At 30.6% G+C, this 72,089-nt stretch overlaps 4 protein-coding genes across 8 annotated transcripts; 2 read left to right on the forward strand and 2 right to left on the reverse strand.

Moving 5' to 3' along the window:
* The first annotated feature begins 9,815 nt into the window (after nt 1-9,815).
* On the forward strand, nt 9,816-10,749 carry LOC137806356 (uncharacterized). Its single transcript, XM_068606407.1, has 2 exons — nt 9,816-10,202; nt 10,314-10,749. Exons 1-2 carry the CDS (start codon nt 9,896-9,898, stop codon nt 10,520-10,522), a joined length of 516 nt encoding a protein of 171 aa, XP_068462508.1. The 5' UTR covers nt 9,816-9,895; the 3' UTR covers nt 10,523-10,749.
* Nucleotides 10,750-17,130: 6,381 nt separating this feature from the next.
* LOC137806357 (fructokinase-like 2, chloroplastic) lies at nt 17,131-20,995 on the forward strand. The gene is made up of 5 exons (XM_068606408.1): nt 17,131-17,342; nt 17,736-18,079; nt 18,182-18,834; nt 19,423-19,894; nt 20,521-20,995. Exons 1-5 carry the CDS (start codon nt 17,302-17,304, stop codon nt 20,745-20,747), a joined length of 1,737 nt encoding a protein of 578 aa, XP_068462509.1. The 5' UTR covers nt 17,131-17,301; the 3' UTR covers nt 20,748-20,995.
* A 1,628-nt stretch (nt 20,996-22,623) lies between these two features.
* Nucleotides 22,624-29,631, reverse strand: LOC137806358 (probable 6-phosphogluconolactonase 2). Of its 5 annotated transcripts, XM_068606411.1 has the most exons (5): nt 29,555-29,598; nt 29,382-29,461; nt 28,669-28,863; nt 28,455-28,590; nt 22,624-23,509 (listed from the first exon to the last, which is right to left on the reverse strand). In XM_068606411.1, the coding sequence occupies exons 3-5, from the start codon at nt 28,839-28,841 to the stop codon at nt 23,018-23,020; spliced, it is 801 nt and encodes a 266-aa protein (XP_068462512.1). In that variant the 5' UTR covers nt 28,842-28,863; nt 29,382-29,461; nt 29,555-29,598; the 3' UTR covers nt 22,624-23,017. The 5 variants fall into 5 exon arrangements, with proteins under 5 accessions (XP_068462512.1, XP_068462510.1, XP_068462511.1 ...); XM_068606409.1 differs by lacking the exon at nt 29,382-29,461 and having other exon boundaries at nt 29,520-29,631; XM_068606410.1 differs by having other exon boundaries at nt 29,382-29,575.
* A 6,852-nt stretch (nt 29,632-36,483) lies between these two features.
* Nucleotides 36,484-46,101, reverse strand: LOC137806359 (uncharacterized). The gene is made up of 6 exons (XM_068606414.1): nt 45,763-46,101; nt 43,719-43,783; nt 43,003-43,178; nt 41,672-41,780; nt 41,281-41,559; nt 36,484-36,723 (listed from the first exon to the last, which is right to left on the reverse strand). The coding sequence occupies exons 1-6, from the start codon at nt 45,947-45,949 to the stop codon at nt 36,499-36,501; spliced, it is 1,041 nt and encodes a 346-aa protein (XP_068462515.1). The 5' UTR covers nt 45,950-46,101; the 3' UTR covers nt 36,484-36,498.
* Between the last annotated feature and the right edge of the window lie 25,988 nt (nt 46,102-72,089).

A 72,089-nucleotide genomic window follows, 5' to 3' on the forward strand; every position in this document is an offset into this window, starting at 1 on the left:
AGTTGAGGATACTTCATTTTCCTCCCATGAGATGTAGGCTCTTCTTCCTTTGTTCCTTTCAAATTTTTTGCTGGCAGATTTGTCCTTAGTTTGATTGTCTGGACAATCTGTTTTGATATGCCCTATTTTGCCACATCCAAAGCAAGTATATTTAGAGGAATTTAAATCATTGGGTTTAGGATACCTTCTTTTCTGCTGGTTCCTATTTTTGCTTTTCTTCCTCAAGAATTTGCTGAATCTTTTTGTAAGAAGGCTGATTGTATCATCATCTTCAGCATCTTCTTTTTCTTCCTTGATCTCATCCAATTCAGTTGCTTTCAGTGCAAGCCCTTTGGGTTTTCTCTCTGTTGTTTCCTGCTCTTTAAGCCTTTTAAGCTCTAGCTCATGCTCCATCAGCTTTCCAAACAGTGCAGCAGTTTCCAATTTTGACAGATCACGGCTTTCAGAGATAGCTGTCACCTTTGGTTGCCAGCTTCTGTCGAGGCACTTCAATATCTTTGTGTTGAGCTCCTCTCTGTCAAATTCTTTTCCCAAGCCAGTGAGGTGATTCACAATGTGGGTGAATCTCTTCTGCACATCAGCAATGCTCTCCTCGGGTTGCATTCTGAACAGCTCATATTCTTGGATGAGTGCATGTTTCCTTGACCTTTTCACATCTTTAGTACCTTCATGAGTCACTTCTAAGACTTCCCACATCTCCTTAGCTGACTTACATTGAGATATCCTGAAGAACTCATCCATTGTCAATGCAGAGGTTATGATGTTCTTGGCCACAAGATCATGTTGAGCCTTCCTCCTTTCGGTCTCATTCCATTCTGATCTTGGCTTTTCAACTTGTTCATCCTTGACAACCTGCATTGGCACATAAGGTCCATTGACCACAGCTTCCCAAATTAATGCATCAATGGATTCCATAAAAATTCTCATTCTAACTTTCCAAAATGCATAATTCATTCCATTAAACATAGGTGGTCTATTAACAGCAGAACCTTCAGCAAAAAGCACATTGAACTCAGACATTATTACAAACAAACTTGATTAAAATACAAGTCCTAGCTCTTGATACCAATTGTTGGGTTTAATAGTGCCAAAGTTCAAGAGGGGGGGTGAATTGACCTTTTAAAACTTTCTCGCAGAAACAGTGTTTAACACAGTTTTACAGAAAATAAATCGATTTATGTTAAAATGAACAGATTTATTTCAGCACTGTTTTTGTTTGAAAAGCTTTTAATTCAGCAAGGTTAATCACAAGATTATGCAGTGAGAGTTTTCAGCAGCACACACAGATATCAGATTTGAAAAACAGTGAAATACAAAAAACAGCAAGCTTCAATTTCAAGCAAGTGATTAAGGTTCAATTGATAGCATGCTAGTTAATTGAGTGACCTTTGCAAACAAGCTGTTCCAGTGGCTTTTAACAGACTATGAGTGTTCTTCTTGATGTCAAGAAATTTTCCAGAAATTAAGAACAATGAATCACAAAACAGCAAGCTTCAACTTTAAGCAATTGTTTTAAGGTTCAATTAATAGCATTGACAGTTTCTTGAGCAGCCTATCACAGTCAATCTGTTCCAATGGTTTTTAGCAGATTATATATGTTCTTATCAGATTCAAACACCTTTTTCAGAAATCAAGAACAGTATGCACAGTGCCCAGAAAGAACAGATTTATTTTCAATTGAACAGATTTATTTCTTTGTTGTTTTATCAATTATGCAGAAACGAAATTGCAGAGAGAGAGAGAGAATGAACACAAGCAATTATACTGGTTCACTCAACCTGAGCTACATCCAGTCTTCACCAACAACAGGTGGAATTCACTAACACACAGTACAACCAAGTACAATTCCCACTGTTCTTGAAACCTACAAGAACTTAGGTACTCTTGCTGAAAAAACCTATTTCAGCATACACACACACCCACTCTTCAAGAACACCTATCGAGAAAGAGTGTTCAACCAAACTATTACAAGATAGAGATGTGAAACGACTACACCTGATGGAGGATACCCAGATCTGCCTTAAACCAGTAGGCAAGATTGCTAGAACAGTAGCTGCACCTCACACCAAGCTTTTGGAACCAAACCAAGAACAAGCACTTTGTGATTTTTGAAATCTTTGAAGAACAAATGCTAATCCTTTGAAAACACTTAACTCTCTGCTGTCAAAACTTGTTTTTTGCAAATGTATTAACTGTTTGAATCGTTGTTTAACTCAGAAACAAGTTTGCATTTTATAGAAAGCCAGCTTATAACAGAATTTTGAAAAACAGTTAAAGCTGTTATAAAATGAACAGATTGAAAATAAAATAAACTGATTTATTTTCAAAAGCAGTTAGAGAATCTGTTAAGTGAGGAGACTTAGTCAACCATTCTGGTGCTGAGATAAAACTGAAAAACGTTTAAGCTTGACATGGCACCAGAGGCAAAAAGAATCTATTCATTTACAGATGAACAGATTTATTTTTTAAAACGAAAACAGAGAAAGTTTAACTATTTGAAACTCAGTCGTTTTGAAAAGAAGAAGACTTAGTCAAAATACCTGATGCACAAAATCTAATTTTTACAAGACTTTAGCCAAGGCATCAGTGAAAAAATGAATCTGTTTATTTAGAAAAGAACAGATTTATTTTTATGCAGTAAACGTGTTTTTGTGTAAAACATGTGAAAAACAGTTTAAGAAAACTTATGCTTGTTCTTACTTATCACATGGCCAGTGGTTATGAGGTGAGTTACTCAGCAAAAAGCCCACTCTTAGACAACCTCTAAGCACTAACTAAGACATACTTAAAGCAAAGCAAAATTACATGAAAAGTACATACAAGTCTTCATCAAACACTACATATAAGTCTTCATCAAACATAATCTTGAAGGGGCAACAACCATCTTCAACAGAAGGTATGGAGGTGGATGAAGAATTTGCCTAGAAACAAATGAACCAAGTTCATTTACCTCACAAATTTTGTTAAATTTTCATAAACGAGGAGATGTAAGAACTACAGGTGGTGAGGGTATAAGGCTTAGTGTGAGAATGACGAGGTCTTTTGCCATCATGTGAGAATGAAGACAAGAATATTAGGTCTTTTTGGAGTAAAAATTTTGTGCATGAGAGGGAGTGAGATAGATAGGCCAATCCGTGGGAAATTTATTTTCCACAAATACTTTTTTTCTTGAAAAAATTATATGTCCCATGAATAGATATTTATGGGAAAATTATATTATTATCCATATTTATTTAGACTTTTACCATAAATATTTATTTTCATTAGAAGGTTCAAAAGTATCCATAGCTATTTGGGTTTTCCGTAATTATATCTATGGGAAATTTACTACTACTCATAAAAAAAAGTAATTTGTGGGAAATGTTACACGAGAAATAAACTTTTTACCCATGAAATAACATTTATGGGAACGATGGTGTGCAATTTTGGAGAGGGTGCAACGACTTGCCCAGTTGGGTGCAGACGTGGTGCACTTTTGTTGCCACGTAGGGAATCCTTGCTTTGGCAGCTGAACATGAAGCAAGCTAGGGCTTGGGTGGTGCAGTAGGGTCCATTCGTTATGTGCACTAGAGACCTGGAATAATGCGCTTAGTGTGGGCCTCGTGAGTGCTTTTTCCTGCAGGTTGACGTGCAAGGTGTAAAGCGTGTTGCCTCTCGGCGTGGAGGGTGAATGTTGCGTAGTGGTGCAATTTTTTTTTTCTTCACTGGACGTTTAGTTAATCCATTTTTTGGTGTTTTGGATGAAGATAGTTATGGATTTCAAATTTTTTAGGAATGTCTTAAAAGATTAAGGTTTTTTCTCAAATACAAAGATTTCTTATGTGATTCAAACACCGCAAGCATTAAATAATGTTTGTACCATTTTTCTCTCCCAATTTCCAACTTCGTGTATCAAGGGTGAGATTGTAGTTCAAATTCTTGAAGAAGTTTATCTTGTTGGAAAGGAAGAGTGCAAAAAGCACTTTCATGGTAGGATTATTTTAGCTAAAGGTGATAAACCTCTAACTCATTTAGGGGTTCATAGAGGGTTATTTCCCTTGGAAAAGGGTTTTATGAGTTTCCCTTTAATTCCCTTGAGGATATGAGGAGAGCCCTTGTCGAAGGTCTTGGAATATCAATCTAGGTTTTCTAAGAGTTTTTGCTTGGACTAAAGATTTTATTCCTCCCTGCTTCCTTGAAGCTTACAAAACCCAATGTTGGATTAGGATTCATGGTCTCCTTTTGGAATATTGGCGATTATAAGCTATTTTTTATATTGCTAGAGGGGTTGGTATTATACTAACCCTTGATGATTACACAATGAATAAATATAGAGGATTTTTTGCTAGGGTCCTAGTTGATATTGACATGTTATCAAATTTTCCAAATCAAACTTTGGTGGAAAGGCCTGACTTTCCTTTCATTGCACATATTGGATATGAGAAGTTACCTCTATTTTTCTCCTTATGGAAAATGATTGGTCATGATTTATCTAATGTATGAGACAATTGGAGACCAATACAGGTAAAATTGTTTTTCCTAAACCTGTGGTTGTTCAATATAAGTTTGTTGTTGTTCAATCCAAGGAAGCTAGCTTCTCTAATAGCCAATAGGGAGAAGTTTCTATAAAGAGGAAAATGGGGGAGAAGTCGATTTTACAATTTGCTGAGAATGTTCTAAATTTTGATGTTGTTGTATCAATTAAGGATATTATTGCAGTTGCTACTGTTTATGTTGTTTTTGTTCAGAAAGTCAATAAATATTTATTTGTTGTTGCTAACTCTATTGATGTTATAGGGAATGAGTTTGGATCTCAGGATGATATTTTTGCTTATATGCCCTTGTTGAAGAGTGCTCATGAGTCAAAAAATTTGCTACAAGGAAAGAATTCCTTGCCTATTGCTAACAAAAGAGTTCCATTTAAAACGGTCTCTAATGACTGAACCTTGCAAAATTGTTTTGAATCCCTTTCAGGTTTGGAGAATGTAGTGGTAGAGACCAATTGTACTACACAAGTTGAATTGGACTTGGAAATAAATGTTGCATCTCATGGTCTAATAGATGTTCCTCTAGATGTTGCTTTGGTGCCTGATTTGTTGCTCAAAAGTCTACTCTTTTGACTAATGTGTCTGATGCAGATGTTGCTCTGGAGTCTGATGTATCTCTTCAGGTGTTACTTTGTTCTTGAAAGAATGTGAAATTGTTGCTAAGTATCTGAATGTTGAGGTTGATATGGGACAATCTCTTAGTGATAATGAAGATGATGTTGTTAAAATTACTAGGAGGTTTGGATGTCCTAGAAAAAGTTTTAAGATGTCCGCTAATAAGAAATGAGAGTCCTTATTTTTTCTGGGATCTTCATCTATGGGTGTTGTTTTGGTTCTTTTGTTTGCTTCATAGTTTCTCTTTGGATTGTTTCTTAAAATGTGTTAAGGAATTGTATTCTGATTGGTCTAGATTTGTAGTTATTTCTTATATATGAGTTTTGACCTAGTCCCCTCATATTTGTTTGTTCTCTTTTTTTTAATAATACTTTTTCATGTAATGGCAATTTTGCCTAACATGAAGATTTATTGAAAAACATTTTATGGAAATAATCCTAATTATAAGTTTTTTTTTTGTAATGCATGGAGTATTTACTTAATACCTCTTTAAGTTGATAGATTCATCCATTTTCTAAGAAATACATCAAGTGCTCATAAGAGTTTTGAAGGTATTTCATCCCATCAAGCAAGTACTCCTTTCAAAATAGGTTTATCTTTGTCTTCCAAACTCATTTAATGATGTGATTCATAAGTTTCTTTATAATATTCTTTAGGTTTCAATCATATTCTAATTATTCTAGATATGTTATCGAGTTTGTTTCACAATATAATCCATTGATAAAACTTTTTGTATCCATTCTCCATTCTTTGGAGAAATTACTTTAGAAAAATGGGTATGAAATTATTACTTGGTTGGTCTAGTTTTGAGTCTATCTTTGTTAGATTTTGAATTTATTTCTTGTTTTTTAAATATTTTTAGAGTTTAAAAGCTTTGAAATCCCTTTAGGAATTTCTCTTAAAATTAACATGTTTTAGGTTGATTTAAGAGTGTGAAAACAAGTGAAATACACCAGAAGAAAAGTTGAGAATATTATATATTAAAAAGTTTCACAAGATCAACGTATAATATAATAATATAATGACTAAATGAAATTTTCTTATTGACATATTCATTCTCCTAAAAATATTTTCATAAATCTTGTAGAAAATACTCTCTTTAATGCATTAGATAATAGTTAAAATAAAATAATATTAAAGACTAAACATTAGAAGTTAGGGTTAAAAAAAATATTTCAAGTAGCATCCCAAAAAATTTTACTCCTTCCCGCATTTCAAAACTATAATATTTATTTTATTCATTTTAATTTTTTTCTAATATTTTGTTTGGATTGGGAAGTGGAAAGTTGAGGGTGTGGGGTGTGAAAGTGTGAAGAAAGTTGGTGGTGTTTGGATTGGAGTGTGTTAAGGTGGATATGTGAGGAAAATTTATGGAAGATATGAGTGATGTGATAATTGTAAGAATATTTTGAATTATGTAAATTATAAAATTACAAATTTATCCCTGTGTATAAAAAAAAGAAATAAATGATAATTAATTTTGTGCATATTTTAGTTAATTAAAATAATTTAAAATTTCAATTATAAATAAAAGAATAAAATAAGGTAGAATTCAAATAAATAAATAGAATTTAAAATTTAAATATAATTATATTATTTTTTATTTTACTATATTAATATTTCTATTTTTAAATAATGTATATAATTAATTTTGATAAATAAGACAAAATTATTTTATATTAATAATAATATTTTAGAACATATTCATATCTGTAATTTAAATTAATGTAAAAAAATAAAAACTTATATTTTATCAAAATAATTTCTTTAAAAATACAATAATAAATTAGATAAACTACTTAACGGAATATGAGATAATTAATTTACTAATATAACTATTGAATTTGAAATAAAATATTCACATCTAAAATTGTAATACATATCAACTAATAATTTCTAGAACATGTGAATTGAAAAGACGTTTAACTTAAACTACAAATATAAACCCTAAACCAGCCAATTACAAACTTATTTACATAAATACCTATTGTAAAATGATTTAAACAAATTAAATTCCTAAACCCTAAACATCCGAATATAATATAAATTTAAACCATAAATTTAAAACAGAAACAAAATATACATTACAAAAAAAACCACATACTTAAACAAAAGCAAAACAAGAACACAAAACAACTAGGAGGAAGAAGAACTAGGAGGAAGAAGAAGTTGTGCCCGAAACACATTTCATTAAAAAAAGAACACAAAATTCACGTAAAACACAAATTCAAAAATATGGAAAAAAAATATGAACATATTTGATTACCCTCTACCTTAAAAATACAACCTAATTGATTATCCAAAGGTTTCAGAAGCATAATCGACTATGCCTTCAATTGAAATCAAACATAATCGATTATGCTACAACATAATCGATTAAGCAGGTATTTACACATACCAGATAATCAATTATGCTCCCAAAAAAATAACACATAATCGATTATGTCGAATACATAATTGATTATGTCGAATACATAATTGATTATCAATTATTTTTAAAAACATAATCGATTAAGGGTTGTGTTATTTTTTAGTGCTAATGGATTAGGCACGCTACAAAACTCAAAGAAAGCTAACTTGAGATCAAAGATGTAGTACCAAACTCAATCTCGTACTACTTTGCTAACTCGCAAAACTCTCCAAGCCCACTCAACCAATGCAAAAGTAAGTTTCAATGAAGAGTTTGTTTAAATGCATTCTTAAGTTTCCCAGTGCATGCCATGGCAGTGGAACTGCTCTAAGTTAAATTCAGTTTCAAAAAAGTGAAGCAAGGGTAGCATGATATTTTTTTTGTCTGTGACATGACTTTTTGCTTAGAAATCTCTTTTTTTCTCTTTATTGTTGAGAGGACCAACGACTCCCTCCACTTTCTATGCCCCCGCTCCCTCACCCTCAAGTCTCCACTGAATCAAACAGGGTGACACCCTCTCATCCGTCTTCAATTAGAGTGTCATTCCATAAACCAAACCGTGTGTAAAAGTATATTTGTTTTATAATCCAAAATAATATCTCTAATTTTTTCAACCATACTCTTATTATTTATATCTATATTATAGATAAGGAATTCTCGTTTGTAACTATTAGTTTAGCGAATACATTTTCTTACAATTTTTTCACTTTATATTTCTAAGTGTATTTTTTATACATTTTAACTATTCTTATCTTTCTAAATATAATAATTTTATTAATTTAACGAACTTATACAAAAATTAACTATGATAACTTAATAAAAAATTATTTTTATGAATATTTATTATGTACACATTTCTTAGATTTAATATAAGTTGTAGTTATATTTTTTATTATAACTAATTTTTTTTATTATATTTTATTTTTATTAAAAAAGTGGAGTCTTTTGTCCTTTCACTGTTATATATAAAAGCATCAAATTTGAAAAAATGTTACATTAAATAGTTTTAAGATGGAGGCAGTATAAATAAACTAGTAAAAGAAGTTTGTTAGTAAAGTTGAACAAATTTTTTAACTAATAAAAAAACTAAAAACTAAGTGAAAAGTGTTGCTAAATAGTTCACCACCTCCTTAGGACTAATAACAACCCATACTAGTGGAGATTTCTTCTCAGATCCCATGCTTTTTTATTGCAATCATAAATATTAAAATTCCTCTTTTTATTATGAGAAGGTTATCCAATTTAGAATAAACTTTTATATCTCGATATCATTTATGGATTGCATAGTAAGGTTAACTTTTTTTTAACTGCACATTTAGATTTTAGAAATGAATTTTAAATTATATAATATATAATATATATAATAAACTTATAAAATGAAATTCGAAAAGGTGTAATTTAAAAATACTTTCAGATTTTGAAACCTATTCTAAACTGTACTATTCCTTAGTAATTTAAAAAAAAAATACTCTTAAATTGTGCAATCTATAATGAAGTGTAAAATTTGAAATAAATTTAAAAGTTCATTTCAAATTACACGGTCGGAAAGTCATTATAAAAATTTAGTTCATATTTAAAATATGATAAAATCAATTCTAAATTATATAATGCGAAAATTATTTTTTCCAAAAAAAATTGACTTTAAAATTAGATAGACTAAAAGCCACTCTTTCTAACAAACGCACTTTTTATTCTACAATTCAGAAAATTTCAAGACAACACAGTATGTGACAGAGAAGAACAGAGATAAAGAAAGTGAATGAGGTTAATTTTGTCTTTTACAAATTTTATGGGGGTACAGAGGAAAAGAGGAAAGCATGGGGTGCAAACAACAGTTTCTTCCTGCACCCCACAGGTTCTTTTGTCACCCATACACAACGTAAAAATACTTTTTTAACCTTCTTGTGTCACTTCCATAGATAGCTTCCGAATTATGTAATCTAGACACGCATTTGAAAAGAACTTCCAGATTATGTAATCTGGAAGCTAAAAAAGACTTCCAGATTACATAATCCAGAAACTAATCATGAATCTGAAAAAAAACTTTCAGATTATGTAATTCAGGAGATGATTACGATTTTGAAAAAAAACTTCCAAATTACATAATCCGAAATACTACAGATGAGTATTTTTGAAAATATAAAAATTTATAGAGGTGCAGGAAGAAAAAGTCGGTGCAAACACAATCTCCTCCAAATAAATGAGCCTGTGGAGGCCCAAAAACTCCGACAGGTGAAGAAGCCCAACTCAGAGAAAACGGAAAACACAGTTTTAGGTGTTAACGTTTGGTGCCTTGGTGGTGGTGGTGGTGGTGGTGGTTGTTTTTGAAGTGAGTGTGGTAGGAATGGCGATGACGCAAGGGGTGCAGAAGAACACACTGTACGTGGGAGGGTTAGCGGAGGAGGTCAACGAGTCAATCCTCCACGCCGCCTTCATCCCCTTCGGCGACATCAAGGACGTCAAGACGCCACTCGACCAGGCCACGCAGAAGCACCGCTCATTCGGCTTCGTCACCTTCCTCGAGCGAGAAGACGCCACCGCCGCCATGGACAACATGGACGGAGCCGAGCTCTACGGCCGCGTCCTCACCGTCAACTACGCCCTCCCCGAACGCATCAAAGGCGGTGAACAAGGCTGGGCCGCCCAACCTAGTAAAAACCCTAATCCTCTGCCTAAACCCTAATTTGTGAATGCTTCAATTCTATGCTTTCTTTTGTGTTCTCTGTGTGATATTGATTGTGCATCTGTGTTGTGTGTTTCAGTTTGGGCGGATGCCGATACCTGGTTTGAGCGGCAGCAGCAGGAGGAGGAGATGCGGCGGATTGAGACCGAGAATCGCGCGGCGATGCAGGCGGCGGAGGACTTGCACCGGAAACAAGTGGCGGAACAGCGAGAGGGAGAGAAGGAAGAGGAAAGTGAGACGAAGGAGGATCCTATGGCCAAGGCTGAAGCTGAGGGTCTACAACAATAGAATTACGGTGATTTGTCAAATCGGAGCAACTTGGTGAGTGAATATGTAATGTGGCTTTTAAAGGATATAATCTAGAATCTCATGCGAACATCTAAACCCTCGATCAATAGGCTGACCTTGGTGGGTCGTGTGTAATGTGAGATAAATCTTGTGTATGATTACTTATTTCCTATAGCTTATGAAACAGGATAGCTAGTGAAATGAAACCACCATTCTTTGGAAAAGAAGTTAAATTCCTTTGGGTATGAGGTTAAATTGAATTTTAGATTTGTCTCGTGTATATGTTGTTTTTGGCATAAAAGATAAGAGCCACCCTCAAAAGCTCGAGAAGTGCCTAAAGAGGACTATACTAAGTTTGAGAGCAAGATAAAGAAACATTTTTGCAGAGTTACATCAATTTTTTTTTTTCTCGTGTGCTATGAATTCCTGATCTGATTATGGCTGTACTAAACTGTCCAAGCATTTGAATTGCTATCTGTCAGCAGCTCGAATAAGCTCTTCGATAATTTTTTTTTTTTTTTTACCTATTTATCTAACCCTTCACCAAGGATATAAATTCCCCTGGTTGAAATGCTTTCAATTATCAAGATGCCTTGTTGAATTATCGTGTTATTTGTTGAATTCTCTTAGCCACACTGATTAAGATTTGGAAGATCTTGTGTTTCCTACTTAGCGAACTTTATAGATACCAAAATCAAAGGAAATTCCACCCTAGTTCACCTATGTATAGAAATCCTCCAACACCTGATGTCTCAGTTATAAACACAAAATACTCAATGGTGTAGTACCTACCCACTTGTAACCATTAGATTTGTCGTTGTTGTCACCTGAAACCAGATGCTGAAACTCCACTCTAGTTATGCAGGACGATTTCAATGAAGCCGGTGAACTCCATAAGTGTGTCATATTTGCTAAAGCTGTACTACCTTATAATGGAATATAATCACACTCTATGACTCAATGATATATTCTCAAAGTTTGATGTATACTAACTGAATTGATACTTGCTATTCCTGTTTGGCTGATTTATGAATAGATGGTTTTTTCAAGGACCATTGACTAGTGTTATCCCACAAACTACTCGGACGTGTTTTGAATTATTCTAATTTCTCAATAATAAGGTAGTCCTTAAGCAGGAAAATAAGAATTACCCTAACAAAGATGAACTCTGGATTCATCTCGTGTGTCGCATTGAATAGTCTGGTAGTGCTTCTGCAAAAACAAAATAGAAGTTTGTTACATGCCCTTATGAAAACAACACTGTTTGCTGGATTATAATTGAACCATAATCCATTTTTGTTATGACAAATTTGCCAAGCCAACTTTCCCAGTAAAGCAATGTTCACTAACTTGGCTCATATTCAACGCCAACGCACCTTAAATGTCTGGAAGATGTAATGATAAAAAGTTGCAGTTGTTTACTTGAAATACATTATTATCAGATAATATATGTATGTGTGTGTAATTTGGACAAGTAAATAATTATTTTATATATATTTTAAAGCGATTATAGTACATGATTATGTTTGCATATTTTTAGTTGTGACTTATACTTCGATGACTTAAATTTATGTTTTTTAATTGATATTGTGTTTGAACCATTCAATAGTAAAATTTCAAATGATTTACTATTTAGTTTTTAAATTATGATCAATAGATAATTGTAGATAAATATTTTTTTTTACATTTATTTTTATATTTATACATAAATAATAGTTTTAATTAAGTTTCAAGATAAATTTGGATATTTTTAATTGAATTTTTATTAAATTTTATCGGTTTATTTAGTACTAAAAAATTATTATTTTCAATTAAGTATCTTTTGTTTAATTTTTCAGTTAACTGAATGATGTGAATGTTATTTTGTTTTGTCATCTTGATTAATTGTCTTTATATGTTATTTTGTCATAATATTAAAAAACGTAAGATTGTGATTCACATATCAAGTTAGTTATTGTGATTCATATATTAAGTTACTTCTATTAAGGTTATCATACTAGAAGTTTCATAAATTCAATTTGTAGACTTTTAAGAGTTTATGAAAAAAATATTTCAATAATAAACTAATCAAAGTATTTAAAACAAAATATCACAATATTTATAAAATAATTATATTTGTAATGAATGAGAATGAGAATAATATAAATTGAAAGTACTCCAAATAAATAATTTCATACAAATATTACAAAATATTTTGAATTGATTATGGAGAAACATGTCGTGGAGCATTTTTACTTCTACATGAAGATGCACTTGGACTGTACATGAATTTGATCCCCTCCCAATATACCTTAAAAAACATGAATTTATAAAATGAATGAAATTAAAAAAAAATCAGTTGAAAAGAAAAAAAATTAAAATCAACTAGGGCATATATATTGTGCGTCTTTACTCAGAATTTTCTAATCTTCCAAATTTTCAATTACTTTCAATTAAAAGAAAAAGTAACTTTGCTGATATTCTTTTATTTCACTCATAAGTGCCTAACTCAAACTAACAAATAAAACCAAAGAGAAGAGAACACGAATAGAGGTGAACCACTCAGCGGCAGCGCCAATGAAACTGGTGACCACGAAGTGAGTTGGATCGTTTTGGGTTAAGAAAAATATACTTTGACTCACATATACTTCTCTTAAATGGGCGTATTCATGTCGGACCTACATATCGATGTCGACACTCGTACGACACTTATCGGTGAAGTGTTCAATTCAAAAAATATTTGTTGAATTTTTGAAAATTCTAGAACGGTTTTAACACAATTTTAAAAGGTATAAATACAATAATTTTCTAAAAATTCAAATTTATTATATAAATTTTTATTATGATTATAAAAATAAGGAACAAATTCTTTTGAACCAATCATGAAAATATCTTTCTACTCCCAAAAGAATCTGAAACATACTTTTGCATATAAATATTTATTTTTAATTTATATAATTCAAAATTATATAATATATAGATCCGTGTTCCCGTATTCTACATTTTAGATATTATACGTATCTCCATATCCGTGTCAGTGTCCATATCCGTATCTGTGCTACATAGCTCACCAATTCAGTTAAAGACTCGCGAGTTCACAGAGTTTTTTTTTTATTCTATCAAGTTTGCTTTAAAACCGAATTTTTTTTCAGTTAACTCAGAAAATGTGACTAAAAATGCAGATTTAGATGAGTTAACGAAACAACTGACGAATTTGATAACCATGACTTCTATTGTTGGATAAAAAATAAATGAAAAAAAAAACGGTGTTGGAGAATGCGAAACAAAGATGAATTCAACTAAAAATATCTAAATTTATTAAAGATTTGAAACTTAATTAAGTCTAAATAATATTTCTGTTATCTGTGGGATTTTAGATATGTTACAGATTGTTTTTCTTTAGTGTTTTTTTATGAACTATAAAACTTTATACATTTGTGTTATTGTCTATACATATACTTTTTTTTTTTAATATAAGAAAAATATTTGAATATTTTTTTTTTCAATGGTAGAAAGACAAAAAAAGAGGTTAATTTTTAAAGAAAAATTTAAAAGATTGATTGCACATATTGACTCCCTTCTTATAATAAAGATTTCGATGTAAAAATAATTTAAAAATAATTTTTAAAATATAAATAAATAAATTGTAATTCTAAAATTCTATTTGAACATATGACAAATATCTTTAGAACTTTAAATTGTATAACTAATAAACTTAATTTAATGTAACCATTTTATAATTTTAAAATACGATGATATATATATATATATGTATGTATATTAATTTAAATATTTATGTAAATAATTATTATTATATAATCCAATAAGACTTTAATTTACCATTTAAAAATAGATTTAAATTATAAAAAATATAATTTAATTTAAAAATAAAATAAAATAAAAATATAGTATTCAAATTATATAAAAACACGTAATATAACATATTTACATATTAAAAAATATTTCTGGCCTTTAACATTTTCAAAATCTCAATGGTTTGATACCAATGTGTTTAAATTAGAATTAACAAATAGTTAAATTGGTTGGTTGAGAATCGTTGTGACAAAACCTCCCTTGATTTAACAAAAAAAAAATCATTGATTTAACAAGTCTGCCAAATGGTTGGTAGTTTCAAAATTATTGTGAAGCACCCTTGATTTAATTAGAAGTATAATAAATAAGGTTATTATAAGATGGGTTTAAATAAAATAATTAAGAAAATTTGTTATTAAAACTTTTCCTTGTCTTTTCCTCTTCGAGATCCTTTACTTCCTTCTTTTTCTTTTTTTCTTCTTTTTGTTTGTTACAACTCAACACAATGTTGCAACTTAACACATCAGAACTGTAAAATTTCGTTTTTTTCTCTTCTTCTTTCTGATTTCTTTCTCAATTATGTAATTCTTGTGACATGGTCATCTCTAGCCCAAATAAATGTATCTAACATCACATCGGTCACGCATCTACTGAGTATTTGTGTCAGGAATGCGTCCAAAGCACAGAAACAAAGCCTCCATGTCGTGTCGAAACTTCATAGGTGAATAGTTCTATGAGAAGAACATCTATTTATACATTTTTAGACCTATATTGAAATATCCAAAAGATAATTAAGATATATAGTTTGTTACTATGAACCATGCAATTTAATAATCAATTATTTATATATATATATATATATATAAAAGTTGTCCGGATAACATATAAATATTTTGTTATCTATATTTGATTATAAATATATCTCTAAATATCTCAAAGTTAGGTATGTGCATAAGTTCCTCAAACTCAAAATCCAAAAATCGTAGAGATTATTCTTTCATCTTGCAATAAACACAATCTGCTCATTAGACGATGAGATCACACATGTGTCCTTGTTAGAGGAAATAATATAACCACGACCACATAATTTTCTTTTTCTCAATAGATTATATTTAAGTTCTTTCACATATAAAGCATTTTTAATACATATTAAGGCAGATATACATACATATCCAATCAATGTAATTTTACCTTTTCCAACTCCACTGAAAATCACCTTGTGACCTTCATGTTTTTAAAGGTCTAATGATGTAAAATTTGTGCCTGACATGTATTGTGAGCACCCATTGTCCAGGAACCAACTTTGTTCCTGATTTTTTCCATGTAACACATTTATAATAGAATTATGAGTTATTTTGGTACCAAAATTCTTTTTGGGTTCTTTCATATTAATTTTTGAAGTTTTTTTTCCATGAATTTGAACTTGGCGTTGGTGTGTCCAGGCTTGCTAAAGTGACCACAAATTTTTTTAAGTGAATTTGTGAGAAAATCGTACAAATTTGTGCAATGAACATGTATTCCAATCAATATGACTTTTGTAAAGAATGGGGTTGAGAAGTACACCGATTTAAATTATTTTAGATTGTGACGGTTGAAGAAACATGTTTTTTGGTTCAACAAGGCCTCCTCGAAGATTTGGAAAGAGAATCCAAATTTGAGGTAGCCATGGCAAAGAATGACAATTAAGCACTATTGGAGAAGATTCATAACACAATTGTTCTTAGCCTTAATGATAAGGTGTTCAAACAAGTCTTGAAGTAGAAGACCGTAATAGAATTGTGGATGAAGCTTGAAAGCTTGTACTTGTACATGGCCAAATGTCTAGTAAATACTTATATTTGAAGTAAGCATTTTACTTGTACAAAATAAGTGGTGAAAAGGTAATTAATGAACATGTGAATAAATTCAATAAACTATTTTTGTATTTGGAGAATATTGACACTCAAATCAATGATGAGGATTACGTGTTTGTTGCCTAAAACAAATTATCATTTCAAAGAGACCATATTGTACGCAAGATACCATCTCTCTCTTGAGAAAGTTCAAACTACTCTTAGTTCAAAAGAGTTGAATGAGAAATTTGAAGAAAAAACGTTTAACAATGGTTATGACCTTATAGTAAAGGGAAGAACATCTACTTGTGAAAACAAAAGTAGGAGTTCAAAGTCAAGTTCACATAATGGAGGAAATGCATCTAATGTAAATCTTACTATTGTAAGAAAAAAAGTCACACCAAAAGATTTTGTTTTAAAGGATAAAAGAAGACTGACAACCTTGATAGGTAGTCTATACCTAATAAACTATCTTGTTCTAACATATCACTTGTACTTAGTGAAACAACTATGATTAAAGACAATTACGAATCATTAGAGATTATAATAGTTTCTAGTAGTGTTGATGATTGTAAGTGAATATTGAATTTTAGATGCTCATTCCATATTACCCCAAATCGTAAATGATTTTAGGAGTTTACAACACTAGAAGAAGGCTTAGTTCTCATTGAAAATAAGAAGATCCATTAAATTATTTTGTATCTTTCAATTTTTTATTAAATTTATATACATATACATATAATAAAACTACAGTGATACAATTTTTTTGTGTGAAATATTACACTGTTACATATTTTTTATTATACATAAATAAATAAGTATTCAAAGTAATTCACGAATGTTAAGCAACATTCAAGCAAATTCTACTAAAAGAGTTAAAGATAAGATGAATGTAATAGAAAAATGGTTAAGGATTAAGATTCCAATTTATTCATTTATTTTTACTTTTAAGACCATTTAAAAGAAAAGGTGATATAAAATGTTAAAACGACATGAGTTTGAAGTGTGGCACGAAGTAGCAGTTTTGAAAGGCCTTGTCGTTTGCGTTATAGCTCTTAAACCCTTCCATCCATAATCTTAGTGCTAGCTCAACTAAACCTTAGCTACTAGCAGGGTGTCATGCCTGTCGGAAAATCTACTCACTGACTCTTTCCAATGGCGTGTCTTTCTTTTCCCCACTTTCTCTCACTTCCTAGGTTCTCTCTCCATTCATATCCTCTCTTTCGTTTCTCATATATGTCCCCTTTGTTTTCAATCTTCAATTTTTATTTTTGTGGTATTATCAACAAATGGGTTTCAAGGAAATCTTTGGAATTTTGCAAATTATTTGAAACCCATTGATTCCCTCTGCATATTTGCTTATGATTTGGATAAAAATATAATCTTTTTCCCCAAAATGATAAACGCTTCATCAGGTTTGCTCTTTTTGTGTGTTTGGGGGTGGTGGGGTGGGGTGGGAAGGAATTGTTAGTCCTTGTTTAATAAATTGAATTTACTGTTTTCTGAGCTATAGAGGCTCAACTTTTGTTGGAATTTAGTTTGTGGTTGCCGAATATGTGTTTGTAATTCTTGTCTCTGCAATGGTGCAGGTATCACTTGACTTGGTCCTATTGTTGTACTTCTTTTAACACAGTGCAACTTGGGGAACTCAGGTCTGGGTGTAAATGGGGTCATGTGGCAATGGCTAGGAAAAAGGCTTCTCTAGACTCTGCCTTAGAAGAACCCAGTGACAATGAATCTGTGGTTGAAAAGAAGACAACTAGGTCATCTAAAACTAAGAGGCCGACAGGGAGGACAAGGAAGAAAGCAAAAGATGAGTCTCCTGAAGGGAAGGATGATTTGTTGGTAGACAGAGATGATGGCTTCATTGGAGAAAGCTCGTCTGCCTCTGCTAGTAATGATTCCAAGAAAACTCGAAGGACTCGGAAAAAGGGTAATCTCTTGATCTTTGTCTCAAATCTCAATGGTGGGAGTTTTATGCATTGTATATGTGGTTTGCTTGTAAGTGTTAGCTAAGTCCTGCTATCGTTTACAGATGCATCTAATTCTGCTGGCTTGGAAGAAAAGCAGGAAGTCAAAGAAGAGAAAAAGGTTAGAAGACGAAGGAAAACTGAAGAGGTGAACTTAATTGTAGAGGATAAAGGTAGTAAGGCTGAAATCAGTGACCATGATGAGTCTTCATTTCTTGAAAATGTGGAGGATGAGAGTGACATTGATTTGGATTTGATAAAAGATGATGGAGAAGACATTAGCTCTACTTATGGATGGCCTCCTCTTGTTTGTTGCTTTGGAGCCGCGCAGCATGCTTTTGTGCCTTCTGGAAGACCAGCAAATAGGCTTATAAACCATGAAATTCATGAAAGTAAGAAGGATGCCTTATGGAGCCCTGACAAATTTTTTAGGGCTCCAGGCACCTCTGCTGGTAGTGTTGCTATTGCTCTTGCTACCTTGGGTGGCAAGGTCGCATTCATGGGAAAACTTGCAGATGATATTTATGGTGAAGCAATGCTGTACTATATGAATGCAAATAAAGTCCAGACCCGGTCAGTTCGAATTGATAATAAACGGGAAACAGCTGTATCACTGATGAAGATTGGTAAAAGGAATCATCTTAAAATGAGTTGTGTAAAACCTTGTGCTGAAGATAGTTTGACGAAGACGGAGCTAAATATTGATGTGCTGAAAGAGGTATGAAACTTGAAAACTATTAAAGAAATACATCTAAAATATAAGTAAATAGAATTCTTTGTAGCCTGTAGATTCAAGCCTGATCATTGTTGATATGGCAATATTATTGAGCTTGAATTGGTATGTTTTTGGTCATTAGATGAAATCAGTGTTAGTAGCCAAATTAAAGATATAATATTTAATGGTAATATTCATGCCAGTAGAATGCCGATGTGGATGTGCAGTAGTGTGATGTTTACATTTTTGTTTTGGATGTCAAATACATAGACAAAAGTTGCACAAATAATATAGTAGGAGACTAAATTTGTGAAAAAAAATGGGAAAGAACCAATTTGCAAAATTGATAGTAAGAAGATCAAAGTTGCATTAGGGCAATTAAGCCTAAATTATTTTATCTTCCTGTTTTGTTGGTTTCCATATTAGTTACAGCCATGTGCACATTTGAATAAAGCATGTTTGCTTTCCAGGGGTTATGTTAGGTCCTCTGTATACTTTATCCTTCTACTTTTCAGGTTTTAGCTGCTTTTGAGGTTAGATTGCTACCAAATGCTATTCAGTACTTTAAGAGTTTAAATACATGTCATGCAGGCAAAATTGTTCTACTTCAATACACATTCCCTGCTTGATCGTAATATGAGGTCAACTACACTGCAAGCCATCAAGATTTCAAAGCATTTTGGAGGGGTTGTTTTCTACGATCTAAACCTTCCTATGCCACTATGGCATTCTAGGGAGGAAGCTATTTTGTTCATTCAGCGATTCTGGAATCTTGCAGACATTATTGAGGTCACTAAGCAAGAACTAGAGTTCTTATGTGGGATCACACCATCTGAAGAATTTGACACCAAAAACAATGATAGTTCGAAGTTTGTCCATTATGAACCCGAAGTGGTTGCTCCACTTTGGCATGAAAATCTTAAGGTTTTATTTGTGACTAATGGAACTTCCAAGATACATTACTACACAAAAGAACTTGATGGTGCTGTTCTTGGAATGGAGGATGCCCCAATTACCCCATTCACGTCTGACATGTCGGCAACTGGAGATGGCATCGTTGCAGGTACATTACAGTAAATTTACATTTCAATTGAACCCTGCATTTTGTTTCCGTCTAACACTATCAAGAAAATAATAATTTGGTGGGAGATGATGGATTTTGAAGCAAAGCAGCGCAGTTCTGTAATTTTTTCTAAAATTTCATAGACTTTGGACATTTCTTCTGTCTTATTGCTCTGAGTGACGACTTTGTTCCTAAGGAATTAATTTTGACTAAACTCATTCGTTCAAACAATATTTAGGTGACTAATTGCATATAGTATTCAGCACAGAGCCAACATATATATAAAAGATAAGACTAAAGTTTCTTTGACCTTGATTTTAGGAGGTAAAAACACACATGCGACTTGGCTCAATGAATTCTGTAACAAAAACATGCTAAATGGTTATTTTTTGTATCTTTGGTGCATAATGATTTGTACAAAAATAGTTTCAAGCATCAATTCCCATGGATGTAATCTGGTTTTTTTAAGGATGGAATGGAACATTATCAGAGCATGTGCTTGGAAACATGTTTAGAACCCATAAAACCATGTCCAATTTATGAAATGTTATGATCAATACCCTCTGAAAAGACTTTCTATGAAACTAAGTATCACTCACTTCTACTTTCTCTTATTGTTTTTGCAGCCCTCTTGCGGAAGTTGTCAGTTGAACTTGATCTGATAACTGATAAAGGATACCTGGAACATTCGATCAAGTATGCAATCAATTGTGGGGTTATAGATCAATGGATACAAGGCCGAGTTCGGGGTTTTCCTCCTCGTGAAGATATGGAGGACGTGATTCCTGATTCAAATGGAATTAAGTCAATTTCAGAAAGAGAATACCGAACAGTAGGACCTTTGCATGAGTAATATCACTTTTGTAGCTCTCACAGGGACATTTCACTCATTGTATAGAAAACTGAGTTTTATTTATCTCCTAATGTTTGTTGTTCTTGTATTCTTTTTGGTTGTATCAATGGCATTATGATCAAAGCTTAAAATTCCACTTAGCTTTTCTTTGGCAAAGTTATGTACTTTTACTTTTGTCTCTTTCTGACTTATGATCTCTCATTCGGGGGTCTGCAGTAAAATGTTCTGATGTTTGCAATTTTTCTTCAGCATCTCTCTTTTTCAATCAATAAATTTGTCCAACTCGGTTTAATCCTAAAGGGGTAATTCACTTGGTTGAATCGTGTGTGAACAGTTTTTAAAATGTTTTCTTGGTTTCAATCTCTATGAATGAAAGAATCCTAAAGGATTACAATAATGTCACAACCTTCGAAACCTGTCATAATGCTTCACAAATGGTTTACGTCTCAAAATGTATATCATCCAACGATTCTGCTTAGTTAATGCTGTGAATGTGGAAGAATCCTGCAAAGAATTTGGGTTTATCCACATTTCACACATTTATTATTAATATTACATGAAAATGAAAAAAAAAGTGTATTTTTTAACTCAATTTTATAGTATACATATTTTGTCCTTAGCCTTCATTTGTTATCCAAGACTATGTTTGACATTTATTTCAGTTGATTATAACTTTTTTGATTCACTAGTTGAACAACTTCTGACCCTATTACTTAAAGTAAATAAGCTTTTTTAAGTAGCTTGTAGTGTTTTTTTAAAACTTTTGTTTCTAACTAATTTATTATTATTATTAGTACTTTGCCCTTGACATATTTATTAAGTTTTATTTTTAGTTATTTTATATAAGATATGATTTTATTATTTCATTTTCTTCACCTACATGAAACATGAATTATTATTTTTACTTATGTTACTAAAAAGTTTTCATTTCCTTACTATTTCATTGATTCAACATGTTTCTCCAGCTCCTTTTGATAAAAAAAAAACAAAAATAGAATGCATAATTAAGAAGAAAAACTGAATAGTATATTTAATTACCAAATATTAATTATCTATATTAAGGGATACCAAAGACATAAATTTTTGTCCTATAATTTTTTTCTCCATACATAATTTTTTAATTTTTTTCTTCTAGAAGTAGATAGCATATTGAGGTTTTTAAGAAAAGCTGTTTTTCAATGAAAAAAAAATGTTTAAAAAGTTATGGAGGATTAAAATGATTTAAAAAACCAACTTAAAAACAAGTCGAAAACATCTCTCAGAATTTAAAAATACTAACATCAAAAAACAGTTCCAACTGTAAAAGAATTTTCTTTATAAAGTTCAAGGAAGTGGGTCCTAAAACTTTGCCCAATAGAATTTCATTAACTAATATTCATCCATCATCAATAAAAATAAATAAAAATATAATATTAGGATTCTATTAAAAATATGCATTCTGTTGTTTTCCAAAGCTTGAATGCCCTAGCCCTGTATGTTTTCCCTAGAGTTATCTAAATGATAGAAAGTAAAAGTTATCACCTTACTTTTATTAAATTATTAAATTCCTTAAAAGGTTATCTTTTCTATTTTCCAACTCTCCAAACTAAATGTGGTAAAAATGAACAAACACATGCCCAAGAAGGATATCTGTACCTATTGACAAATATATTCAAATGTCTTTTCCATCATTCCACAACACAAGCACTACATTTGCTCCGACATAATCAAGTGAATATGTGAATCATTGAAGGTGCACTGTTGCATCCATCAATAAGCAGAAACTCCAAAAGAAGAATAAACAAACAGATATTTGATGCCATGTACCATCCTCTACCAATGGCAGAGAACTCCTCAAATATAACTTTTAACCAAAAAGATGATGGGGGCATTCAAATTAAGTAGAAACTATTATATATATTGAAATTGAATCGAAATAGATGAGCAAGAAGAAAAGGGAGGGTGTGGGAAAGTGAACTCTTAGAATTACATGAACCTGATTTTTTCTTTCTAAATTGCAAACAGGTAGCCATCATCATGGCCAATAGCCCAAATGAGGAATCAGAAGGAAAGAAGGGTGTTGGAACATGAAATGATGCTCTCCACAACTTTTATTGGCCGCTTACAAAAACTATACCAAACTTCCCTCAAAAACTTCCCAAGAGAAAGCAAGAAAAGGAAAAAAGCAAGACTTTCTATCCAAGAGAAAAGGGATATAGGCAGAGACAGGATCTGAGGATGATCAACAATTGCCAAATCCCTTAAAACTACATACAAACTTAGAACAAGTCCTACTTGTTCAAATTGGATTCTTCAAGTTTTGAGGCAGCCAGTTTATCCAAAAACCACACCAACTTCCCCATAGCTGGCTGGACCATTCTGGCTGGTATTAGTGGGCAGTCAGGTCCAACATCATCTATTGCCAAGTGTGCAGATTCTGCTTTGCTGTCACCAGTGACAACTAGTGCAACATTTGATGCAGAATTGATGACAGGCATGGTGAATGTGATTCTCTCAGGTGGGGGTTTGGGGGAGTCAGTAATGAAAGTTACCCATTCTTCCCTTTCATTCAGTGCTGAGTGGTTGGGAAACAATGAGGCAACATGGCCGTCTGGACCCAATCCAAGCAGAATGAGATCAAACTTTGGACAGTCACTAATCTCTGACACACTCACAACTCGAGTTTTCACTAACTGTCGAATCACAAACTCATAATCTTCGGCAGCTTCTTCTGCTGACACAGAATCGTTAATAGAATGCACATGACTGGGGACAATAGGAACCTGATAATGTAACAACTATATTAGCAGAGGAATATAAATGGATATCAAGTAATTTTTCACTTTAGGCAAAACAGTTATATCAGAGGCTCACTTGTTGCATTTGTTGAACTAAATATTTAAATAGAAAGCAGCAAGCAAATCCTGAATTATGTACAAGCATATCATGTGTTTCACAGAAGAAAAAAATGCAATATTAACACCTTGGCATTATAGCAACTGCAGCACAGGAAAACATCACACAAACTGAATGTTTGTTATGGACCTCAGAATAAGATCAGTTAAGAAATGAAATTCACTGAAAGACAATAGTGGAGACATAAACCTAACGCTTGAATATTCAATGTTTTAGATCCTACAACACAGTATATATCACTCGACCAATAGTTATCCATGAAGAACAAACAACCCAGTCATCTAGCTAAAGAAAAAACAAAAAACCTTTGACAACAACCCAGTTGAACCACACCTCTTTTCTGCATTCATTTACAAAACTGTAGGGATAAATACATCAAAAGCAAGTCGTACACCCTTGGGATATCATAATGCATCTTATATTGTTATTTAATCTGTAATAAGATAATAGTTTTCTTGAATGCTGAAAGCATTTTTGACACACTATCCCTCATTAATTTATGACCATCAAGGTGGATGTCTCGAATTTGACTAAAATTTCATTAATGCTTGGAAACTTCTAACTCAAACTGGACTATGACTCCAAGCAGACAACATACATCTCAATTCACAGGGGATTGCAAGATTGCATAGAATTATAAATTAGACCAAGAAATCAATTTCAGCCAATTTAAATAATTCAACAAGCATAAAATTCACATCAATAGTTCTAAGGAAATCAACTAGGAATATAGAAAAAAATTCAATCTAATTACACCTTTTTTGTGTCCAATAATTACATTCTAGTTTTCTACTGTAATTAATCATACTCGGAGACAAAAACACTGCAGACATATTGTCTTCAAGAATTCATTCCCACATTTCTCATCATTCTTTAATATCCATGTAACTTCCAGAAAATACCCATGCACCATGGGAAATAGACATGTAGATCAAGATGTATTTAGCATGGCAATCCTGTAGATAGCACCATCACTTGCTGTACTTGATTTATTTCAAATTCACTTGCTGTATATTGCAGACACTTTAAAACTAATTTGGCTGGCACTAATAAAACTGTCATTAAGAAATCATTACTAAAGCATAATAAGTCATTTCTAAGCATAATAATGACACAACAACCTTCAAGAATAACTGTTGGTCCTTAGCATTTGAGACCTTTATCCTGAAAAACAAACCTGACAACCAACTTCCCAAGCATGGAAGGAAAATGGATAAATTGGAGGCACATGCAACCAACAGGCAATGTACGGCCTCTTTGTAGAAAGAAAATAACAAACTTTCATGCTCAATATTCTTCCAATTTGAAAGCTTTCTTATGTGTGTTGTTGCTTGTATTCCTCTTTCTTATAATGATATCATCAATCCTGTTAGGAATTGGCATTTGGTAACGCACATAGTTTAATAACCCAGTACATGAAACATGAACAACCCTCCAAGAAAGAGCTATTTGGTCCCATCCACCTTAGAGGCTAGGATATAAAAGGCCCAACACAATCGTTACTAAATGAGTGTTACTGCTTCTCCAGTTCAAATGTTTCGAAATCATGTGATGTGATGACTCTTCTTGAGAACTTGCTGCTTCTACTCTATTCTCCATATAAGAAAAAAGTTCATTAGCAACCAAAAGCTCTTGCTGCAAAACTTATGTGTGTTTACTGGTGATATTGCCTGCTGGGGAATCAATAAAATCTGAAAGCATCACCAATTATGGTTTCTGAGGTAGTATAAGGAGCAATTCATTTATGCCAATTTACACATTGGCTTTGTGAGTGTAAACTGACTTGATAGGAGAATGTGTAGAATTTGATTCAGCATCTTCTCCTGAGCCTCACAACATATCCAGAGCTTCATTTTGAGCGCATATTAGGGACCCAAAGCTCTGTTTTAAAATGTGGATGGTCATGTTAAAAAATTAGCGTGTTCATTGGCTCACATTTCCGGGAAAAAATGAGTCCTTCAAAGCCACCAATGATATAATTTCAAAACAAAATTCAGAATGAAACAGAAGGGGGACCTAATCTCTGCAAGATGCAGTTGTCAGGAGGGGAAAGATTTTTCTTTGCAGACTTGAATGAATCAAATTACACAGCAGTTGAAATCAGAAAATTCGAAGTTGGGAACACCCACAACATGCCATTAATTGCACATCAAGAAGTTAAAATGCTCAAACATGCGATTATTAAACCCTGAAGGTAACTAAAGAAAATAGGGGAAAAAACTAGATCAAAGATAAAAGCCCATGAAACTTTTATGAAGAGATGCATGCTAATATTTCAGCTGATAGTAGATAAAGTTAATGAGAAAGTGTAGGACTACTTTTAACTGGAAATATTATTTTCTAGTGATAACATGAATCTCTGTCAAAACCTTGATAAATCCCTTCTCATGTAGTTTCTATAGCTATACTGCAACCAGTAGCTCTTACTCAAATGCATGAAGATCCTTTGTGATACACTGTTCATGATTTTCAACAGACATTTGAGTTATCTATCAATATAGGCCTAATAAATCCATCAGGTACTGCTAAAATTCCAAATTTCCCTCACAAACAAGGATTTAACTTTTGGGGCTAAACATGTAATTTTTTTATTTATTTCCAACCTATTATTTCAGACAAACATGTTTTTCAGCAAGCACAGTCACAGAGACAGATTTTACAGATTGTCACCCAAGTTTTTCAGTCAACCAACAGGAATAGGACAACTCCAGTTGCATCTTTCTTGCTTCAACCCGAGGTTGTCCAGAAGAATTCTCCGGAAGCTATTGGCGAGTTTGAATTCTTTAGCTTCTTCCATTAAATTTAAAGCAATTCAAAAAATTAGAGTAAAGTGCAGATCTGGTTAGCAATTGATAATTCAATAATGAATCAGAGGATCTCCAAGAATGCCAAAGAATCAAAAGGGAAAACCGATGACTGCCAAATCAGATTATCAAGATAATATCCTAAGATTTATATTCTCATCAGAATATGTGGAAATCTACCATGCAATGATGCTTGTTGGCCTTTTTCAGGAAAATGGGCCAAATACAAAACTAAGATGAATACCAAATATAAACCAAGTTGGGGTCTCAGACAGTACATTTTAAACCAGATACCTCAAGATATGGGACTCAATTAATTTATATTTCTGAAAGAGCTAATGTACTAACATTTTTAGTACCAAGAAAGATTGGCGTAGCAAATGACCTACCTCTTTGCCATCTGGATTTGTCAAAGCTCTAGTCTGACAACTACCTAGCACCCTCAACATTTTGCTGAAGTAATTATGGTTGATATCAACCAATCCATCCAGCTGCTGCCACCACACATTCTGTTGTTTTAACCATGGTTTATCTCAATGCCACAAATACTCCAAAACCAAGTCAACTACAGTCAACCTAAATTCCATAAAATTTTGGAAACCCTTACAATGATCTCCATCCCTTGGACATGCCAGATCAAATCAACTACGGTAGTTCTCAACTACAGTGATGTTTCAAGAGAACTAACTGGTGAATCTTAATTCCATAATGCTCTTAGTTTCGGCTAGGAACCAAATGTGAAATTTGAAACCTAGTTATCAGACATACATTCATTCTGGAAGTTGGCACAACACAAGCCATAACTCAACTCACCATTACCAAATACAGAGTGGTGGTGTAAGTAATCTCCTCCTGGATCCATTTCGAGGCCCATTTGGGTTTGCCAGCTATCTTATGTTAATCAGCACCATATATTATCATAATTAATCTTGTCAAGAAAAAAAGTCCCACTCCAACTTGCTGCAAGAAGAGACTGAGTAAAACAAGGGCACTTCTTCCTGGCCTCTCCAGGTGTGGTCAGTAATTAAGTAGTCCTACTCTGAGAAAGCCCTTTATATTCTCCAGTCACTGACTTTGTTGCTGGAGTTTCTTTGGCAGATCCAACTATGGACATGACTCAAGAAATCACTGGAGAACTCATCCCCTCAATTTGGACTATCTCAGAGTGGAACACACCAGTACAAAATTTTAAACAAAAAAAGTGTATGAGCAATCATAGAAACTTCAGATCAAGGATTTAACTGTAAAAGAAATTCAGAAAAAATAGCATTCATCTATATAGACAGAATATTCAGGAATGACTCCTCCATGATTTTGTAAAAGAATGATTTTTATACTCCTGTCAAACTGCCTTAGTTAGTGTGTAAACCTTTCAGAACAAGCACAATCTATTCCTCAACTAAAGACAAGTATCAATAACAGCCTTTTGAGAATTCAAACTTTTGTGGATATATAGCCTTCTGTTCAACCCTTCAACAAAGTAAGAGAATGCAGAAGAAATTTTTCGTAAACTACAATGTATGCCTGCTAATTCAGTCAATTATAAAGGGTGAACTACTACCTTACTACGGTTCTCTCAGAATAAATGTTAACAAAAATAAAATCCAAACTACTAAAAGAAGCACCTCCTTGAAAGTAATCGGTATTGACTATACACATTCAAAAATAGGCACATTGAAGCAAAAATATAATGTTTCAGGTGACCAAGAGAATTTTAAGAAGCTTTTCACGCATATGCTCAAATTAAAACAGCTATTAAATTTTCGCAGCAAACTGTCAAGACCAGAAGACCAGAGAAACAAAGCCATCCATCTTGTTAAAAGATGATATCTCTGCTTTACTGTGCTAGAGTTTCCCTTTTAGGAAGCAATCAGCAGGACAAGGTATAGAAAAGACCAGTTTAATGCTAAAAAAACTAGAAGTTTATCACTTTCCGCCAAATTATTCTGAGAATAAAAATAAAGTTAATTAAATCAGGATATAGAGATGAAAAACATGAGGGCACAACCTTGGACAAAAGGCCATCTTTAGCAAGCTTATAATTGCTATCAGCATGGTTTTTTGCCACAACGCGCTCGTCAGCCCAGAAAATATACCACTTGGACCAGTCCACGGTCTTGTTATAAGGAGCTTCGCAGAGTTTTCTGTAAGCAAACTTAGTTTTAAATCAACACTAAATCATAAAAGCAAAGAAAGATATGAAAAAGATAAGATACAGATACCCCATTAAGCCAATGAGAGAACCACCAGATAAAGCAATGGCAAAGACTCCTCGCTCTTTCACAGAAGCCTCTGATAACTCAGCAACATAGTCTGCCAAATCAGTCCTTAGCTCATCCAAACTCTCATGAATTCTCAACTCTCCTCTATTATTCTGACCACCAGAGAGAGCCATGTTTCAAGAGAGTCTAATATCTCTATTTTGTAACAGGAAAAGACAAAGAAAGCATCAAAACCATTTCAGGTAGAAATAATAAGAATGAAATTCAAAACACAAACAGCTTTAAATTTAGTCTTCCTAAACCTAAAACACAAAGGGAATTCCAAAGTTGTCGAAGATCCAGCTTCATATCCAGAAAACAAAAATTCTGAACAAGGGAAACAATAAATAAGAATATAGATATGAGATAATTTCAATTTTTACTTTTTGCTTGACTACAAGAATTATATGCATATACATAATATAAAACTGAAGTTTTTAAAGAAGATTTACAAGCTAAGCTTCATCCCATGAATTCAATTTGCATATGGACTCTCTAATTGTCAAAAGCAAAAGCAATTGAACAAAAGGGTATCATCACCACAACCCAAATTTCCAGAGATCGAAACCAGGAAATGAAAAACACCGAAACAAAACAAGTGCACACTATAGCAGGAAAGAAATCATAGAAGAAGAAACTCATGTCCCAGATCATAAAGCATGTTAAATTAACACCTTCCACTTCCGCAGAAATTTATAGAAGAACAAAGCATGATGGTCAATCATAGTCCCATGCTGTTGAACATAACCTCAAACTGCATCACACACAGAATCGACACGTTTCACAACAAAAGAAAGGAAAAAAATACTTACAAAGAAAAAAATTAAATATAGAGAGAAGGTGGTACTAGCAGAAGAAGCTGACGAATGAAGAAGATGGTGCATATATATATATATATATATATATATATATATATATATATATTTTTATGTGTATGAAGATTTGGATTGTCTACAGTTCCAAGGAATTCAACCATAAAAAATTCTTATATTATTATTATAAAATACAAAATAGGAAAAAACATACTAAAACCAATGAGAATTGATAGATGCATAATAAAAGTCATCTAGTACAGATAATTTTGTTAATCAGTGAGTATGATGTAGTTTTTTAGGAATTCACATAAGATACTTTATTTTTAGACAGATATATTTCTTAAAGAAAATCCTAATCCTATTTATTTTTTCGTTTTGCAAGATATTAATTTCTTTCAATAGTATAGTCATTTGTGCATACAAAATGACAGTAAATAAAAATTTAAAAAAAAATATTTATATAGGTGTGATGTCATTGGTATGAGTATTATATTTTAATCTAAATGCATCTTTTCATGAAATGATAAGGTGAAAAAAATTAAATAGTTTGTGTTTTCCAAAAAAATAATACAGCACTAACCAACAAAACTTTTACTCTTAACAAAAACTGAGATATAAATATTTGAAGAAGAAGCAACTATCAAGAATTTGGTAGGAAATGTTGAAAGGATAATGGTATTGAGGAAGAATTTATACCTTGTTGGGTATTAGTGCATCAAATGATGGTGACAGAACACACAAAACTGTCTCTCTGTCCTTTGTTAGATAAAAAAAATGAAGTTTGTGGCAGAACTTTGTTTGCAAGTAAAACAACTATCTATGTTCACAGCAGATAATAATGAGAAAATCTTAGTATCCTAAATCTCCTGATATAAACAGAAACTATGAATTGTTCAAGTAGATTTCATTGGATGGTCTTAGGAAATAAATTTTTTAATATTTGTTAACAGATCATGTTTTTATTGAACTATTTCTCTTTGTAAAATAAATAATTTAGTGGGTAAAACAATACTATAAAAGATAATAAGTTATTTACCTTTTTTTATATATAACTTCAATATAAACTTTAATAATATTTGTTAATTAATTTGTATTATAACAATTAATTTTTTAATTATATTTTTATTTTTATCATTATAAACAAAACTGTACAATACCCATCTGTCTCCTCTAGTCATTATAAAAGTTATTATTTTAAAAACAGTATTGGTTAGTTTCTTTACAGATCAATAAATACATAAAATTATAATAAAATAAATTTTAAAAACTGTGTCAAATAAGATTTTTTTAAAAGAAGTTATATGAAATGAAGTTTAAATTATTTGTAATTATAAAATAACATTTTTCCTGTTACAACTATTCAATAATCTTAATAGAAATATAGTCAAACTAATGTTAAATTTAAATACCTCACTTTCAAACAAAAATGTAATAAAAAGTTGAAATATTATATTGAAATTTTTATCTATATAAACACTCCTTTTCCTCACAAAAAAAAGTATACTCTTTTATCTTTTTTATTTATTAAAAACTTTGTGTAAGATCAGTCAATTAAAATGTATATTATACTTAGAATTTTTAATGAAAAATAAATTTGACAAATTATATAAAAAAAAGGAAGAAGAAAAAAGTAAAAATAAGAGAGGATCAATAATAAAAGACAAACCAAACAGCTGTCCAAATCACTTACTGACAAATATACAAATGAGTACTTGTGTCCTGCAAGTATTAAACATAATATTTTACTTTACCTCACATCACAAACCACTCATGATTCATTATTAAATTTGGAATATAAAATAAAAAAATATTAAATAAATTTATAATTTACACTGAAGTTAAAATATATTTTTTAATAGAAATACTTATCTTCGGTGTTTCAATAATACTTTATTTATGTAGATGAGTTCGTTAAAAATATAAGATTTTTATTTTTATCTTTTAAATTTAATTGTATAAATTATATATGAAAATATTCTTTCAGTGAAAATGTAGAAATATCATATAAAAGCATGAATATTATAATGTGTAAAGAAAATACAGTACATATAATAAATATATTGATGAAAGACAATATTTTATGCATAAATAATTAAAAACACATTTATAATTTAGTTTAATATTTTGTTAATATAGATACATGTATCTAACTTTTAATGAAAAATCACTTAAAAATTATTAAATAATAATTAAATTTAGAGAAAAAAAAACAATTAGTCATTATATTAACTAAATTAAATTTTAATTTAAAGACTAAAAAGTTATTGATATCTAATGTGATTTTTATTATTAATAAAATATTATAAAATAGTTTTAAAATTGGTTATTAGTTACCGGATTTTAGGTACTAACTGATTAAGTTTTAAATTAAGAACAAAAGTAGTTAGTAGTTAAAACCTTAGTAGCTAATAGTTAGATATCAATTTAAAAATTACTTTATAAATTTTTATTAATAATAGAAACTATTTTAGATATCAATAATTTTTTAATTTATAAAATAGTTTCTAAATTAATCAATATAGTGACTATTTTGGTATCTAAAATTAGTTTTTATTTAATGTTTTTTTTAGTGAGTGTTATCTAGATATAATTTTTTGTTGATATGGGAAATCTAAATTAAATTGATTTCATTTTTTAATTTATTTGAATTTAAATCTATTTTAATAAGTTGTTCGTTGATATGGAAAATCAAAATTAAATTAATTTAAAATTTTAGTATTTTCAAAATTTAAACTAATTAATCAGATTTTTTTTTTGTTTTCATTTAAGGAAACAACTTGAATTTTCACATATTGGACTTTATAGTGATAAACAACTTCTTTTATACCATATATCCTAAGAAATATTAGATAGTCTATCCTAAAAACACATAATTAAAAGAAATAACAATGTTAGACCCAAATGAACCAAATTAGAAGAATCTTAATTAAGATAGTGGATTTGTTTATGATTATAGTCCAAGAATCTATGATTAAAGCTATTAACTGTGAATAAAATTATGTTAATCACTTAGCTAAGAATAACTACAAGCCAACCAATGCATTGTACTTTACAATATTAATCTTTCTTGAGAAACTCAACCTATTGAGAATCGGATGTAGTCTGGGTAATCAGATGAACCGGTATAACAATGTCTTGTATATTTTTTCTTTCTCTTTATCTTTCTATATTGCATTTTATCATCATTTAGAATAAGAGAGTTATTATAAAGTTACGTGCTTAAAACATTTCAGCTAAATAAATTAGTTAAATTATAAATTAAACGATAATTGATCATACAAAACTATTGTTTGAATATTTATTATTAAACGATATTTGTGAAAAAATATAAAATTTAATTAAAATACAATTCCATCTCCGTATTATGATTTTCCTATTTTCACACTAAAAAATCATAATTGATACCAGAAGAGAGGAATAAGAGATTAATACTTGTATTTCATAAATATCATCATTTGTATCTTGTTTTTTTTTCTATGGTGCAAAATGTTTGATATTGATATATGATGTGAAGAAAATGAATTTAATGTATGATATAACAAAGTGATTGATATTGATATATGAAACAAATATTATTTTAGAATAATCGAGAAAGGGATAATCAAAGTGGGGAATTATTTGTTTATTTTGATGAAATTTGCAAAGGACATGAAAAAGTTGAAACTACCTTGTAGACATGTCTTTCTATTAACAACGCTATAATAAACATAGTGTAAACATCGTGCACTTATTATATTAGAATAAACTAAATAACTGCATAAAAGGAATTTATCTATACATAAATTTTCAAAATAAAAATCACAAAAAAAAAATGCTTTCACTTTTGTTTTTCTGAAATTAAATTTTATTGTTCTTACTTTATAACGTATTTACTTGCAGTGTCATATATTTCAACTATCAAACTTGTTTTCATAAAAAATAATTAAATAAAATGCTTTCAATTAAATCAATTTATTTAGTAAAATGATTTTTTTCGATATCTAAGATTAATTTAGTACATTTAAATTAAAAATCTATCTAAATTATTATAATCTAGACAAATAGAACTCTAAAGTAAAATTAATTATTTGAGTTGAAATAACTAAGTTTCCATTACCAAATTTCATCAAAAACATATTAGATCTTAACATTAATTGCTTTTTCAAGGGAGAAATAATAGTCATCAACCATGTCACGCGGCTAACATCTTCACACCACTTTGATTCTAAACTTTAGCAAAAAAATAATGAATTTCAAATACTTGATGATAGATTATAAATAAAATCAATCTATCAATAATATAACCAATTCATAATATATAATTACACTAAAAAAAATATTAAATGAAAATCAATTTTAGAGAAAAAAAATAATTAGTTGTTATATTGACTAAATTAGATATTATTTTAGAGACTAAAAAAATTATTGGTTTCTATATTAGTTTCTATTATTGATAAATAATTTTTAAATTGGTATCTAATTAGCTATCAAAGTTTTTGCTACCAAATTTAGAATCTAAATAATTGGTAGTTAAAATATTGATAGTTAATTAGATACAAATTTAGAAACATTTAACTAATTTTTTTATTTTTTTATTTTTTTAATGAAAGTTTTCATGTTAGGCATCATTATGCAACTTGACATCTCAGCGAGGCTGACACCTCAAGTAACAACAATCATCTGCCATCACATGAAAAAAAGTATTATTAAAAAAAAGGAAAAAGAAAGAAAATACAAAAATATGGGGGACTAGACCAAAACCCACATGTTAACAAAAACGATACATAGGTAGACTATACCTATTCATAAAGAATTCTAAGAACATACTAGATGGAAGTCTATTATACCAATGAAATGATTGTCTATGAATGAACCCTAAATTAGCCAACTTATCAGCACATGCATTTCCCTCACGAAAAATATGAGTAACCCTAAACCTGATTGTCCTACCGAAATTAAGACAAATATTCCATCGATTACGAAGCATCCACGGAACATTAGTCATAGCAGTAAACGCAGCACAAACCAAGACAGAATCACATTCAAGCCAAACATTAGTAAGTCCTATCTTTTGAGCTTCCTCCATAGCATGTATAACTCCATAAAACTCAGCAACCAAAGCAGTCTGAACTTCAAGAAACCCTGAAAAAGCACCAATAAATTCTTCCATACTCCCACGAAAAATACCTCCACAAGTAGCAAGACCAGGATACCCCCTAGCAGCCCATCAGTGTTAATTTTAACCCAGCCTGGTGAAGGAAATTCCCATCTAACTGGAAGAGGATGAAGAACTTTCCCACTACGAGTCTTAATACCAAAAAACTTAATCACGTTGAAATTCAACATATCATTCTTCATTGAAGCTTTAGACGAATTTCCCACTAGACAAGTTAAATCTTTAATTACCGAAATAGCCTTAGAAACCTCAATCTTATCGTGAAATCTAGCATAATTCCTCATACGCCATATCATCCATATAGAAAAGGTTGTCACAGCAAGTTTAATCAATTTAACCAAAGGACTACCATCACTCTTAATAAAAGAAAGAAGATCATCCTTATTAGAGAAATGAGAAGTAAGAAAAATCTGTCGAACCCAACTCCAAATATGTAATGCATTAGAACATTCAAAAAATAGATGTTGAATAGATTCTTCATGCTTTTCACAAAGCGTACACATAGAACATATATGCAAACCCTTATTCTGAATATGCAGATCTGTAGGAAGTCTCCCATGAAAAAATTTCCAGAGTACTAAAGTTTTGGAAGGCGGAATAGAGGAAGACCAAATGAACTTACCCCAACCACCTGGAACTCCTGGTTCCAAGAAAAAAGTCCTAGCCGATTTAAGAGTGAAACGACCAGACTCATCTAGAATCCAATTAGGAATATCTTGTTCCTCTCTAACCATGATATGATTAAAAAAATGCGACATCTGCTGTAAAGATAAGAGAATATTCCAATCATAACCTGACCAAAATTGAGAGACTGTATCTGGAATGTTAGCCCCATCAGATAACCCTGCAATATTTGCTAAAGAAGTAGGAGAACACCATTTATCATTCCAGAAATTAATAAAAGAACCTGTACCAACAGTCCAAGAAGTATAATCAAGTATGATAGAATAAAATTGTTTAATCCCAAGCCAAAGAGAGGAGGATCTATAAACCATTCTAAACTCGTATTTTGATTTAAGAACTCTGGCTTTCAAGAGTAAAGACCAAGGTTTGTTGCTATAAGCGAAGTTCCAAGCAAGCTTAAGAAGATATGCATTATTTTCATGATGAAGATTAATAATATTCAAGCCTCCATCCTCAAGAGGTGAACAAATTTTCGCCCAATAAACAGTAGCGATACCTTTTTTCATAATATCACCAGTCCAAATAAAATTCCGGCACCACTGCTCAACTTGCTTAATAAGTGAAACTGGCCATTTATACATATTAAAACTATAAGCTAGAAATCCAGTAATCACTGTATTGACCAGCTGGATCCGACCCATCATACTAAGAGATTTACCTTTCCAAGATGCTAGCTTCAATTTGACTTTATCAGCCAAAGATTGAAGAAATCGACACTTTGGAGCACCAACAAAGATAGGCACTCCTAAATAATTGAAAGGCAAACAACCATGACTACAAGAAAGAATATTTTGAATTTTGGTGACAAATCTTGGAGAATTATCCATGGTGAAGAAACTACTTTTAGAGTTATTAATATATTGACCAGAAAAATCACCATATGTTTTAAGAAAAGTACTCAAATTTCGAAGAGACTTAATATCCCCCTACAAAAAATAAAAATGTCATCAGCATACAAAATATGAGAGGGAGTGAGATAACCTTTTGGACTAGCCATATTTAAAATCTTCTTATCATTCACAAGCTTAGAAATACCTCTACTAAGAACTTCCTCTGCAAGACAAAAAAGTAAAGGAGACAATGGATCACCTTGTCTTACACCTCGACTGCAGGAAAAAAAAACCACCAAACTACCACTTATTCTGATAGAAAGCATAGCTGAACAGAGAATTGTACTAATCCAACTGACAAACGAGGGTGAAAACCAAAGCGTTTCAAAACTAATAATAAGAACTTCCAACTCAGAGTGTCAAAAGCTTTATGAATATCAACTTTGTAAGCCACATTACCTCCTCTAACCTTTTTAGAAAACATATTAATAGCTTCAGAAGCAATACCAATGCAATCCTGAATCTGTCTACCCTGCACAAACCCATATTGATTAGGAGAAATGATTCTAGCAGCCACAAGAGCAAGCCTATCTGCCAATATCTTGGAAATAATTTTAAATTTGAAATTAGCAACAACAATTGGCCTGTAATCTTTAATGGAATCAGCACCCTGAATCTTAGGAATAAGAGATACCACATTTCATTCCAGGGAGAACCCAATTTTGTTTAAAAAATTGTTGAACAGCATTACAAACATCTGTCCCAATAATTTCCCAGCAAGAATGATAGAAAACACCACCAAAACCATCAGGACCAGGAGCACTATTACCGTTAAGATTAAAAACAGCATTCTTGATTTCAGAAAAATCAGGACATTTAATCAACATCATATTCTCCTCAGAGGAAACCATCGTAGGAATATAAGTACCAATAAAATCTTCCATATTATCAGCATCCAGAACATTTAACTAATTTAGACACCAATAATGTTTTTAGTCTTTAAAATTAGTTAATAACTAATTTATTTTATTTAATAATTTTTTTTAGTAGTGTTAATTATAAGTCTTATTTAAAAAGTTTGTTTTATAAATTTAAGTTAAACTTAAAAGTATTGATGAAAATAAAAATAACCAAGTTCATAGATTCTAGCAAAACAAAATTTGGAAATGCTTTGAATGTACCACAAAATTGCAACTGAATGTATCTGGGAGAAGGTACTGTCCAAATACATGAGTTCATGTACCTTTCACATCCTTCCAAAACCTTTCAATTCTTTCTCACCACAGATTTCTTGGAGAGCTTGTGTCAATGAGCAAGGAAATTCACCAACGTGTATAAGTCACATGATATTGTTTTAAATATTAAAACCAATACTATGAATATAATCCATGAAAATTTTCCTTAATATATGCATTCTTTTTCTCTTCCATCCCATTTCCACCTCTTTTCTCTTTTCTTTTTAATCACAAATATCTTCACCTTGTAAGATAAATGTTGTTTTTCTTGTAAAACAATATGATGAATTGATTTTATGTTAGTGGTTGTATCTTTCACTAATCCTAATATTATTTTTTGGTGTCTTTGAGGAAGATGAAGTTATTGTTTGACTATGAGTGATTATTTAAATTCTAAAAGTAATAAATATGCTAATAGATTAGCTTTTGAAAAAAGAGTTTGTTTGGTTTGAAAATATGCTTACTTGTCTAAAGCTATATTTTTTTAAAAAAGAGTTTGGTTTATCTTAATATAGTTTTCTTTATTGCATGAGTTTTGATTTCTTCCACAAGTTTGTTTGCATTCTTACTTTTTCTTTTGCTTTCTTAATAATACTATAATAAGAAAACATATGATGTTGAAGTATAAGATATCAATCTAGTTGGAATGTTATATTCTTATGATGTTATCTTGTTGATATTTTTACTATGACATACCCAAAGTCTTCTACTTGTCAAAATAACCTCTAATAATAAGAATACAATCATTGCTACAAGATAAGGTGCAATAAGTGAAATAAATTTTCTAAAATGTAATTTGTTGTACAAATTATAATAAAGATAAATATCTTATGTGAAGCATATGTAAAAATCGTTCTATTAAAAGAGAAAAACATGTATTAAGAAACACATACTAAAATGAAATAAGAGGTCTAAGTAACTATTTTAATAATTTATGCAAATCATAATAAGGATTTATTATAGCATTTGTCACTCTTTTTCTTCTTCTTTTTTTACTTTTTCCTCTTTTATCTTTCTCTTCTTTTCATTCCAATCCACCCAAATGGGGTCACACTTATCATTGCTAAATACAGAATGAGTTATGACCCTCTCATTTGTTAACTTCTAGAGACCTTTACCAAGTGTACAAGACTAGCCAAAAAGTCTTGTACCTAATAAAATTCTTGTGGAGTGAAACCCTCAATCTATATTCTCATTATCAACTTTCCACAACAGCATCCATGATTGATTCCCATGGAGTAATATAATATTTTTCACTGCCATATTCCTTTGATGTAACCATTGATGTAAACCCTGTTGTTGTTAATAAATGGTTCTCTCTCACCACTTCCCTCACATGCACCTCTTTTTCTTGTCCTATGATTGGTTTAAAGAGGTTAGTTCAAAGCTTGAAAACCAAACAGAACACAAATCAACCATCGATGTGACATGCTATAAATCTAATAAAAAGAAAACAAGTAGTAGTCAAGTTCTAGGGAAAAGAACAAACTTCTCAATATCATATGCTGCACATTCATTGTCTACAACTTTGCCTTCACAATCATGAAAAATTACTCTCAAGTTTAATGTTGTCCTCACATTTCAACGTTGTGGGGGTGCATGAACTTCCATCTTAGGCCAATTATAAATATCCTGTTTTTTCGTCCTGTTGTTGACAACTTTTTGACCATGAGAGATCATGTTGGTGCATTTGTGGTATCATGGAATTTTGAGTTTGTTTGATAATGTTTTTCTTTTAATTGTTTATTTTTCAAAAGATACTCAGAAAGTTCTATAAAATGAACGATTACTTTCTAAAAAAATTAAACTTTACATGCATTTACACTCCCCTCTTGGTGTGAAACAACATATAGAGAAGTGAATAATGAGAAAGATAGGTGCAAGGGCATCTGTGTTCTCACATAAGAAGAATGGATACAATCCAAAAACTAAAACAATGCATGTTGGTACACTCCAAATATGCTTATATTGGAAAATATCAACTTCTCTCAAGACTAAGTGCGTGCTTGAGTACAGTTTCTCTGTTCTTTTTAAAAAATTTGACATGAAAAGTTCGGAGAAAACACATTGAAAACTTGAACTCAGACATGCACTGATGGGCTAATGAATGGTTATAGCTTTAGCAGAGAAATGATAGAAAGGCAGGAAAAGTCATACAAATCAACAACAAAATAAATTGAGGATGCTACCGTGGTCAAACATTGAGGAATAAACACTTTTCATCCTCAAGAAATAACTTAAAGAAATTGATAGAACGGTTATCACTGAATGATAAAGGGCTTTGAAATCAACAAGGGCAAATAACCTCTCTAACATGCAGTTATACATCTAGTGACTGATTGTCATGATATGATACGTAAATCATTAAAATTCATCAATACCAATGTTTTGCCTGCCCATAAACAATATTCAGTTTTATCATGAAGTTCATAATCATCTGGATACTGACTTGTCTGAATAGTTAAATTTGAATGAAGAGTTTCATTTAAAACATTGAAATTAGACAAGCACATCATGTAGAATAACTAATATCGATCTTCTGAAAATATTGCCAAAGCTTTTATTTTTAATTTAACTATCCTGAATGATGGCGTGTGATCCATCTGACCGACTTTCTCGATGTTCTAAGAGTTGAAATTACACATGTAATGAAAATATAAACCAAATCTCAAATATGCTTCACTCTTTACAAATGTCCACTTCAAATTTGCAAATACTCATTACACGGGTCACAATCATAGTTCCACACTCAAGAATTCAAAATAATTACGAGTGAAAAGAGAAAAAAAGACAGCAAGCACTGGGAATGTGGTCCTGAAGCTTGCACCCCATTACTTATAATCTATTCATCACTTCACTACCCAAAACGAAGGACCACTATGCCAATGGAAATAACACAACCAACAAACTCCTCCATGGTGCGTGATGGTATCATGACACAATTAAAATATGCACTCCATCATGCAGAAGAGATAAAAGCATTGTTTGATTACTTCACAATGATCAAGACGTAATTCACTCACTAACTTACTTTTAAGTGACAACAGAGATAGCCATAAAATGGTAACAAAACTGAGGAAAATGAGAAGTTGTGAGTAATCATAGTAGTCATGCAATGACAACATAAAGAATAATACAACTTAGTATCAAGTAGAAATTTTTGTTTCTTCTCATGGAATGTGTCTTCCCAAGTCAGGAGTTAAGGCAATTAGTTGAGACAGTTATAATAGTTGGTAGAAGGGGTTAGAACTACTTCTAGGCCAGTATACCTAACAAACTTTTACTAACTATCATGTCCCAGCTAACCCCTTCTACTAACTATCATAACTGACCCAAGTAATAGTCCTAACTCATATAAGTTGCTGTGGGCCTTTCCACATAAAGAGATAAGGAGAGAGGAATTCTAGTCAAGCCTAAGCATAGAAAGTAACAATTATGAATTTATTAGAAATGCTTGACAACTACTGAAGCGAAAAAGGATGCACTGTTGTTTTAGACTACACGTGATCCCAGTCCCAGACTTCAAACAAAGCAAAAAGAATGATTTTAAGAACAAAATGATATAATTAAAAACGAAAATGAAAATCCATTTTGGACAACATAATGAAAGAGTATAAACATAATCAAGGCGTAAACATCAAAATAAAGCCCAGATAAAGTAAGTGGGTTGCATTATGCCTTTTTCGAGTCCAGTACTAAAACTAAAAAGAACTATCTTTTGTCGAACTCCTTCTGCATATCATATTTAAGGAAAATATAGATAGAGAAAAGGGGAATGGAAGGAGATAAAACAATTCCAAGTTTCTGAATCAGAACAAAATTATATTTTATAATTATACAAGGTACAGACTAACCATTCTATGCAAGTTGAATGGTAGTTTCAATCTCCAATCCCTCTGTTTACGACTTAAAGGTCTGCCTTTTCTAAGGGGGTCTCTGTTTTCTCTAACGTCTGCCAACTTCCACACACACATCTCTGAGTCTTTTTCTATAAAATCTAACAAGAAAACTCCATCCCTTTCTAGGCAATTGGACTCTATATTTTCTGTGTAACCGACTCTCATAGGCATGTCTTTGAATCGAATAATATCATCTGGCACTTTCAGTAGCCTCTCAGCACCTGGGGATGAAACCTTCAAAGCAAAATTATGTTTTAAGTACGGAATACACTTCAAAGGAACATTCGTTTACTAAAGAATAAAATCCCACAGGAACAAGAGTATAGGACATGGTTGCCATGATTACCTCTAGAGCCAAATCATCGGGTATCTCTCCAAGCGCTCCAACTTCATCTAATCTTTGCTTGTATTTTCTATTGTAGCATTCAAGTTCTTCCATGCTTGGACACCCATATCTGAAAAGAAAGTTGGAAAAGTGAATACAGTTAAGGTACTTCTATCTTTAGCAGCCAATCTGAATTAGTCAAATTAACTTGATATTAAGAAAGAATCCTTGGATGGAGAAATTGAAGTGTCTATGACAATACCAAAATAATGAAGAAAACAAACTAACCTAATACAAAAAAAAAAAAAAAAAAACTCCATATGGTTTCAAACAGTCACCAGGAGCATGGTATGATAGATTTGCAAATGTTTTCAAAAGTCTAGGGTATTACTAACAAGGTCAACTAGATACCAAGTTCTTCAACAATCATCGATTATATGTCACTGAGGTGGTCCTCACTGAAAATAATACAGTCAAGATAGAGAGATTGAAAAGGTTCCTGGCAGCTAAATTTGAAGTGAAAGACACTGGACAAATTTGATAATTTTGGTAGATAAAAAAGAGAGATAGTGTTTCTCAATGGAAGAACACAATTGATATCCTATAATCCTAATATAATCAAGACAGGTAGATTGACATGCTTGCACGTAAACCAAATGACACACTGTTAGGATATAAGAAGAGAAATTAGTTAAGATAGTTAGAATATTAATGAGTTAGTTACTTGAAGTGTTAGTAAGATATAAATAGCAGAAGAGGAGAGAGAAGGAAGATAATTTTGTAGTTTGAGCATTAGCTCTTTGTGAAGGGGAAACCCTTAGAGGAGAGAGTACTCTCCTATTTCTCGTTCTTTTCATTCTATTCAATAAAAAAAATTCTCTTTTTTATCTTTTCAATTCTTGGTTCATAACAAAGTTGTCCGAGCTACCGGATCTTCAAGGGAGAGCTAGTGCTGGAAACGGAGGAAGCACAAATTTGGGCCATGGGGAAGCTGCCAGCATTTGTGGGGGCAGACCTCATTCGTTAGACAGGGCTGAAAATTATTAAGGTGCAAGAATTCACTCATTCATTAAATCCTAAATCACATTTTATCCTAGATTCATTGTTGGACCACCTGCATTGTCACGATGCAGGTCCACAGCCTTAGTATGAGGAAATCACTGGAAATCTGCCTTAATTGTGATCGCTCCTAGCCCACCTTAATCATAATTACAGATACCAAATAGAACTTATTAGGCTTGAACAGTTTCACGGGGTTGAAATACCTATAACCCAAATTCTAAAGATAACCTAATTAAAAGAGTGCAGACACGTTTTCTAGATTTTGTACATGATACAAGTTGAAGCCTTACTCTTCAGTTAATTTGTCCAATCTAACGTAAACATATCCACGAGGAGTTGTCTTGAAAGCAAATAGTTTGATGTCCTCACTGAACTGCATAAGCACCTCTTCAGCAATAGAGAGAGTTCGCTGGCCCCAAGGGACATTTTGCAAGGCAACTCCACCACCATCACCACCATCACCAATCTACAAAATAGGCAACACCAAATTTAGGAAAAGGTTTAATTTTATAACAGTACTGAAGATCTTTAATTGAAACCTCTGGACTGAAAACTAGACAGTCGGAAAATCAAAGAAATCACAACTGATGAGAAGAAGAACCAGTCAAAACTGGTATAAACCAGTTCAATTAAAAAAATTAATAAGTTATTTTTAACTTTTTCTTAAAAAGTAAATATTTTTTCTTTTTTTTTAAATTCTATATATATACTTATTATAAATAAATATTGATGAATGTTGTTCAAAGTTTAATTTCAACAAGATAACATATTTTATTTTAAATTTTATATGTATTTTAAATGTTAAGAACCTAAAATTTTAAGTCCTTTTTAATTTTAGAATTATGAGAATATTTTTTTAACATTATTTTATGTACTAATCCATTATTATAATAATTTCATTGATACAGATTTGACTACAGTTGAACCATTGAACTTCAATCAGTTTCTTGACCAGTTTAGTTTTGAAAAAAATAGATTGAAATCCTAAGAGTTGAATACACAGAACCTTAGGTTCAGTCTCATCTTCCTCTTCCCATCCGTCAGTGGTAGCACCTTCATCACTTGTCTCTTCTGCAAATTCCACATACTTGAATCTATCAAGATAATAACTACATAAAATACTCCTAAAAATGAGAACTATAACTTCACATAGCCTCTTTTGGTAGGAGAATCTATCAATGCACTAGAGAAAAAAATAATACATTGAATAAAGATAATGGGAAACAAAACAGAGCAACCAACAATCCAAAAAACTAATCCCTTAATTAATGACTAGATATATAATATATCTAGTAAATATCAAAGAGAAGACATTTTACTTGAAAGGAAACAGTGGAATAGAAAATTCTCCAGCACTATTGGGAAAAAAACTAAGCCCACATCAATTAGAGATAGTGTCAAAATATAATATATAGGGTTGAATTAAACCTAAAACATTTTGTGGTATCAAAGCTTAAGGGGGTATTGACAAAATACCCAAGTCCCACATCAAGTACAGATAGTTCCAAAATATGATATATAATTAGGAGTAGGAAATGTGTATTTGACTTCTAGTTCAAAGTCTATCTCAGGACTATTATTACTCTAACCATTTTTTAGGTTCTGTAGTTAGCGTGGTTTCGGTTTGTCAGAAGTTTGTTTGGTTTGTAAAGGTATGCATACATGAAGAGACTGGATAGGCTCGACAAACTTGGTTGGATGTTCACTGAGGGAGTGGAAAGGTGGGAGAATAGTTCTAGAACAAAAGGCTTAAGGTGCATGAAGCAATACAAGGATGAGGACCAAACATTTTGAAAAGACAGAATCTTTACTTCGCCAAACATTTCCCTATTTCGTCTCCAAGATCCTAGATACAACCAGAATCTTTCTTTCAATTTGTTTCTCTTGTTAGTTTTGTCATTACACTTATAGGGAGGTGTCTTTATGTTTCTTGTGTGTTTTTCGCTGCCGTTTTGTTGGTTCTTGAGTTGAGTTTATCGTCTTGTTGAGAATGGAGCATGATGCTTTGTATACTTGGGCAAAAACGGGGATATTAAGGGAGACTTTTGGATATACCAGTGTGAAGAAAGTGAGAACAAACTCATGAGAAGAATCAAGTAAAGCCAAAAGCAATGTTGTGGACATATTTTGTTTGAGAGCTTGTCGCAGTTCCTAGTTTTTGCTTTGAAGTTGCTCATGGGCCATCAAAGCTTCTTCTACAGGGAGGCAGGACTCATTTTCTTCCTTGAGGAGTACATCTTATGCTTGTTTTGCTTTGTCATTCTATTGTCGCAGCTTATTCATTGCAGACATGACTTGCTACAAGGTGGGAGTCTCGCCATCATCCACCAATTGGGTGGCTTTTCTTTGATTCTCATAGTTTGAATCTGTGAAATAGGACCAATTTAACCTATCCTACTGTGGGGTTCAAAATGTTCCAAATCAAAGTCATTAGGGGACTCTAAACCAGGGCATTTTCAAAATGTATCACATTAAGATTCTCAATATACTCAACGGAGGACTCTTAACATTGTCACATATTTTTAAAATCCAACATCCATGTTGGCCCGATGGTAGCCATTTTCCCTTACATTGACATCTTCACTACATTGCACCTTGATCCACAGCCTGTTGCCCAATGATAGCCCTTTCCATGACCCAACAACAGTCAATGGGACTACAAATGCTTATGAGTTAAGCACAAGAGCAAAGGTTAACTTAGAAAACTAATACATTATGTCGGAGACCCTCATGCCTCAATGTCACATTAAGTATCTCATTCTACCTAGAACTCGTAATAGAGGCCATATAAAACGAACTCCTATTCAACATATGATCTAGCAGCACGTAAGAAATAATCTATTGAAATTATTAGCATTCAGACAATACAAAGCGCAAAAGACCATAGCTAACATAACCGTTCTAAATTCAAAACAACTATGAGCTAAAAATGATCAAAATATTCCTTCCAAGCTTCAACATCAGCTACTGAAACCAAGCCATCATTAATACGCCAATAAAGATGCTTTTTTTTAACGGTAAATAGATGAAGGAAGACAGAGAGAAAGAACCTGGAAAATGGTGCGAGAAGGATCGAAGGAAAGTAGAGGAGAAGGAAGAAAGGTGGGATTTGGATGGAGGGGGAGAATGGTTATAAAGAAGGAAGAAGTGTGAGTGAGATGGTGTTGTTGGAGGGCGTAGTAGAACTGCACCAACCCTATTACTCATCCTCTTAATCATACCTCTTGCTACGGCCATGCTTGAAGCTTTGTATTTTCTTTACACCGTCAATTTCAAATAACATCAACAACTAAACATGTCACAATTTCACAAACGAACCCATGACTTTTGTGGCAGCGTTTGCCCCTTTCTCTCCTACACACTCTACAAAGGCGTGCCAAACGAATTGGTTCAAAAAGTTATAATCGGGTTGGGTAAATTTTAAATCACAGGCCCAAAATTTTCACTCTATTTTCATACTTTTTATTTATTTATTTCAAGAGTATCCTTTTGATTGAAGTATACAGTAAAATGAACAAAATATCTATTTTACATTAAATTTTTTAATAAAAATATAGAAATAAAAAGAGACTAAATATTCAAGATAATTTAAATAAAATTTTCTATGAAAAATATAAAAGTTAGTAAAATATCAAATTTAAATTGATTCCTTTTCTATTTTAAAAAATATGTTGTTTATTTTTAAATGTTAAGAAAAGCTCCATAAGAGTATTAAGTTATTTGAGTTTAAAAAATATAAGTTAACAATAATTAAATTATTTCTCTTCAAATGAAAAAAATTGAATCAAGCATTTTATTTTTCTAAATTTTTAGTCATTTTTCTGAAAGCTACAAAACCAAGAAAAAAGAACCAGTGAGGAGGTGAAAAAATGAAGTACGAAACTAAAAGAAAAAAAGACTTCGCATTGGGGAATATAGAGTACAACGAATCTTTTCAACAACTCTCTCACACATGCTCAAATAATAAAATTGTTCTCTTAAAAAAGTTGCGGTCGAAGAAGAAAAGTGATGTAGTTGGAAGGGAGGCATGCGGTTGGAAGTGAGATATGGGGTGCGCGGTTCAACTAAGGTAATTTAAAAATATGAGATTGTGCTTCATTTAGAGCTATTTAAAATTTTTAAAAGATTAAAATCGAATTTTCACAATTAATATGGAGATTTATGAAAAAGGTATGGAGGTGGAGGAAGAATTTGCCCACACCTTTTGTGAGCCTAGGATCGAATGCGTAAGGCCTTCATTTTAAGTCTTTTTCTTCCTACACCTCAAAAAGATTACCACCTACACCTCATGCTAATAACAAAAGAGAGAGTAAACTGTTAGGTTTGGTGAAAAGATTGTTCCGAAAGGGGGTTTAGGGTTATAACCAACGCCATTGATCCATGGGCATAAATTGCAAGTGAGTTTGAGAATGTGAGGTAGGTCAAAGGTGGGAAAGTTTTTGTGACACCAAATGGGTCCACTTTGATGGCATGTTTTGGTTTTCTAGGATGTTAAGGAAATGAATGTTTGAAGTTTGGGAAGATGATGTACAAGCAGAGAAAGAATTTGGATATAGTTTATGGTGAGTGTTTCTTCTAGTTAAGGTGAAGGTAGAGGATGACAATCTATTTATGGTAGAGAGGTGGTGTCTTCTAATGTTGGTGTTCAATGACAAATAGTTTGAGTGACTTTATCACTAATGTTGATAGTGGTGAGTTCTTTGGATCGTGTATGATGTGTTCGATAACTTAAAAAGTAGTCTTTAGTGGGAAATCCTTATTGATCTCTAATGTGAGATTAGTTGTCTTCATTGTCACCATACTACTTAATTGGTGGTGGTCAAATCAATTTTGACCAAAAGGCTAAGGGTAGACGTTTGGGCCTTTCTTGTGGTTGTTGTTGATGTCTTAGGCTCACAACATTTCTCTGTGGTGGTCTTATCTAACAATCATAGTTCTTGGTCGATTAGGAGTTGATCCAAGATCAACTACTTCTACTAGTCACTTGGAAGTGTGGGTGTTTGATGTGTCATCACATAGATGAATGTTTTTTTGAACTTTGTGAGTGGAAGTACAATTCATCATCACCCTCACAAATAACTAGAGGGTTTTATTGACGTTATTTCCTTATATGTTGTTCTTGTTCATAAATGAGTTTGCTCACTTTTTCAAAAAGTCTCACAAGTGGAAGGACTTGTAGTGTTTTGTGCTCATGAGCAACAACTTGAGGTTTCCTTCTTTGTGACTTTTCATTGCCTTAAGGTCAAATTCTAATAGCTTGGATAGAGACCTTAGGTCAACCGTTAGATGTGTGTGATAAACATTGAATTGAATTCATTAAAGATTGGGTGCTTGATAACTAGACCTCCTTGATCAATGATGTTTAGCTTAACACTAGGTTAAGCTTTTTAAATAACTTGTTAAATAAGGACTATCTCCATATATTCTTTATTAGACTAAATAGTGATTATCTTTGGTTTAGGATTTTGACGGGGCAAAAAATGTTAGCATAGAGGTTAAAGGAATTTCCAGCAAGAGATGATAGATAATGAATTTCCACATCTCAATGTTGTGGTCCTCCCATCTTATCCAATACAAATTTGGTACATATCTACTACCAATTTGGTTATGAATCATCACTCAAAAATTTACCAAATTTTCTTTTCAAATAAACAATAATTTGTCTAACTATCTCACATCCACTTTTTAACATTTTGTACCAACCAACATTCATTTTTTCATATTTATGTAAAATGCAAATTTAAAGCTGAATGAGGGAAATGACCCATCAACTCTTAGATTAAATAAAATGGATAATAAAATCACTCATTTTTTGTTCCCTTTACCACTTTAGGGTTACCTTTAAATGCATTCATTATTTCCTATCACCCTTCAACATATTTATGTTTTCTATAATTTTTGTCAAAGGAACCTTAGCAACCTTTAAATCCTCTTCAACAATTCTTTTTAGTTCTGATAACAACATCTCATGATAAAAATCCCCTACATAATAAACTATTTTTAGTTCCATTCAACATTCTAATTATTCCATAATGTCATAACCAATGATATTCTGCTAAGACTTGGCCAATACTTCATTTAATTTATTCTTTTAAATTTCATATATACTGATCATATATAAATAAGCACTCCTTTCAATTTAGTCTTTTAAATTTCATATATTTTGGTCATTTATACCGTAAAAACACGTCTACCTTAAAAAATCACTCAAAAATTGTTAGCGTAGAAACACGTTTACCTTAAAAAATGGGTGTAAAAAGACAGTAATTTTAAAAAGACATACTATAGACTTAGTTCGAATCTTATTTATATATATAAATTACTTTTTTTTAATAATTTTATAAAAATGATTCAGTAATATAAGGTTCCAAAATATTATAATAATTATTATTAGTAACATGTTTAAAAATAGTTTCAAAAAGATACAAACATCTAACCTTTTCCATCTTATTTTCAACCAACAAAATTTGCAATAAATTTCATTATAAAATATTCAATAACGATTTAGGATATAAAAACCAGCGGAAAAACATTCAAAAATTATCTTTAAAATAAGTTTTAACTTAATTTATTTACTAATATTGAGAAAAAAAAAGAGATGGATAAACATTTTTCTTTTGAGCTTTTTATTTTTTATTTTTGTTAATCAAATAAATAAATGAATAAAGACTCCATTCGCAAATTTGGTTCTAGATAACTGTGTCCGAAAAAAGATAAGCCAGGAAATAAAAATTTCATGGACGAGATTGCTACAACGGAAGCTGTTAATGTCGCAAACGAAGAAATTGCCTCAAAACATTGGTGTCAAAGACAGTTTTGGGACAGAGTGCGTTTGCTTGAATCAAAGAAATTCAAATAGCAGATTCAGAAGTTAAGCATGCTTGAACCAAAGAAATTGAAATAGCAGATTCAGAAGTGAAAGCAATTAAGAAAGAAGTGAGATATTGCAGTGATAAAGGGCCTGAAAGATCACAAAAAATCAAATTCAGACGAGTGACACTGCAGAATTTGATTTCGCAAGTTTATGAAAAACGATTGATTGGACCGTAGGGTTATCAGGATCCATTCAAGAAGCTGAACTTGCACTTCACCAAATCTTCAAATTTCAAAAAAAACAAACTAAACCTAAAACCAGAGAGCAATCGTGAACGATGCGGTGGAAAGGAAGAAACAATTTGGTGCCTTTTATAAAGGCGTTCTCGCTAGGGTTTGTGTTTACTTATGGGCCTACAGGGCCGTTCAGCCCAATTATTATCTTAGTTGTGAGGGTATTTCTTCTTACACCCCAACAATGCACCCTATTATTTCTGAAAAAGACTATTTCACCCTTTTAAAATGACTTTATTTTAAAAATTAAAAAAATATGTCTTGAAAAAGATATTTTAGAATAATTTTTTTTTTCGAAAATACTTTTTACCTATGGAACACCCTTATTTCGGAATTATCCAAAACTATTAAAGCTAACTTTGATATTTTGAAGAAAGTGGAGGCGAAGGAAGAAAATGAAAGAGTATAGTATACTTTATTCAGTGGAAGTTTAATTTTAAAAATCAACACCACCCACTTTTTATTATGAAATTTGACATTTTTTATTCTTAATTTTGCACTAATATTATATTCAAAATATAATCGGACTTTCTGTGTATTCTTAACAAAAAAAAAATACATATTACAACTGCCAAAGAAAATTTCTAAAAATTAAAAGTCCTCCAATTCATAGTAATGGAAGATTGTGTTAGTTCCACATAATTTATTTTTAATTTTCTCAATATAATTCCAAATTATCATTCTTTTTACAATCTCTTTATAATCACAGTGCCATTGAAAAATAGCATTCTTTGTTTGTTTTTTTCTTTTTGTGTGATTTTCTTTAGTTGGCGAAATATTTGTGTTATTATTCTCTTTATAATTCTAACATTTTATAAAATTTGTTTTGTCTATGAGATTTAAACTAAAGACTTTTTTTTTTCTCTTTCATTGCCTAAATCGTTTAATCAAGTTTAATCGTTTAGTTGTTTAAGTTATTGAGTTATAAAATGATTTTTCTTAAAATAGTTATCCGTTGTTAAGTATATTTTAAAAATAATATGTAATTATTGCATTTAAAGTGTATTTCATGATGGATCTATTTCATGATCAAGCGCACGGTATAAAGAAGTCAATACAGTTGATCCCAACTATAATTTCTGACATTGTTCAAGTCAGTCAACAATAATAAATACATTAAATGTACCTTATTGTCTCAAGAATCAGACATCAATAGGCTTCCAATAAGTGTTAATATGTGGGCTAATAAATTGTTATTTCAGATAGAGGTAGATTAAAACAACAACCATTATTCAACAATTGTTCAAAATATGGAAAAAAATCATTAATCCTTAAATAAAATAAGAAAAGGGTAAAATGATCCAAATTTATTAATTTTGGAAAAAACATAACAGTGACTCAGCTGTATAAGGATTGGAACCTTCAACTTTCAGTTATTCCATCAATATTTTTTCATTTACTCCCACTTTGAAATTATAAAGTGACTTACTTGGAATACATGTGCAATAGTGAATTGCAACTGGGATAGAAATCCAAGAGTTACATGCCCTTTCTATGTGGTGTCATAAAGATCTGCATTTATTCTGACATGGTTATTTTGTAAATCAATAGAACTGATGATGATGAGAAATCATATCTTACTTAAAACCTATCATTTAAAAATTAAGGTTTCAATAAATCTTTTACCTTTGTTTTTATGGTTCTTTATGACTTTTCAGTTTTACTTTTTTATCCCTCAATCCCTCGAAGGAATATTATATTTTATTATACCATATTGAAGTGTTAAGATATGATAAGGATACATCCAAAATCAAATTTGGATTGGTAAAATAAAATTGCATGTTACTTTTATAGATTAAAAAACGCGTTCATATTTAGTTAACAAGTGATAAGTTGACAAAAAAGAAACTAAATATTTAAAAGACAATAGACCATAACAAATATATATATATATATTATTTATACTAACAAGATGTATTTATTAATGAATATCACATAATAATTTATCATGGAGGAGTTTACCTTTATTAACCATTTTATTGATACCAAGTGGCAATAATTTATAATTTTTGAAAAAAAAGTGAGAAATGTCACTAACTTATTTAAACAAAAATTTATATAACTAACACTATCATAAACATGAGGTTGAATAAATTGACCGTAAAAGAATATCTTGTTTAGTAAAGTTTCTTAAGGAAGATTTGATAGCCATGACTCTTATATCTTTCATTATACAAATAAAAAGAATATATTTTAGTATTTTTTTTAAGTATAATTTAGTTTCGTAATGAAAAATTTATATTATTTTAATCCTCCGAATAGTCAAATGTTTCATGGATGAATAAAAAACAATTTAAACATTGTATGGAAGACTAAAAAGTTTTTTATTTCAAATTATAAAATTATATTGACGAAACACCATACTTGTCCTAGATAATCACGAAATGATGTAATAGATTGACCTAAACCATTGATAATTTGATCTTACATCCAATTCAATACTGGTCAATCTCTCCTGATTGTTGCATTTAGAGATGACAATGTGGGCTCGTCCTGCATAGGTCCAACCGCGTTTGGCCCGCAAAATACGGGTCAGCAGGTCTGCCTCGCATAGTGAATGCAGACTAATTTCTCTGCCCGTCCCACATAAGGGTTAGCTCGCGAGTCTGCAATCAAAGAATTCAATCAAAATATTTGTTACATTTTGCATTGCTATTGAGAAATTATTAATAAAATTCAATAATTATAAAAAAATGGATATAAATTGATTATAATTGAATAAAAAATTGAACATATAACATCAATATTCTTTTCTTCCATTTCAAACATACTCAAACATAAATAATTCAATTAAGATAAAAACATCAATATTCTTCCATTTAAAAACATACCCAAACATCAATATTCTTCCATTTGAATATTGATTGGATGCAGTACATTCCTTATCAATTCCAATCCAATTTGCAATTTTTGCAAATTAAGAATCTGTCGAAAAAATATAAAATAAACATATAATTAAAATTAATGGTTCAATCAATGTGGTCATCGTAATAAATAAATATTAATAGTACAAAATAAAATATAATTCCATTCCCACAATAAATCGGGTGAAAGAAATGTCATCCATTCTAATTCAATTTGCAAGTTAAGATTGTGTCGGAAAATATAGAATAAAACATATAATTAAAATTAATGGTTCAACCAATATGGTCATCATACAAAATAAATGATAATAATAAAAATAAAATATGATTCTACTCCTACAATAAACATGATGATTCAACTAGTTCACTCCAATTTGAAGAAACATTATTGACTTTTTCTTTATATATTTTGAATGTATTTAAATATATAATTTGACCATAAAAATAATATAAATATATTAATTATACTAACTATATGTATTTATTAATGGATATCAAATAATAATTCGGAAGTTTAGTGTGCTTGACTTAAAACAATTATAAGATGGGAGTGTTATGAGAAGTTTATGATTTTCTTTAAATTTTTGTTATGAATAGCTCACATTTTCATGTGTCTGAACATGGTTTTGGTTTATTCTTAAGCTTTTGGTTACTAATATTAATCCTACTATGTTCTTGAAGTGAAGGAGTTTACCTAAATATACCGTTAATAAAATGGGATACTACCAGGTGACAATAATTTATAACTTTTGAAAAGAAACAGTAAGAAATATCACTCATTTATTTAAACAAAAATACGTATAAGTAACATTATCATAAACACTACCTAGGTTGAATAAATTGGCAGTCCCAAATATAAATTTAAAGTAAAAAAATATCTTATTTACTAAAGTTTCTTACCCTTTTGCTTTAATGTCTTTCGACATAAAAGAAAATCACATTATTTAAATATATTCTTTTAGGATAAAATGTATTTTAGTTTTTTAGTCTAATGTTTTATGGATGAATGAAAAACAATTTAATTATTGCATTGACTAAAAATTTTGTATTTCTAATTAAAGAAAAAAATGTTAAAACAAAAACATATTTGAGCCTATTTTAGAAAATAAAAAATTGCTTTAAAAATGTTATATAGTGTAATGAAAGAAACATTTTACCCTATTTTCTTACAACCTTTCACAAATATGAACATAGAAACATGAGATCTAAGTTTCCTCTATCCGTGCTGGCTGCAAAAGCTTCTTACGAATACTAGCATTTGCTGCCCAAGAAACCACTCTCCCAACTCCTCCCTTCAAACATTATCTTCATCTCAGCACCAAAACTGTCTTTTGTTCCTCTCACTAACAGCTGCTACAACTTCTCTTTTACCCCTTCCAAATTCTTTCCCTCTACTTTCTCCTCTGATACTTGTTATCCTCTCCTTGTTTACTTGCATCACAAAGCACTACCTTCTACACCTCTCAAGTAATTCAAAGGTACAGAACGTACCATAACAGTGAATATTAAAAAATCAAACTAACTTTTTGGTACAACCCAGCCTTTCATGCTTTGCATATAGAACATAAAATAGTTACACAGGTTGCAACAGGCTAAACTTACTTTGTTACCATCTTAATGTAGGTTAAAAGTGATAAAATCCAATCAGAAAAAGAGAAATTAACTTTTCTTTCTTTATGTTTCATCCATACCTAAGATTGTACTTGTGCCAAAGTAAAGATTTTCTCTGCATCTACATTTGCTTGGTTAAAAATAACTGTGTTTCTATACTTCCATATACACCATTAAGAGTGGTCATGGTGTGGATTTTCAAAAATCCAATCCATATCCAATCCAAATCCAAATATTTGGATCAGATTTAAAATCTAAATTCATATTTTTTTGTAAAAATAATTTGGATTTCTATAAATCCAAATCCAAATATTTGGATTGGATATAAAATCCAAATTCATATTTTTTATAAATTTATATAATATCAAAAAATTATTAATGTAATGTAATTTAATTTTTTTATGATAAAGATTAATTATTAATTTTTTTAACGTTAAGCTTATGTTTTCAATTAGTTATTAATTTTAATATTTTATAATAACTTAACATTTTTACATTTACGCATTTATTATTTATTTAATATATATTTAAATATGTAAGTTTGATTTTAGGAGAAATTTTGTATCCTGATTTTATTTTCAGTTATAGATAAAATATAAATTAAATAATTTTAATATGTTTAATTTAAAATTTTCGTATAATGCATATTTTAATTTTGATAAAAAAACTTAATATAAAATTACTCCGTTATTTTTATTAAGATAAAACATTCTCTATTTTTTATTTTTTTGTTATAAAAATTATTTAATTTTTAAAATATTAAAATAAATTGTATAAAAGGGATTATTTTTCACTGATGTCAATTCAGTAGAAAAAATTTATTTTTCAAAATTCTAAAATGAATACCCTCTTGATGAAAAAAATTATTTTTCAAACTAAATTTATATTTTCTAAAAAAACTAACAATATTAATATAAAAATATGTAAAAAAATTAATATCATATAAATATTAAAAATATATAATAAAATAATAATTTAATAATACTAAAAATTAAAATTACAAATAATCAATATTCAGTGATACAGAAAAAGTAATTATATACAATTACAAACTATACATAAAATTGGTGATTTTTTTTTATGTTATTGTTAAAGTAATGAGTGTAAAAAATCAACCATTGAATTTATATTTTACTTAGAATATTTTTTAAATGTAAATATATTTTTAGATAAATTTTTTTTTTATATTACTGTTTGCATATGGTCCCTCTCAAGTGTATATACATGAAGACAACTGAAAATCTATACAATATTTAAGTGAAGAAAAAAAATTGTTTGTGAAAAAAAAAATCAGATTTATAATTCAAATCCATATTTTTTATAAAAATAATTTGAAAATTCAAATCCAAATTAGATTTTATATCAAATCCATATTTTTATAAAAAATAAGGTAAATTGTATTTTAAATCAAAATCCATGTACTTTTTTAAAATTAACTTAATATTAATATATTAATATAATAACATGTAAAAGAGTTGAATATTATAAATATTAAGAAAATATAATAAAATTATAATTTAGTAATACTAAAAAACTTAAACATAACATAATATATATATATATATATATATATATTCTTAACATTAAAATACACCTACCTATAATACTTGAAATTTGAAAATATTATATTAATTTATTATGTATAAAATATTGGAGCAAATAAAATTATAAAAAAAAATGTATAAGACTTGGTTGTTTCATTGTGTGTGAAAGAGAGCAAATAAAATTACAAAAAATTAATAAGAGGCTGGAGAGAGAGGTGTGGGGAGGGAGGGAACCAAAAATGAGAAAAATATAAAAAAGTGGTTTGGGTAGAGGTACTGAAGTGAGAGTCTCCTTTCAAAAATTTGGATTTTCCAATTTCTAAAATCCATATAAACAAAATGGATATCTGATTTGAAAATATAATAAAAATGTGGATCAAATTAAAAACTGGATTTAGATAAACGGATTTTTAATGGATTAGAGCAGTGTAAAAGTGGAGCAGTTTGACAAAACCAGATTTTTTGCCCAGCCCTATACACCATACAACTGAGACCCAAAGGCTTTTCCATAACATATTACCTTCTTGATTTAAGCATATGCAAGAGAATTGTTCAAAATGATAAATAAGCTCATTGTGGTTCACCGAACTAATCCCCATCCAACTAAAGCACATATTCCATACTTTAATTGATTCCTTACATGAAACAATAATGCGTGAAGTTGTCTCCTCCTTCCTCCCACATAAAATGCATAAGGTATCTCCTGTTGTTACGCCTCTTCTCTGCAAATTCTGTTTAGTCGCTATTCTATTCGAAAAGGCCCTCCACACATAAAATAGAGCTGAAGGCATAACCTTTAAATCCCAAAGATGTTCAAACACCTCCAAACCCCCTAGATCTGTGATTTACCAACTTATTATAAGTTGGTTTTACCGAGAAACTGTATGATGGAGGGTCGTTCCATAACTGTTTGTCCTCTATATCTTGGTGTAGTGACACCTGTGCTATAATTGTCATAAATTCCTCTACCATAGTTTTTTCCCACTCAAACCACTCCCATCCTTTTGTAGACCATCTTCCAAAACTACCTATAGACTTATCCTTCAACTCATAGTTATTATATAATCTTTCGTATCTTTCTTTGAGTTGACCATTGTCTAGCCATTCATTTTCCCAAAATTTGACCTTCTCCCCTGTTCCAACTTTCCAGACCATGTTCGAATTGAACCAATTGTCGTCTTGGTCTGAAATTCTAACTTTTGTTAAATCCTTCCACCATCTAGAAGTATACCTATTTCTTTTCGGTATCGGTGAGTTTGTTAGCCTCCACGAACCATACTTCGATTCGAGAACTTCCTTCCAAAGTCATGTCTGTGGTGAATCCATTCTCCATAACCATTTAGCCAATAGTGCCTTATTGAACAAATCAATTCTCCTGATTCCTAGTCCACCCTCATTTTCCGCTTTACAAATGTTCTCCCAGCTAGTCCAAGAGATTTTTCTCCCTTCTGCTTCCCACCCCCACAAAAACTTTCTCTGTAATTTTGTGATCTCCCTACACACTCCAATCGGGGCTTTAAAAAGGATAGAAAGAATAGTGGTATGGCGTTGATGACAGATTTTATAAGACAAACTCTTCCCGCGAAGGACATGTTCCTCCCCTTCCATACCGAAAGTTTCTTTCTAATCTTTGATAGTATAGGCTCCCAAAAGGAACACCTAGATGGATTACCTCTGATAGTTAGCCCTAGGTATGTAAAGGGTATATCAATTAGACTACAGTGGAGTATTTCCGAATACATTTTCACCTCATTTCTGTGTACTCCAATTGCGCCAATTTTGCTCTTATAGAAGTTAACTTTGAGGCCAAATCTTAATTCAAAACATCTTAAAATAGCCTTAATGCACATAATATTTTGTACTTTCGACTCATATACAAAAAGAGTGTCATTTGTGAATTGGAGTAAATTCATTTCTACCTTTTTTTCCCCAACTTTTATTCCAGAAAACATATTTTTTCTTGTTGCTTGTTTTACTAGCCCTGCCAGACCTTGTGCTACAATCAGAAGCAAGAACGGTGCCATTGGACCCCCTTGTCTAAGGCCTTTAGAAGGTTTGGATTCTTTTGTCGGGCTACCATTTACCAAAACTAAGATTGTAGCTGATTCAAGGCATGCTCTAATTCATTGTATCCATCTTCCACAGAACCCTAGTTTTCCCATCAGAACTCCCAACTCACCGAATCATACGCCTTTTCGAAATCAAGTTTCACAATCACCCCGCTTTTTCTCCTTCTTTTCAAATCATCCAACACCTCATTCATTACTAGGACAATGTCTAATAATCCTCTATTAGACAAAAACGCCGATTGTGATCCATCTATCACCTTCTCAATAACTTTTTTAATCTTATTAGATAACACTTTGGTTAGGATTTTGTGCATACAACCTACGAGTGATATGGGCCTACTCTTCAAGAGATTGAGGATTCTCAGACTTTGGGATCAGCGTTAAGAAAGAAGCATTACAACCTTTCAAGATTTTTCCTTCTCTGAGAAAGTGTTTTAGTGCTCCCAACACATCCTTATTTAATAGACCCCAATACTTTTTAATGAAACTGAAAGTTACTCTATCTGACCAGGGCTTTTATGACTATCACAATTCCAAATGGTTTCCTTAATTTCTTTTTCGTCAAAGGACTCAGTCAAAAATCTATTGTCAGATTTTGTTATCTCCTTAAATTCAACGTTATCCAACCTTACTCCAATGTCCTTAATGGCCGACATCTTTTTCTGGTAGAATTCTTCAACCATCTCCTTTACTGTATTTGGCTCTTCCACCCAATTACCTGAGTTATGGCAATGTATTCCTTTTATCTCATTCCTTAACCTCCTCCATTTAATTGACGCATTTGATTTGGAATCCCCCTGCTTGATCCTTAGTGCTCTTGACTTCTGTTGTAATAAGGATTCATTCCTCACATTTATATCCTGTAATTGGCTCAAGAGTTCTCTTATTTCCCTAATCTTGTTCTCATCCAAGTTATCTATATCGCCACATCAGCCCTTCTTAGAGCCGTTGGGAATTTAGATCCTAGGTTTTCCTTTCCCGTGAGTGTGCAACGATTGGGTGCCGAGAAAGCTCCTACGGGGTTTGCTAGAAAAGGCTCATAGCTTTGTAACAGTGCTATTGGTTCTGATCTCAAACGATTCTGTGTCGACGGAGGCTGTGCATAACTCATTTCCACCATTGGTTCTTCGAAATCACGACTCCCCGATTTTCCTGATGCATGAGACACTATTAAATTCACCTCTGTTTCGACTCCCTCAGATTACATGTGAAGATTAATATATGAACTAACTTACGTCGAGAGTATTCGTGGTGAATATGTGTTAGCTAAAAATTATTATTAACATTCAAAATGTCGTACGTACATAAAGTAATATAATATATCACAAACATTTATTAATATAAAGAAAAATATTTTAAAATTTAAAAATAACATTTTTCTACCAGTCATAAGTTAACTAAACATACTAAATTCCTGTTGTAGGCATAGTCTCTTCCACCGCGAATGTTCCACCAATACACATTTTCATTATACCCGGCAGCAAAAATAACCCCTAGATAATCACGAAACGAAATGATGAAATAGATTGACTGGTGTAAACAATTGATAACCTGATCTTCTACATCCAATTCAATGCTAGTCATTCTCTATTGATTGTTGCATTTAGTGATGACAATGTGGGTTGGCCCGTCCCGCATAGGCCCAACCCACGTTTGGCCTGCAAAATACGGGTCGGGTTGATCCGCCCTGCGTAGTGAACGCATATTGATTTCTCTGCCCCATCACGCATAAGGGTTAGCCCGTGGGTCTACGATCCAACCTGCGTACATTTTTTTTTAAGAAATTCAATAAAATTGTTTGCTACTGAAAAATTGAATATAAAAGAATTCAATCAAAATATTTGTTACTGAGAAACACTGAATAATAAAATTCAATAATTACAAGAAAAATGAATAAAAATTGATTATAATTGTATAAAAACTTAAACCTATGTTTTTTTACTGTGTGATGTAAAGCATCAAACATCAATATTCTTTTCTTTAATTTCAAACATAGTCAAACATCAATAATTCAATTAAGATAAAACATCAGACATTAATATTATTCAAGTTCAAAATAGACCTAAACATCAAACAACTACACACTACATTAAACATAGAAAATTAAAAAACATCAATATTCTTCCATTTCAATAACATTGGATGCAATCTAATCCAATTTACAAATTTTGCAAATTAAGATCCTGTCGAAAAATATAAAATAAATATATAATTAAAATTAATGGTCTTTATATATTTTGAATGTATTAAACATAGTGTTTGACATAGTACATAATTTTTTTTGTACGTATCAATAAAAATGATCTAAAGAAGTTTATATATATATATATATATTAATTATACTAACTAGATGTATTTAGTAATAGATATCACATAATAATAATTTGAATGTTTAGTTTACAAATTATGAGATGATAGTATTATGAGAAGTTTATGATTTACTTTAGATTCTTGTGTTATAGAGAGCTGATATTTTCATGTTTTGAACATTTTGATTAGTTTAAGTGTAGCTTTTGTTATTCTTAAGCTCTTTATTACTAATATTAATCAGACTAAGTTTTTAAAGTGGAAGAATTTACCTTTTTTAACCATTAATAAAATGGGATAATAACAAGTAACAACAATTTATAATTCTTTAAAAGAAACATTAAGAAATATCACTAATTTATTTAAACAAAAATACATGTAAGTAACGCAGTAACACTTTCATAAATATCAATACACGGAGGCTGAATACATTGACAATTACCAACATAAATTTAAAGTAAAAGAATATATTGTATACTAAAGTTTCTTACCAAAAGTTGTTGATAGCAATGATCATTTTCCTTCATGTCTTTCATGACCGGCATAAAAGAAGATCACATTATTTAGACGTATTCTTTTAGAATAAAATGTATTTTAGTTTTTTAAACTATAATTTAGTCTCGCAATAAAAAAATTATATTATTTTAATCCTCCAAATAGTCAAATGATTTATGGATGAATGAAAATCAATTTAAATATTGTATGAAAGACTAAAATTTTTGTATTTCAAATTAGAGAAAAAAGTGTTAAGACAAAAACATATAGAGTAATGAAGATTCTGTTGATCATTGACACTTGATTTATGTATTATTATGAAGTGGACTTTAAGCCTAACTCAACCCCATAAAACCGACTCATAGGGTTGAGGTTTGCACCCACTTATATACAATGAAAGGCTCTAATCTCTAGTCGATGTGGGATCTCCAACACACCCCCCTCACGCCGAGACTGCCAACTCGTGCGTGAAACTATATATTATGGGTGGTTCGATAGCGGCCTGATAGCGGGTGGCACGATAGGTCCAACAAATACCATATTAAGAAGTGGACTTTAAGCCTAACTCAACCCCATAAAACCGGTTGTCGGTGAGGACGAGCTGATCTTCTTGGAAATTGGGGTGAGATGCTTCCTGGAGATGCAGGCGGTGATAATTCTGATGGAGGTGCAATGTTGGATGCAGGAGCAGAAACACTATTTGTTGGAAGATCATAGGATAATGAGGCTGGTGGAGGAACAGTATTGGGTGCAGGAGTAGAGGCACATGGCTCGACAGGAGGTGCAGTATCAGAAAATAAATCAAAAGCAGAATTATATGCATTAGAAATAGGGAGAGATAAAGTGTTAGGGTCCTTAGGCAAGCCACTGTCCAATTTATATGGAAAATGGTTTTCATGAAAGATTACATGTCTTGATATCTCTATGCTATGAAACTTTAAATTTAAGATAATATAACCTTTTGTATTTTTGCGGGAAGCCAAGAAAAATACCTTTGATAGATCTATCATCTAATTTTTTCCTATGTGCAGTAATGGTACTAGCATAACAGAGACAACCAAACACTTTTAGAAAGGAAATGTCATATGGTTTTCCAAACAACTTTTCATGAGGAGTGATGTTATCATGTAATGGAGTAGGAATAGCATTTATTAAGAAAACAACATGATTTACAGCAAATTCCCAAAAAATAGGAGAAAGATTTGCTTGAAAAAGTAAAGCCCGGGTTACATTTAGTATGTGTTGATGTTTACGTTCTACAATGCCATTTTGTTGTGGTGTTTCAACACAAGATTTTTGATGTATAATTCCCTTTGAAGCATAAAAATTTGACATAGCAAACTCAACACCATTGTCAGTACGAATCGTTTTGATATTAGTTTTGAAATGATTTTGAACGAAAACAGTGAAGTTAATGATGTGTTGACGCACTTCAGATTTGTTATGCAGCAGAATAACCCAAGTATAACGCGAGTAATCATCAACAATAGTCAAGAAATAACGAAAACCTTGCATAGAAATTATGGAACATGGTCCCCAAATATCAAAGTGTACAAGATCAAAAATAGCAGAGGTAACAATATTACTTAAAGTGAAAGGAAGTTTTCTCTGTTTTGCACGACTACAAGTGTCACATACATGATGAGTATCAACAGTAATAAAAAAGTATTGTTTGCTTAAGATATGTAATCTTTCATGTGAAGGGTGTCCTAGTCTATAATGCCATAGTGTTTTGTCTGTGATATTACAATTAATAAAAGGAGCAAAACAATGCGGTTTAGAATGACTAGAAGCAGGCAAGGTAGTGACAAGGTACAAGCCAGCGGTGGCTTTAACTGTACCAATCCTCTATTGAGTGAAATTGTCTTGTATAATGCAGTGGGTTGAAGTGAAAGTTAAAGTGCATTTAAGTTGGTGTGTGAGTTTAGAAACAAATATTAAGTTTAATTGAAAATGAGGCACGTATAACACATCAGACAAATAAAACTTATCAGAAAAACATACTAAACCAGAATATGTGGCATAAACAGTTTGACCATTTGGAAGACTAATTAAGACAGGTTTAATTTTAGTATAAGTAGTAAAACCGTTCAAATTGTGACAAACATGATCAGTGGCACCAGAATCAATAATCCAAGATTCTTTTATAGAAGATAGTGAAGAGAGAAACTTACCTGTTGAAGAATGCTCAGTATTGGGGATTTCATCCGTAGAGATGGTGCCGACTTGATTACTTTGAGTGTGAGGGGCAGGATCCTCAAGGTTTTGCTGACGCAAAATGTTGGTAAGGAATTGACATTGTTGTGATGTAAGTTGAATCCCCTTTACATCATATTCTTTAGGAAAAAGCTCAGAAAAAGTGTCAGTAGTAATCATATTATTGGCTTGGGATGTCCAATTGGTGAATTTGTAGCCAGGAGGGAACCCATGCTTTTTATAACATGTGTCAACAGTGTGGCCAAGACGATTACAAAAAGTGCAGACGTTTCTAGTAAAAGAAAACTTTGAGGTTTTAACATTACCAGAAGGAAAACCTACTTTGCGAAAACAAACAGCCTCAGTATGACCATATTTACCACAAAAATGAGAGAAGCGCAGTAGAAGTCTTCATTCAAAGAGCTCTGATACCATATTACGAAGTGGACTTTAAGCCTAACTCAACCCCATAAAACCGGCTCATAGGGTTGAGGTTTGCACCCACTTATATACAATGAAAGGCTCTAATCTTTAGTCGATGTGGAATCTCCAACATATATGTTTTTCATATATAATTGTTAGAAGTTAAATTTAATTTTAAAAAAATATGTAAAAAAGAAACTATTTAAAGTCACATCCACTTAAACTTAATTGTAAATCCAATACATATATTCTAAATACTTCTATGAAATGAAACCAAAAACATGTGAAAATATAATCCATGAACTAACTTACTCGAGATGATTCGTGTGAATGTTTGTCAGTTCAAAATTATTATTAACATCCAAAATGTCGGACGTATATAAAATAATATAATATATTAAAAAAATTTATTAATATAATGCAAAATATTGTAAATTTTAAAAATAACATTTTCGTACAAGTCATAAGTTAACTTAACACATTAAATTCCTATTGTTGCCAGAGTCTCTTCCACCGCGAATGTCCGACCAATACACATTTCTATGATACTCGGCAATGAAAATAAACTAAATCATAAAATGATATTGATCAAACACATTATTTGTCCTAGATAATCACAAAACGAAACTATGTAATAGACTGATTGGCGTAAACAATTGATCTTCTACCTCCAATACAATGTTGATTAATCTCTCTTGATTATTGCATTTAGGGATGCCAATGAGAACTGACCCATCCCGCATAGGCCAAACCCACGTTTGGCCCGCAAAATACGGGGCAGGTTGGTCCGTTGTTTCGCGTATTGAAAGTAGGTTGTAAATTTACTATAATTATAATTGTATAAAAAATTTAACCTATGTTTGCACTAATGCAAAATAAAAAACATCAATATTCTTTTCTTCCATTTTCAAACGTAGTCAAACATCAATATTATTAAATTTCAAAACATACCTAAACATCAAACAACTACACCACTACATTAAACATAAGAACTTCAAAAACATCAATATTCTTCCATTTCAATAACATTGGATGCAATCTAATCCAATTGCAAATTAAGATTCTGTCGAAAAATATAGAATAAACATATAATTAAAATCAATGGTCATTGTACAAAATATTCCAACACAATTTGTAAATTAAGATCCTGTCAGAAAATATATAGTAAACATATAATTAAAATTAATGGTTGAACAAATATGGTTATCGTACAAAATAAAATATGAGTCTATTACCACACTAAACATGAATGGAGAATTGCAAATTAAGATCATATCGAAAAATATAGAATAAACATATAATTAAAATTAATGTTTGAACCATTATTGTCATCGTACAAAATAAATGGTAATCGTATAAAATAAAATATGATTCTATTTCCACAATAAACAAATTAATGTAAAATTTTCTGACTCTATTGCTTACAAATTAAGTAGTTTTCTAAGTTCAAAGTTTATAAAATGAAATACTTCTTTCAATTATGAAATTTAAGTTGTATTTACTATACTATGAAATTATAAGTATAAGAATTAACTTTATATATATATATGAAATTTATCTCTCCTACCAGTTAACAAAACACTTCATAAAGATTAAGGTTAACTCACATTTGGTGATTTGATGCAAGAACCATGTTAGAGAAATCTAAAGCATCAGGATCTACTATTAGTTTTCTTGTTCTATAATTCTGTAATTCAATAAAAAAAAAATACTAGTTCAACTGACTTAGTTTGAACCTGTAACAAGTGTATCCTTAGATATACGAACAAAATGTAATGATATCAACTAACAAATATTATACTTAATGTATTAATTCCCGTTGATACATATTTTCTAGGTCATTTGTAACCATTAAAATAATGGTAACATGTTGTCACTAGAAAGCAAAATTATAATTGTTCAAAATTATAATTGTTCATGACAAAATTATTACTAAGAATATAAACAAATCTCACAAATGATTCAAATTATCATAGGAAAATTATTATTAGGAATAGAAACAAAACTCACATATGGTTGACATTGTGCATGTTGTACATCATACATGAATACCTAAAGGTAGTAAGTAAATTCAAGTGTCTTTATTAATAATCCAATATAGTAAGAAAATAAGAATGATTGTTTGACGATATTACAAAAACCCGACCCCAAATATGAACACAAATCAACTTAAATATTGCATTAAAAAAAGGAACTATTTTTTTTTTCACTTTTCCTTCTTGTTTTGCAATATCTAATTTAACCTTTATTACCAGATAAAAAGGTAACAAAGTTTATTTGAAACCTGATTTTGGTCCGAAGGATTCCATTTTATAACCTTCAGTCTCCCCTCCTAGGAGAAGAAGTGAGACAACTGTTTATTTTCGTTTTCTGAGAAATGATCTACGTACAATATCGTACAATAATAGAGTATACCTTATTTATTATAAAATAATTGTGTTAATACAATACAACAGCTAAAATAATTAAACTCTAGCAAACTAGTCATTTCATGACAATTAAGTTGGTTTAAATCTTGTATGTAACTTATATGAATATTTTTCTTTGCGTAATCTTCATTATCAAACTCAATATCAACTAATTATGGGATTATATCATTATTAAATTATTGCGTATAATATCGTACAATAATTATGTATAATTTGATAATTATTATTTCCATTAAATATCACTTTTGAAGTTTGGTTTTAAAATATTTGCTAATAATATTATTGTTATGTAATAAATAAATAAATAAATCCTTATAACGTACAATAATTATCTATATCTTATTAACTTTAAAATAATTGTGTAAATACAATATAACAGCTAAAATAATTAACTATAGCAATTGAATAAATTGTTGTATTAAATTATTGCGTACAATAAAGGGTTTTTAAGTAATAGGATTTGTGAGAAAGTGGAAAAATTGTAACTTTAATAAGCATCACGTTTCTTCATTTCATTCACCCACGTTTTTGCCACAAACTCATCATCATTAGGATCTACTAATTATAGATTTTATCATTATTAAATTATTGCGTACAATATCGTACAATAAATGCATACAATAATTTTATATAATTTGATAATTATTATTTTCATTAAATATCAAACATGCGCAATAAAGAAGAGGTGTGTAGTCAAATGTCGAATCTAAACTAGTTTAGGTAGGATCAAGTTCAAAGAGAGCATAACTAGTTTTTCTAGTGTTGATTAGGTTTTTAGGCTTTAGTAAAATAAAATATAATAGTTATATTTAAAATAACATTGATAACAATGGGAGAAGTTATTAAAATAAATTGTTGAAATTAAAATAAATTTTTGGTAATTAGGAATATGGTGCTATCTGAGATATTTCTCAATTTTACTATATTAATCTATTTTTACCAAATTTTAAATTTTTTTTATATTTTTAATATCAAAGTTTTAAATTTTTTATTTACAAATTTAAACAAAACAAATCTAAAGACACTATCATGGGTTCAATTGGATTTACCCTCTTTGCTCCTTATTTTAACTTACATCTATTATTTTTTATAAAGATTTTTGTAATCACTACATGTATCTTTAGATATATTTTTAGAAAATCAAAGTTATATTTTTATCTTTTTCAGAAAAATATGTTAGCCGTATATTTCTTTTTATTTGTCAAGATATTTAAAAATTGTTCCTTATTGATGTAAAAACTATCTAATATAACCTCCAACTAGTCAAATGTTTTATGGGTGAATGAAAAACAATTTAAATATTGTATGAAAGACTAAAAATTTTGTATTTTAAATTGAAGAAAAAAAATGTTAAAACAAACAAAAATATATAGAGTAATGAAAGAAACATTTTATCCTATTTTTTACAACCTTTCACAAATTTGAACATACCAACATGAGATCTAAGTGTGTGATTATGTTAATCATTGACACTTGATTTATGTATGTTTTTTATATATAATTGTTATAAGTTAAATTTAATTTTAAAAAAATTATGTAAAAAAGAAACTATTTAAAGTCGTATCCACTTAAACTTAATTGTAAATCCAATACATATATTCTAAATTCTTCTATGAAATGAAACAAAAACATGTGAAAATATAATCCATGAACTAACTTAAGATGATTCGTGTGAATGTTTGTCAGCTCAAAATTATTATTAACATCCAAAATGTTGGACATTCATAAAATAATATAATATATTAAAAAAAATTATTAATATAAAGCAAAATATTGTAAATTTTAAAAATAACATTTTCGTACAAGTCATAAGTTAACCTAACATATTAAATTCCTATTGTTGCCAAAGTCACTTCCACCGCAAATGTGAAAATAAACTAAATCATAAAATGATATTGATCAAACACAATATTTGTCCTAGATAATCACAAAACGAAACTATGTAATAGACTGACTGACTTAAACAATTGATCTTCTATCTCCAATCAAATGTTGGTTAATCTCTCTTAATTATTGCAATAATAAATCAAGGTAAAGAACGAAAAAAAACTAATATCTAATTTAACCTTTATTACTAGATAAAAAGGTAACAAAGTTTATTTGAAACTTGATTTTGGTTTGAAGGATTCTAATTAAACCTCGAAGAAGTGAAACAACTGTTTATTTTCATTTTCAGAGAAATCATTTGCGTACAATATTATACAATAATTGTGTATATCTTATTAATTATAAAATAATTGTGTAAATACAATATAACAGCTAAAATAATTAAACTCTAGCAATTCAGAATCAATTGTTGTATTTACCTGCTTATCAAAGTCTACTCCAGAAATACCACGATGCAGACTCAATATCCACGGGCTTATTAGCTAAATGGCAATTGGCACAGACAATACGACCGGTTGCTTCTCGGGGATTTTCATAACCCTGCTGTGCAAAAATTGGATATGCATTTGAAAAGGGTGCTCGAATTATTATATATATCATGACCGATATAGAAATGGATCGGGTAATCCCTTCTTTTATACAAGAAAAAGCATTTCTAGTTTGCATGGTCTACTCATTGATCCTGAAAATTTCTACAATAAGATTAGGTAGGTCACTCGCACAGTTCCCTATCCAAGGTCGGAACCCCCATTTTTAATTTAACGGGGATTTCAAAAGTTTAAAAAAAGGGGAAAATTAAAAATTCTCTTTTTTTAGCTAAAAACTTTAATTTAATTGAAGTAAATCGGGTTTTCTGTCAATCATTCATTGAATGCGCTAAAGAAGAGGTGTGAAGTCAAATGTGCAGAATGCAGTTGCCAAATTTGTGAAAAATAAAGAAGAGATGTGAGAGTTCTAAGGAGAGAAAAGAGGGGAGTAAGGTTTCTATGTAATAAAGTTTGTGAGAAAGTGAAAAAATTGTAACTTTAATAAGCCTCACATTTCTTCATTTCATTGACTCACGTTTTTGTCACAAACTCAACTCATCATCATTGGGATCTACTAATTATGGGATTCTATCATTATTAAATTATTGCATACAATATCGTACAATAAATAGACGTAAGAGTTCTGGAAAGAGAAAAGAGGAGTATGGTTTCTAAGTAATAGAATTTGTGAGAACGTGAAAAGATTGTACCTTTAATAAGTGTCATCTTTCTTCCTTTCAATGATCCACATTTTTACAATTAAAATAATTAATTCTGAATTAGAAACTAAAACTAATAATATGCTAGAATATTTAGTGATTAAGCTGCAAGAGTTAGTACCTGTTTTCTAGCGCTCACGGTGGAGTTGAGGAAAGGGGAAGTTTTCCAGAGCTGGTGCGGCACGCAGAGGAGTCTGGCTGGTGGGCTAGTTCGTAATGCAGTGACAGCTGGTTCATGGTGTTGCGACGACGGCTAGGGCAACACGCGACGCGGCACACAGCGTTGGTGAGTTAGTTGGTGGCGCGCAACGAGTGAAGACGGAAATAGAGTCTAACATCGTGTATGATAAAAAACAACATAGCCCTCGTTATAAATTGGTACCAAAAGTCTTTGTAATTCAAATTAGGTTTAAATATTTACATTACTTCTGCAAACAACATAATTTATTCGAGCTCTGGTATTATAATAAAATAATAATGAAAACGTAAATATATGAAAAGAATAAATCAAAGTAACAACTTTCAAAACAAAATAGCTAAAGAACGAGAAAAAAAAACCTAATATACAACAATTATTATTAGGTGAAAACGTAACAAAATTTATTTGAAACCTGATTTTTGGTCCAAATGATTACATTTTATAGCCTCAAGTCTCCCCTCCTCGAAGAACTGGGGCAACTGTTTATTTTCATCATCTGCGTACAATAACGTACAATAATTGTGTATACCTTATTAACTTTAAAATAATTGTGTAATACAATATAACAACTAAAATAATTAAACTATCGCACTTCAATATCAATTGTTGTATTTATCATTGTGTGTATGATAAAACCGAACGCATCACTCGTTATAAATTAGTACCAAAAGTCTTTGTAATTCAAATTAGATCTAAATATCTACATTTCTTCTGCAAACAAATATCTGTTTTCTCCTTGGTTTACAAAGGTAAAAAAATGGTTCATAGTATTACATAAATGTTTGTTTATTTTCATCTTCTGAAAAATCATCTGCGTAGAATAATTGTGTAATACAATTTAACAGCTAAAATAATTAAACTCTCGCAATTCAATATCAATTGTTGTATTTACCTGCTTATCAAAGTCTACTCCAGAAATACCACGATGCAAGCTTAATAAGCTAGATGACAACGACGAGAGTCTATCATAGTGTATGATAAAAAAGAATATAGCCCTCTTTATAAATTAGCACCAAAAGTCTTTCTAATTCAAATTAGGTCTAAATATTTAGATTCCTTTTGCAGACAAAAATCTGTTTTCTCCCTGGTTTACAAAAGTAAAAAAATGGTTCATAGTATTACATAGAATAAACATCTATTATATTAAGACATCACATAATTTTTTCGAGCTCTGGTATTATAATAAAATAATAATGAAAACGTAAATATATGAAAAAAATAAATCAAGGTAACAACTACCAAAACAAAATAGCTAAAGAATGAGAAAAAAAAAACTAATATCTAAATCATGAGTACAACCAAATTAATTGCATATAATTGCATACAATATCGTATATAATAATTACATACAATTATTGTGTATAATTTGATAATTATTATTTCTTTAATCAAATTCAACTTCATTAAAAAAATATAATTGAATAATTTGAAAAAAACAATTTAAAACTTGTATAGTCTTTTTAATGAACGATACCTAGTTTTGAATAAGAATTAGATGTGAACCAAGTTAATTGATTAAATATCACTTTTGAAGGCTGGTTTTAAAATATTTGCTAATAATATTAATGTTATAGCAGTAAAAAATAAATAAATCTTTATTACTAATATGTACTTAAAATGTCTTTGAATTTCATAATACAAAATTTCAAAATCGTGAATTACTACACAATCATGTCTTACATGTTGCAAAGGTTAATTATTTGTCAAAAAAATTATTTGAAAATAGAATACTTTAATTGTCACAGTTTTAAGGAATAATAAGAAAGTACGATAAAATGAAAACCTTAATCAATCGAGTAGTCTACTCGCAATAACAAAATATCCCCTAGGATTGTGATTTGGTATGAATACAAATGTACGTGTAAGAATTCATTCTTCTATAAGTGATAAAAAATGAAAAGAGAAATAATAATATTGTCAAAGATGTGAAATTAGTATCACAACTCTTAATGAACCATGGTTAGAGAATACAATGGTCTAGAAAACAAAATTGCTTTTACCTTCAAGAAAAAGCTCACTCGATGTTTGTGCTTTATAAGCTTTGTTGGCATGCATCTTGCATCTGAGTTAATAATGTGTTAATCATTTTGATGTTAGAGGAAACATAAATCTAAACTAATTAATATTAATTGGTTTAATTTAGTTTGAATTCAAAACTTTTTCAACTAATCCTAACCAAATTAATAATATATGAATTGGTTCAGATCACTTAAAATTTAATTGAAAAATATCAATATGTTTTTTTCAAAAATAAAAAATAAAAATTTAATTGAAATTCACTATGTATTTGGATTGATGAGAGGATTTGTGGGAAGGGGAGGAAGTGAATTTGTGAGAATTAGAGAGGATGTGTGAGGATATGTGAGGTTGTTTGGATTGAGGATGATAGAATGAATTTGTGAGGATAATTTATTGTAAGTTTACAAATTTATCATTGTTATTAAAAAATATTTAAATAATGAATTGTGATTTTTTTGGTCTAGGTTTGAATCAATTAAAATTTTCTAATATACACTTTCCATAATTACTTATATTTTTAATAAAAAATTAAAAAATATAATAGAAGATAATATTTATTATTATAATTATTTGTTATTTTATATAACTATATATGTTTTTGTTGATATTATAATTTTATTTTTTATTTTTATTATTTATAATTTTATGTTTTCATTAATAGTACAATTAAATACTTTTGAAATTATAAATAAATTTATATAATATTTAATTTTGTATATTTTAGTAAAATGCATGCACAAGGATATTTGGATAAAATACAATAATTCTATATGAATATCACAAATCTCTTCATTTGTGTGAACAATGAAAAAATCATCCACCCTCTCTCCCACTCTCATGAAACAAACACAAAAAACACTCATTCCCAAAATCAAATCAATTTAATTAATTCAGTTTGTATCTTAGATCTATGAAAACCTCAAATTAATACTCTAAATAAATTGTAAACTTTTAACTTGTTAAATGTAAACCTTTTACTAT

Source organism: Phaseolus vulgaris, chromosome 3 (assembly GCF_000499845.2).
Source record: "Phaseolus vulgaris cultivar G19833 chromosome 3, P. vulgaris v2.0, whole genome shotgun sequence".
NCBI lineage: Eukaryota > Viridiplantae > Streptophyta > Magnoliopsida > Fabales > Fabaceae > Phaseolus > Phaseolus vulgaris.

Excerpts from the sequence above, each read along its gene's own strand:
- LOC137806356 (XM_068606407.1), top strand. The coding sequence starts at position 9,896 with ATGGCGATGACGCAAGGGGTGCAGAAGAACACACTGTACGTGGGAGGG. Across the intron at positions 10,203-10,313 it reads AGGCTGGGCCGCCCAACCTA|TTTGGGCGGATGCCGATACC; the intron begins GTAAAAACCCTA and ends TGTGTGTTTCAG.
- LOC137806357 (XM_068606408.1), top strand. The coding sequence starts at position 17,302 with ATGGCGTGTCTTTCTTTTCCCCACTTTCTCTCACTTCCTAG. Across the intron at positions 17,343-17,735 it reads CACTTTCTCTCACTTCCTAG|GTATCACTTGACTTGGTCCT; the intron begins GTTCTCTCTCCA and ends GCAATGGTGCAG. Across the intron at positions 19,895-20,520 it reads TGGAGATGGCATCGTTGCAG|CCCTCTTGCGGAAGTTGTCA; the intron begins GTACATTACAGT and ends TTGTTTTTGCAG.
- LOC137806358 (XM_068606409.1), bottom strand. The coding sequence starts at position 28,841 with ATGGCTCTCTCTGGTGGTCAGAATAATAGAGGAGAGTTGAGAATTCAT. Across the intron at positions 28,591-28,668 it reads TCTCTCATTGGCTTAATGGG|AAAACTCTGCGAAGCTCCTT; the intron begins GTATCTGTATCT and ends GTTTGCTTACAG. Across the intron at positions 23,510-28,454 it reads AAGATGGCCTTTTGTCCAAG|GTTCCTATTGTCCCCAGTCA; the intron begins GTTGTGCCCTCA and ends TTACATTATCAG.
- LOC137806359 (XM_068606414.1), bottom strand. The coding sequence starts at position 45,949 with ATGGCCGTAGCAAGAGGTATGATTAAGAGGATGAGTAATAGGGTTGGT. Across the intron at positions 43,179-43,718 it reads AAGATGAGACTGAACCTAAG|ATTGGTGATGGTGGTGATGG; the intron begins GTTCTGTGTATT and ends CCTATTTTGTAG. Across the intron at positions 36,724-41,280 it reads CATTCAACTTGCATAGAATG|GGTAGACAGATTCAGGATTG; the intron begins GTTAGTCTGTAC and ends GGGTTTGTGCAG.